We start from the raw sequence: 60948 nt of genomic DNA, 5'->3' as shown, positions 1-60948 counted from the left end.
TTTCTGAATGAAAATGTATTCTGAATCAAAATGAAGAAGTGTAATTTTTGAGAAAATCTAATCAATATGAGTGATATTTAAAGAACAAAGTGAAATTTAAAGAACAAAAATGGTTAGCAAAACTGAGATTGCATGAGTCAACATAGTGTGATTAGATGTGAATATTTTAGTCTGATCAGAGTATTTGCAATAGCTGAAACAAGTTTGAGGGAAAATTTGAAATTCCCTAAGGAAGTAAAGTAAATGTGTATTTTACTGAGTATTATCTATAAAAATGTCAGAAATTTGATTTTCAGTCCTAGGATGAACTTACCTGCAAGTACAATACTTATCTGCATGTACAAGGACAAATATTCAGGCTATATTTATGGATTATGTTTAGTTAATGTAGTGGTGGTTGTAGATTTCTCTCCAAGATCCTGACTACACTAAAATCAAGTAATTGGCTAAGTTTTCAACATAAGTCTTGGTTTCCCTCTTGTTGAGTAGTTCTTAAGTCCAATCAAATATTGATTGGTTACTGCTAAGGTATGCATGCCACTAATGCACCCTTAGGGTTGTAATGGCATGCTTGCCACTGGTGTGATTCATAGACATCATCACTAGGTAGGATTGGTGGTTGCTTCACCTTCTTTGGAAGCATGCATGGTTCCTGTTGTGCCATGAAAGCTAGTCCTCAGAAGGAGGTATTTATGTCACATCCTAGCTCAGGGTCTTCTGGCTCTGTATCTGAAGCAATAAGGACTTAGCTTCCACCTCTGGTGGGCAACCAAGGAAAATAACAATGGCCTCGTGCTTTTGGATATCTCTTGAAGAACCCTGACCAACAACTCAAAACAGGGTCTGGTATTGGGTATTCTATTAGGTGGTCTTTAATGCTTGGAGAGGGCACCATTAGGCCAAATGAGAAAATTTTATTTAAACTATATGTATATTTATACATAAAAGTACATGTAGTATAGAATTTTTATTTAGGTAGTGAATAGTATGATTACTTACAACTTTTCAGGCATAATTAATCTAATTTTACTTTTCTTCTTCCTTTGTATAGATGTATCTCAATCCCATCCCTCTTCCTTAGAAGCTCCACTTTTCCAATTTTTCTGAATGGATATTTTATATGCTGTTATTCTGCTCTCTATTGCAACTCATACCATGACAGTGGCCTCTTTTATATTTCATGGTTTCTGAAGTTAGTCCAGAATCTATAGCTGTACTCACAACTGAAGATTTGTTTCTAGGAGCTTCCATTAAGAGATAAACATGTGATATGTGTCTTTTCGGATCTGGCTCAATATGGTATTTCCTTGCTCATTCATATTACATATAAATTTCATGATTTCATTATTAACAGCTGAATAGTTTTCCAAAGTGTATATGTACCACAATTTTATTGTCCATTGATCAGTCACAGTATATTTAGCTTATTTCTACATTCTACTATTGTGAAGAATGCATCAATGAGCATGGCTGAGGAAATGTCTGTGATGTCAGATTGTGAATCAAATGGGTATAATTCAAGGAGTAGTACAACTGGGTCATATGGTAGATTTAATTTTAACTTTTTGTGAGTTCTCTACAATGATTTTCATAGTGGTTTCACCAGTTTGCACTTCCAACAAAGAAATTTTGTAGCACAAAAAAAAAACATGAGCAGAAAGAATTCGAGATATGTGTGGCCTTCGTATCACTGTTTCCTTTCATTCAGGATATCTATCCTTGAAGCCATAGACAGATGAAGGCATAAAGATGAAAAGAATAAGACTAGAGGATAGTCTCTACCCACTCTCCTTGTTTTATAACCTAGTTTAGCAACATGTATTCTTATCCATTCTGGTTTTGATCAGGACACAGGTTTTAAAAGCTATGGGAATTATATATAAAGCTCAGTAAAATATGAATATTTTATTGTTTGAAATATAAAAACTCTTTGTACATTTTAACTAATTTATTTTGTTTCTAGCTTCATTTGTCTAATTTGGATTTCTCCAGGGGGAATATATGTTATTTCATGCTAGGTTGAATTTCAATATATCACAGAAAATTTCCTGTCATTTTTGTTGAGGAAACATTCCACTTTCCTTGACCAACCACACTGGGAACAGCCTCCCTTTCTTTGTAAATGAAGGGTTGTTTTCCTTATTGTGTAAAAATCAAAATTTCTGAAGAAAAAGTCCATGGTGAAAAGCGTATTGACATCTAAAATAAGAACACAGATGGGACCTAACATTTGCCTTTACTTATTCTGTCTCCTTCACTTTGCCTGAATCCTGCCTAGGCCACCTGCAGACATGTAAAACCACTCCCTGTTGCCCCTTCAGTGTGGATACCAGAGGAAACAACACTCTCTTCTTGTAGTTGCTATCACAATTTCTCTGGGGGGAATTAGTCTTGCCTTTGTGTCTGCAGAGCTCAGTGCTTGAACAGTGTCTCTCAGATTTTCAACATAAGACAAAAGGCACATCTTCAAACAGGTCCACTCCAGTTCCTTTGCCAATTCCTTCAATAGCAGTGCTGCCACGACATTTTTTCACTGCTTCTTCTGCAAACATGCAGGGCAGGACACCTATGGTTATTCTACAGTAGGTTGATGATATCAAACTGATTTCCCAGCTTGATCATAAGTAGTAGCTCTGAGGGACTTGACCAAGAATCAGAAGGAGCAGAGGCCATCTGAACAATGCAGTTCATTTTCATTTATTTATTTACTTATGATTAACTTCTTTATAAAAATTATTTTTAAAACAATTTCATATTTATTCTTTGGGAATTTCCCATCATGTATCCCAATCCTGCTCACCAACCAGTCTGTCCATGTCTTCCACTTACCCTTGAAGTATCCCCTCAAATTCCTCAAAAAAAATCAGTTAAATACATAGGAGCTCTGAGCCACAGAGTCAGGGAATATAGAATTGTAATTTGGTTATAATTCTCTAATTGCCATTTTAATTCTCATTTTAATTTATTTTTGTTAATTAGGATAGAAAACAATCTTTTTCATTATACATACCAACCCAAGTTCCCAAAGCCTCCCCTCCTCCCATTCCTTCTAATTAGCCTTTCACAACACCCCCATACACTCCACAGAGAGGGTAAAGTACATGGCTTTGGGGAACATAAAAGGACCTCCCTACTATATCTAGACTGAGCAAGGTATCCATCCAAAGAGAATAGGTTCCCAAAAAGCCAGTATAAGCAGTAGAGATAAAACCTGGTGCCGACTTCCTTAACGATCAGGGAAATGCAAATCAAGACAACTTTAAGATACCACCTTACACCTGTCAGAATGGCTAAAATAAAAAACACCAATGATAGCCTTTGCTGGAGAGGTTGTGGAGAAAGGGGTACACTCACCCATTGCTGGTAGGAATGCAAACTTGTGCAACCACTCTGGAAAGCAGTGTTTCGGTTTCTCAGGAAATTCGGGATCAACCTACCCCTGGATCCAGCAATACCACTCTTGGGAATATACCCAAGAGAGGCCCTATCATACAACAAAAGTATATGCTCAACTATGTTCATGGCAGCATTGTTTGTAATAGCCAGAACCTGGAAACAACCTAGATGCCCTTCAACGGAAGAATGCATGAAGAAAGTATGGAATATATACATATTAGAGTATTACTCAGCAGTAAAAAACAAGGACTTCTTGAATTTTGCATACAAATGGATGGAAATAGAAAACACTATCTTGAGTGAGGTAAGCCAGACCCAAAAAGAGGAACATGGGATGTACTCACTCATATTTGGTTTCTAGCCATAAATAAAGGACATTGAGCCTATAATTCATGTTCCTAGAGAAGCTAAATAAGGTGAATCCAAAGACAAACACATAGGCATCCTCAGGAATATTAACCTTCATCAGGCGATGAAAGGAGACAGAGGCAGAGACCCACACGGGAGCACCGGACAGAAATCTCAAGGTCCAAATCAGGAGCAGAAGGAGACGGAGCATGAGCAAGGAACTCAGGACCACGAGGGGTGCACCCACACACTAAGACAATGGGGATGTTCTATTGGGATCTCACCAAGGCCAGCTGGCCTAGGTCTGAAAAAGCATGGGATAAATCCGGACTAGCTGAACATAGCGGACAATGAGGAATACTGAGAATTCAAGAACAATTGCAGTGGGTTTTTGATCCTACTGCACGTACTGGCTTTGTGGGAGCCTAGGCAGTTTGAATGCTCACCTTACGAGACCTGGATAGAGGTGGGCAGTCCTTGGGCTTCCCACAGGTCAGGGAACTCTGATTGCTCTTCGAGCAGATGAGGGAGGGGGACTTGATCGGGGGAGGGGGAGGGAAATGGGAAGCGGTTGTGGGGACGAGGCAGAAATCCTTAATAAATAAATAAATTTAAAAAAAAAACCTGGTGCCACTGCCAGTGGCCCCTCATTCTGCCCCAGCCATATAACTATCATCAACATTCAGAGGAATTAATTTGGACCTATGCTTGTTTCTTCCTTGTCAGGTTGGAATTGTTGAGTTCTGATTAGCTCAGGTAGACTGTTAGAGTGGGTGTACCCTCATGGTCTTGACCTCTTTGCTCATATTCTCACTCCTCTTCTCTTCAACTGAATTTTGGGAGCTCATCCCAGTGCTCTGATGTGAGTTTTTGCCTCTGTTTACCTAAGTTGCTGGATGAGGGTTTTATGGAGATATTTAAGATGTTCCTCAGTCGGACTACAACACAAGGCCAGGTTGGGCACCCTCTCCTCTATTACTTATGGTCTTAGCTGGGATCATCCTTGTATATTCCTGGGAATTCTCTAGTTTCAGGTTTCTTGATAACCCCATAATGACTCCCTTAATCAAGATATCCTTCTCTTGCTCTCATCTCTTTCCTTCCTCCATCTCAACTACCTTATTCCTTCAAGTTTTCCTGCCCTTTCCCTTTCACTTATCCTCTTCCCCTTTAATCCCCCATTCTACCCCACCCCCAGGCCCAAATTTTGCCGAGATCTCTTGTCTATTTCAATTTTCAGGTGGATCTATACATGTTTTTCTTAGGGTTCAATTTGTTACTTAGCTTCTCTAGGATCATGAACTATACATTTGTTTATAGCTAGTATTTACTTATGAGTGAGCACATACCATATTCATCTTTTGGGGTCTGGATTACCTTATACAGGATGATTTATTTCTATTTCCATCTATTTGTATGCAAACTTCAAGATCTCATTGTTTTATACCACTGAGTAGTACTCTACTTGTTCAAATGTGCCATATATTTTTTATCCATTCTTTGGTTGAGGGGCATCTAGGTTGTTTCCAGGTTCTAGCTATTACAAATAACACTGCTATGAACATAGTTGAACAAATGTCCTTGTAGTATGGTTGAGAATCTTTTGGACATATGGCCAAGAGTGGTATTGCTGGGTCCTGAGGTAGGTGGATTTCCAATTCTCTGAGAAACCACCATTCTGATTTCCAAAGTGGTTGTACTAGTTTTGCATTCCCCCAGCAATGCAGAAGTGTTCCCCTTACTCCATATTCTCTACAGCATAAGCTAGCATTGGTGTTTTTGATCATAGACATTCAGACTGGTGTAAAATGGTATCTCAAAGTTGCTTTGATTTGCATTTCGCTGATGACTAAGGATGTTGAACATTTCCTTAAGAGTCTTTTGGTCATTTGAGATTCTTCTGCTGAGAATTTTTTGTTTAGTTCTGTACTCCATTTTTAATTGGATTATTTGGAACTTTGATGAGTAATTTCTTGAGTTCTTTATATATTTTGGATGTCAGTTCTCTGTCTGAGGTGGGGTTGGTGAAAAACTTTTCCCATTCAGTAGACTGCCTCTTTGTCTTATTGACTGTGTCCTTTGCTTTACCAAAGCTTCTCAGCTTGTTTATTGTTGTTTCTTTTTTTTAATTTATTTATTTATTAAAGATTTCTGTCTCTTTCCTGCCACTGCCTCCCATTTCCCTCCCCCTCCCCCAATCAAGTCCTCCTCCCTCCTCAGCCCAAAGAGCAATCAGCGTTGCCTGCCCTGTGGGAAGTCCAAGGAATCCCCATCTCCATCCAGGTCTAGTAAATTGAGCATCCAAACTGCCTAGGCTCCTACAAAGCCAGTACATGCAGTAGGATCAGAAACCCATTGCCGTTGTTCTTGAGTTCTCAATAGTCCTCATTATCCGCTATGTTAAATGAGTAAATAGCATAAAATATCTTGGGGTAACTTTGACCAAGGATGTGAAAGATCTATTTATTGTTGTTTCTAGTGTCTCTGCCACTGAGGTTATATTTAGAAAGTAGACTCCCATGGCCATGCACGATTCAGTGTGGTCAGTTTTATATTGATGTCTTAATCCATTTGGAGTTGAGTTTTGTGCTTGGGGATAGATATGGATTTTCATTCTTCTACATGTTGACATTTACTTATGCCAGCACCTTTTGTTGAAGATGCTTTTTTTTCCATTATATAATTTTAGCTTGTTTTGTTTCTTTGGGTTTTGCTTTTGGGAGGTTATCTGTTGCTTGTGTTTTTGTGGATGTAGTTAACTTCCTTGGATTGGAGTTTTCTTCTAGTACTTTCTGTAGGGGCTGGGTTTGTGGGTTGGTATTGTTTAAATCTGGTTTTGTCATGGAATCTCTTGGTTTTTTTTTCCTTTGATGGTGAGTGAAAGCTTTGCTTGGTATAGCAGTCTGGGCATGCATTCGTGGTCTCTTGGTATCTGCAGCTCATCTGCCTAGGACCTTCTGACTTTCATAGTTTCTACTGAGAAGTTTGGTGTAATTCTGATAAGTCTGCTTTTATATGTTACTTGAATATTTTCCTTAGCAGCTCTTTTCTTTCTTTATTCTGTATGTTTTGCATTTTGACTATTATATTGTGAGGGCACTTTTTTTTAACCAGTCTATTTGGTGTTCTATAAGCTTCTTGTACCTTCATAGGGATGTCCTTCATAGGGATGTCCTTCTTAGGGATGGCCTTCTTGCAACTAAAAGTTTTCTTCTACTATTTTGTTAAATATATTTTCTGTGCTTCTGAGTTGGAGTACTTCTTCTTCTATCCCTACCATTCTTCAGTTTGGGATGTTGGAGCAGCCTTCCTGTAGGAAAGTCTCCTGCTGGTTGGCTAGAGAAGCTGAGGCAGGTGGGTGAGGCCCCAGGTTTTGCCCCCATAAGTAGGTCCTAGAGAGTGGGGTATCCAGCTGGGTGTCTGGTCACTCACCTTTGGGTCCTCTCTGTGCAGTAGCAGGTTGTGTTTCAGAGGTCCACTGAGGCTTAAGTTTCCACAGAGTTTGGGGGTGAGATGGGGCTTGTAGCTTGCAGGGTCCATTAGATGGAGTGCATTGGGGCAGCCTAACTGCAGGAAACTCTCCTGTTGGCTGGCTAGAGAAGCTTAGGCAGTTGGGGGAGGGGTCTGGAGTTATGCTCCACTATGGAGGGCCTAGAGAGTGATGATTGGTTACTCACCTCTTGGACTATTTTAATTCTTACAAAGACAATCACAATTTCTCAATTTCATTTAAACATGTTTTTTTTTTGTTTTGTATGTAATCAAGTCTTGATTCTATATCTGGAGGCACTATATTTTTTTCTCTTAATTTCAGCTCAGTGTTAACTGAATAATTGCTATCAAGAAAAATAATTGTTATTCAACAGATGAATAGTGCCTAAACACTTCAGTACTTCTCTCTTGCCTAAGTCTACCATGTTAATCTTGAGTACAAGACCAAGGCACCTGATACTACTCATGTTTATAGTGAAATACAATATTATACATGTTATCTAAAAAATATGGGCTGACAATGCAGAGATAGTAACCCAAAGGGAGCAATCTTCAGATGAATAATACATTTCTGGAAATTAAAAAAGTAACAAAAGCATTTGTTTTTAAATTACTCTTTTTAAAATTTGTATTGAATTTTGAAAAAGGCATACATGGACACTGTATCTTCTCATTCCAACTTCTCCCTCCTTCCTCAAACTCCTTCCATGCCTTATCCCAAATTCATTGCTTCTATTTATTTTAGTGATATATATGCATATTTCAAAGGCTGAACACTTTAATTTAGACATTCCTTCTAGAACCCAAACATGTTTGATCTCTTCTAAAATTACTCTCTTTAAATTTACTTTAAAATAGCTTTTTCATTCTATGTTTTGATTCTATTCTTTTTCTCTCCTCCAAAGTCTTCTACTTCCTACCCATTTAGGACATTTAATGTGAATTTTAATAAATTGATTTCCTATTAAAATTAATGATATTGGTTATTTCTTTTTATGTATTTTTAAATTATGTTTTGTTTTTATTTTCGAGATTGTAATTTTATCTCTTTCCTTGTCTTCCTCTAAACTCTACCATATACTCCTCATCTCATTAATTCAAGGAAGGCCTCTTTTTCTCATTAATTGTCATCCTGTTAATATATGTGCATTCCTAAGTGGAAACTGCTCATTCTGTATAGTGTTATTTGTGTACATATTTTCAAGGCTATCCATTTGGTCCTGGACAAGCAATTGAGGTGATGCTTCTGTGAGGAGCATCAGCTCTCCAGTGTTTAGCTTTACTCAGTTGCCTGGAGTTTTTTGTAGAGTTGAGGCCTCATGGGATATTCCACATTCAGTTTGTCATGTTTTTCAAGTAGAAAGCTCATTTTTTGAGTTAAATTTTGATATAAATTTAATACCACTAAAATATTTTCAAGAACAGCATTGTTTTATATATTTACTTATGTAAGTACAACTTTTTATAATCATCCATGATTTTCTGTAATATTCATAATAAAATGAAATAATATTTCATTTTTTAAAGTGCTAGCCAAAAGTATAGTTATTGACCAAGTAGGGAATAAGTGAACAATAGAATAATTTGTTAAAGTCTACGGCCTGTTTATTACTTAAGAATAGTAACAGAAGTACTCAGTGTGGGGAATGCACATTTAACCTGCCTGTACTTTACATTCTACACCAGAGTTTTTGCATAGCATTTTTAATCTCTGAATTTCTCATGGTGTATATTAAAGGATTCAGCATGGGAGTAAAAGCTGTAAATACCACACTTATTGATTTATCAATAGGAAAGTTAGACACCGGTCTAACATAAATGAAAATGCAGGGAACAAAAAAAAGAACAACAACGGTGATGTGAGAACAACAGGTGGACAAGGCTTTTCTTCTCCCTTCCTGACTGTAGCTTTTAAGAGTGTTTAGAATGAATGCATAGGAGATTAGGAGAAGGATAAAAATGATCATACAGATTGCTCCACCGTTGGCAACCACAGTAAGACCAATGAAGTAAGTGTCACTACACGCTAGTGTCAATAGTGGATACATGTCACAGATAAAGTGGTCAATGACATTGGGTCCACAAAAAGGGAGATTAGACACAAAAATAAGTTGAACCAAGGAGTGGACAAAGCCACCAACCCAGGCTATCACCAACAGAAGGATACAAATCTTTCTATTCATGATGGTCAAATAATGAAGGGGCTTACAGATGGCCACATAGCGATCAAAGGCCATCACCACCAGGAGGAAGACCTCAGCACCACCAGATAAGTGTGCAGTAAATAGTTGAGCCATGCAAGCAGTGAATGAGATAGTCTTTTTGTCAGCGAGTAAGTCCATAATCAACTTGGGTGATGTGGAAGTGGCATAGACAGCATCCATGATTGACAGATAAGCGAGGAAGACATACATTGGGGAGTCCAAGGAGGGGCTGGCAAACACTGTCCCCACAATGAGCAGGTTACCCACCATTGTCACAAGATAGATGAGCAAAAACATGGCAAACAATACTTTTTGTCCAGTTGGATCCTGAATGAGACCCAGAAGGATAAATTCTGTGACATTGTTTCTCTGTCCCATTTAAATATATTTCAATTGTGTCTCAATAGGAAGCTCAGGTGAACAGGGTCTGCAATGGTATTACAAAAACGACAGGAGTTTATGCAGTTATTGAGCACATCTTCAGTAAAACTGAAACCGAAAAAATATTTTCCATGTAAGATTTCCTTATATATAACATTTACATATAGGAGAATATAGAAAATAGAACTTATCTGCGTAGATTGTGAAAACCAGAACAGGCAAGGAAAAATTTTAAGATCAGTGTGAGAAGTCATGGATTGAGTCATTATCAAGGTGTAAATATAAATATGTTTCTATTGCACAGTTAAAAATAAAAAGATTAAACTAAACAACATCAGAATCCTGTCTTTCCAAGCAGTCTACATTGCTGAGAGTGTGGTCCTAAGTTTTCTTTTCAATGATTCTGTTTTCTTTCTTATCTATTATCACCAAATAAAAATTCACAAATCAGTTAATATTATTTGAAAGACGCTATCTAGTAGTCACGAGCATGTGATGACTGTGGTGACAAAGTAGCAACTTTGAGATTCCCAGTCTTTGAGTACAATGTCGGTACCATGTAAGTCATTGTGTGCAATGTAAATACAATGTGAGCTGCCCAGGTAAAAACAGTACAGCAAGGGATAACATGGACGGTTGATTTACAGTGTGCCTGCAATACTTCCAGATTCACTCACTACCTGTGTGAACATTAGTAAATATGTTAACTTCTCTGTGCATCAATTTCATGATTTTCCCAGGGGAAATATGACACCACCAACTTATGTTGAAATAAACGTAATATATCCTGAGCAATGATGAAATCTAGCAAAATTTAAATTAATAAAATGCATCCCTGGTGTTCCTGATATTTTTACTATGAAACTGAGTCAGTATAAATAATAAAATCTCTATTAATTTAATAATTATAAATATAAATCAGGTTGCAAAAATATATCTATTACCCTTGAATCAATTTTAGATTAATTTTAGAATTTTATCTGTTAGATATATTTAGTTTGGAATAAATACATTTGTAACAAAGTGCAATATTTATCTATTTTAAATAGAAGCAAATAAGTGGACTTCACACATACTAGGAGAAGGATGAAAGAGAGACATGTGCATACTATGCAAATATGTAGTCACACACACACATACAAACACACACACACACACAAACACACACACACACACACACACACACACACACACACACACACATTGTAGCCTCAAGTTATAAGCCCAATCCAAGAAATACTGCAAATAAAATAAGAAAAGCAATTCCTAGGGTAAGATAAACATAACATAGGGGCCAGAAAGAATCTGACATTTCACTAGATGGTAGCTGTGATGTACCTTTTACAAGTCTCATTCATATTATTGCTTCGTCTCATTCTGCAGATCCATCCTTGAAGAACCAGACTGAGAAGCATACACCCATTGCAGGACATAAAGCTGTAAAGTGATGATTTCCAGTCCCCCTGTGTTATAATCTATTTTATGTATGTTTATTTCTTCTCAAATTTTAGTTCTGGTATGGGTAAGATGGAGATTCGTGATTACTATTTAATTGTATAGTTATTTACACAGTTCAGTAAATATTAGTATTTGAGCTATAGTTTATTATGTCTTTTTTTTCCATAAGAAATGAAGAATAGACTCAACATGATTCCAAATGAAAGCCACAATGTCTTTTAAAAAATTAACACAGGCTATTAAGAGTATGTTTTTCTCAAAGAGCAAGGAGGTGTACTGGGAAGTTTTAGGGAGAGAAAGGGAAGACAGAAATATTACAAAATTATAATATCAAATATAAAAGGAAATATATATTTTTCTAAGAATAAAATATATACTGACAAAAATATCACACTAATGTTTTATGATAATAATTTTGAACACCAATCTAGTTAACAGCAGATAGGTACTGTTTTGAGCGTGAGTTTGTTTCTGAGTATATACTAAGTTGCTTGCTCAGTTCCTTTATGAAACCTTATATAACATTCAAGGTCATTGGTAGTCTTTTATACTATAGCATGATTGTTAAGGAGTATAAGAGTGGCTCCCAGATGCCCAAGCCGAGGTCCCCAGTTGGTTCCTTGAGCAGCTGAGGATGGGGAACCTGAAATGACCCTATCCTATAGCAATACTGACGAATATCTTGCATATCATCATAGAACCTTCATCTGGTGATGGATGGAGACAGAGACCCACACTGGAGCACTGGACTGAGCTCCCAAGGTCCCGATGAGGAGCAGAAGGAGGGAGAACATGAGCAAAGAAGTCGGGACCACGAGGGAAGCACCCACCCACTGAGACAGTGGAGCTGATCTATTGGGAGCTCACCAAGGCCAGCTGAACTGTGACTGAAAAAGCATGGGATAAAACTGGACTCTCTGAGCATGGCGAACAATGAGGGTTGATGAGAACCCAAGGACAATGGCACGGGGTTTTGAACCTACGTAATGTGCTGGCTTTGTGGGAGCCTAGGCAGTTTGGATGTTCACCTTCCTAGAAATGGACGGAGGGGGGAGTACCTAGGACTTACCACAGGGCAGGGAAATCTGACTGCTCTTTGGGCTGGAGAGGGAGGGGGAGAGGACTGGGGGGAGGGGGAGAAGGGTGGGAGGAGGGGGAGAAGGGTGGAAGGAGGGGGAGGGAAATGGGAGGCTGGGAGGAGGAGGAAATTTGTTTTTTTTTCTTTTCTCAATAAAAAAATGGAAAAAAAACAAATTACATGTAAATATATTGTGCAAAATATAGCATCCCATAAAGAAAATAATAAGGTACAAAATTGGTTTGTTTGCTGTATGTTTGATATATATATATAGATATATATATATATATATTTAAATGTTGTCAATACAGAAAATAAATATCTATCAAATATAATACTAAAACAGACTCTGATATTTTCTAATTATTATCTGTATTTTGGTAGATTTGTTATTCAATTAGGTTGCCACTGGGAGAATATATGATCTTTTTGCTATTAGTTGTATTTCAGGATATCACAGAGATTTTCACCTAGCATTCATTTTCAGTTGTTTTGTAACTGTGTATTTTGGGTCTTGTCCTGGTTCAATAAAATTAATACTTCTTTCATTCAGGTAATTAGATCTTTCCTGTAATTATGGTCTTATAATAAAATACATGAAAAAATTAGGTGTAGTTCTAGAAATAATCACAATTGATGACTTTTTCTACACATGCTTCTCATTAAGTCATTCTTCCACAGAGGTATAAAAGTGCAAAGGAATGCCTATAATGTAAAATCATATATTATACAAAAATAATACAAATAAAAATCTTACCTGATAGGAAACATGACTTCATGGAGAAAAAAGGATATATATTTTATTCCCATGTAAAACTTGGTTTGTTAGTGGAAATCAACATGACATAGATTTGGTGGCTGAAATATGTAAACATAAAATTTAGCAACATTAAAAATCACACAGTTTTTCCCTTAATCATTTCTTGTGATACAACAAAAAATGACTCTGCTATGAGGACTCACAATTGGTGTGTTTATATTTAACTGCCTAAATTTTAGGGCTTTGTTTACCAATCCAAACTTCAATTTAATTTCTTAGATAAGAAGATGATGGAAATCTTTCCACAAGTATAAGCAGATTTTTAATTTCTTCTCAAATATCATCTTCCTAGGAAATACTTCTTCTTCCTTCCGAATTAAAAAAAAAAAAAGTTTACTTGTACATCTTCACATTTCCAGCAGGAAATTTAAATCTTACACAACTTTCTGGTAGCATTCATTGATATAACAAGAGAGCATGCTAGTTCAAGGACTGGAGTCCTCAAGAGCATCATCTAGCTTATATGGAATGGGGTTCTCACAATGCCCTTGGGCCATTCTACCTGAAGAAAAATCCCTCCATTTATATGAGCAGATACAGCCTACGGCTTTTACATCATTCACTAATTTAAAGTTAAGAGACTATCTGGTCATAATAGAGCTATTTGTTAGAATATTTGGAACAAGTTCAAATTCAGCAATCTCTTCCAAAGAGGTTTCTTCCCTAGTCAAGTCTCTTGAGGAAAGAGACTCTGCCAAGAGATAGGGTCTGATTTGTCGGTAATCTATACTATGAAAAGAAAAATTTGATCTTCAATGACTGATGAAACATGAATTGTAAAGTATCAAATATTTAGTAAGGCCAATAATATTTAGAGCATTTTGAAGGAGAGAGCATACCCATTCCCCTTTCCAACACCCAAGTACAGCATGGCATTTCTCTGTAAGACTCATTACAACCAAGGAGCTCTGTGTACAAAACCAGAGAACACAGAACTTCAGACTTCTGCAGCTGGTACTGTGGCTCTTCAGAAGATAAGCAGGCTAAGTTCTGCACTGTTTGAGTTATGGTGGTTTAGACAGGCACTGGATTTTTCACGTCATAAATACCCATATAAACAAGCTCTATTATAAGTTGTCATTTTCAATTTACCAAACAAATGAAATAAAACCAGGAATCTCAAAGATTATTTGTATTCTTTCTAAGTTAAACACTTAGCAATATTGCCAGTCAATTGAATAAATGGTGAAATATGCATGAATCATATTCAATTCTGTAAAAATTATCAAGGTATAAAGTCATCATTACTTCATTGCAGAATAATGAGCTAATACATAGACTAGAAGAAATGTATTTAGAAAAAAATAACATTTGGAAATGCTGAATTTACCTCATTTTTCAGAAAAATTGAAAACTGACAATTTTTGAAAGAACTGATCACTTGAAGTTGTTTAATGGATGCAATTGCCTAAGTTTCTCCAAACTGAATTTAAGGAACTACTAATGCTCTTTTAATCTTAGTAAAGTAAGAGTGTTTATAGAACATATGATACCTAGAACAAGTCAATCTTGGACTATGCTTGCTTCAGTAAGAAAAATATATGGAGAATATTAGCATAATATATTGCCTCCAAATATTCAAGATTCATGGTAATTTTCCATAACCTAGATCTGGCAACATTCTAGAATAAAAGAAAGAGATTATGTGTTTGACACTTATGAAACAATAAGAAACAATTCTCAGTACCTAATATCAAAAGAACAACAAGGAGGGCTAGTGAAATTGAGAGTCAAAAAGCTGTGGGGCTGTTGTTGTCCAAAAAAAAACCCAAAAAATTAAATTTATTTTCTGCAAAGAAGTAGACTCTGTAAACTAGTGCCACTTTCCTAAGCTACTATTGTCTCTTACTGCATTCTGGATGTTAAGGTATCACAATGATGCTAAAAGGAAACTAGTGCCTTAAGGGTTGGTTCAGGTAAAACACTAGAAGGTCTAATTAATAGTTCCTTTTTCTTTCCCCTTCTCTCTCACTATGTTATTGTCCATAATCTTAACACTAACCAATAAAATTCTGATAAGCTATTCCAACACTATACTATCATGGATATCATGAACTTTAAATGTGTCTAAAATTTATCTCTTTTATAAATTTAAACATTCCAGAGAGTCAAATTGGACCCACCTGAATAGACCAGACTCGCCTAGGATAAGCATCACTTAATTCTTCCCTGGTCTTGGGACATCTAGGCAAGTCCCTCTTCCACTTCAGGAACCCTAGAGAGCTCTTCTCCATTTTTCATCTTGGGACAGTCCTTACTCATTCACCAGGATAAGAATTTTTCTAAACAAAATCTTCTACCTTGCCAGCATCTTGTCAGGTCCAACTGCCAGCTGGAAATTTCCACAAAGTTCAGAAAACACTAAAGCATCCAGCTACCTCAGGAAGTGGCCAAGCACCCCGACTCTCCAGTGCCCACAAGCCACCCACTGGCTACCCTTAACCCCCCATTAATTTTTGTAATAAATGAAATGGTAAAATGTTATCATTTCTATCACTTTGGCAAAACGTATAGCCACCTCAAGGGCATGGCACTTCCGGGTTCCAGGGCCACTCATGTGCCATCAAGTATCCAGACAACTTACATAGCCATCCAGGAATGCTAGGTCCTACATGATCTATGTTTAGCATGGTTGTGCAATCTATACATGACGCAGATATATAAGCCCCTGTGTACATGCACTAGGTAGCTTTTAAAAGCTGGACACACCTACTCCATACTCTCCTTCTGCACCAGTTTCCTCATGAATGCACGCCTCTCTCTCTCTCTCTCTCTCTCTCTCTCTCTCTCTCTCTCTAAATAAACTCTTTAAGTGGGTTCCATTGTGTGTCTTGTATCTGTTCTAGTTCTTGGTAATTTCACTAGGGTCTTCAGCAATGTGTACTTAGTTTCCACCTCTGGTGGACAACTAAGGAAAATAGCAATAGCCTTCATGTTCTGGGAAGTCTCTTACAGAACCCTGACCAACAACTCAAAACAAGGGTTGATTTAGTAGGGGAGTCTTTGATACTTGGAGAGGGTACCATTCGATCAAATGAGAAAATCTCATTTAAACTATATATGTGCGGCAGGGCAATAGCACAAGCATAAGCAAGTACGTGTAAACTCACAATGAGTAAACAAAATTGGCCAAGAAAACCTGTCAGTGGATCAAAAGCTCAGTAACAAATGGCCCATACTCCTAGTCAACCACAGCATGCTGTCAGTGACTGCCAGTTTCAAAAGAACCAACCAGACACGTTCCTGTGGCAGCTTAATTTCCCTAACCCCCAACCTGTTTGCAATAAAGAGCTTCTGTATTGAAATCTCAAGGAGTCTATGCCATTACCTATGTGTCTTCTCATCCTGTGCCTCCTGGGAAATAGGGACTGAACATCAGGCAGCAGCAACAAGCACACAAAACTACACATATGTATATTTATACATAGAAGTACATGCAATATAGGATTTATCATTGGGTAAATAGTTAATAGTATGCCTCCTTACAACTTTTTCAGACATAATTACTGTAATTTCACTTTTCTTCTTCCTTTGTATATATGTATCTCCTTTCACTCCCTCTCCCCTAGAAGCTTCACTTTTCCAATTTTTCTGAATGAATATTTTATATTTTGCTATTCTGTTCTCTATTGCAATTCCCATCATGACAGTGGCCTCTTTTATATTCATGGTTTCTGAAGTTATTCCAGGATCTGTAGTACTTGCAAATGAAGATTTATTTCTAAGAGCTTCAGTTAAAAGATAGCATTGACATTTGTCTTTCTGGATCTGGGTCATCCCACCAAGTATGATATTTTCTTGTTCAATTATATTATTTATAAAGATCATGAATTCATTATTTACAACAGTAGTATTCCAAAGTGTATATGTACCACAAATTTCTTCTTTACTAATCAGTTGCAAGACATTTTTTATTTCTATATTCTATTATTGTAAAGAAAGCAACAATGACCATGACTGAGGAAGTGTCTATGGATTTTATTCAGGATATCTGCCCTTGAAGCCAATGAAGGCATAAAATTGAAAAGCATAAAGCTATAAAATAGCCTCTGCCAGATCTCCCTGTTTCATAACTGAGTTCAGCAACATGTATTCTTATCCATTCTGGTTTTGATCAGGACCCAGGTTATAAGGGTTATGAGAATTATGTATCTAGCTCAGTAAAATTTGAGTATTCAACTTGCATTTTATTACTTAAAATATGAAAACTCTTTGTATAATCTGTAACTTTTTCATTTCGTTTATAGCTTCATTTGTACATTTACTTTGTCTCCCTTACTTTCCCTGAACTCTGCCAAGGTCACCTGTTGATATGTAATATGTGGTGCCTCTTCAGAGTGGACACCAAAGGGAGCAGCGCCCTCTTCTGGCATGTGTGAGCACAGTTCCTCTGCTAAGGAATTAGTCTCGCCTTTGTGTCTGAGGAACTCAGTGCTAGAACAAGGTCCCTCAGATTTCCATAAGACAAAAAGTGCAGTGTGTCAAACAGTTCCATTGCAGCCCCTTCACCAATTCTTCCATTGCCTTTTTCTCACTGCTTTCTGTGCAAACATGCAGGACAGGACCTCTATGGCTATTCTAAACAGCTTGTTGGTATCAAGCTGACCTTTTCAGCCTGACCATAAAAAGTCAGTGTGAGGGACTTCACCAAAAATCATGAGGAGCAGAGACCATCTGACTATGCAGTTCATTGTTTTAAGGGCTTGTCATTTCTTGATTTTATTTATTTACTTACAATTAACTTTTTAAAAAACTCTTTTGAAAACATAATTCTATATTGATTCTTTGGGTATTTCACATCATACACCCTAATCCTACTCACCTCCCAGTCCCTTCATATCCTATCCTTGCCCTTGAAGCATTTCCCCAGACCAGAAATCAATTATAATCAAAGGAACTCTGAGCCACAGAGACAGAGAACTTAGAATTGTAAGTCGGTTTTATTTTTTTAATATGAACTTGAGTTTTATTTATTTATTTATTTTTTATTGAGAAAAGGAAAAAAAAAGTTTCAGTCTCCTCCCAGCCTCCCATTTCCCTGCCCCTCCTCCCACCCTTCTTTTCCTCCCCCCACTCCTCTCCCCCTCCCTCTCCAGTCCAAAAAGCAGTCAGGGTTCCCTGCCCTGTGGAAAGTCCAAGGTCCTCCCCCCTCCGTCCATGTCTAGGAAGGTGAGCATCCAAACTGGCTAGGCTCCCACAAAGCCAGAACATGAAGTAGGTTCAAAACCCTGTGCCATTGTCCTTGGCTTCTCATCAGCCCTCCTTGCTCGCCATGTTCAGAGTCGGGTTTTATCCCATGCTTTTTCAGCCATAGTCCAGCTGGCCTTGGTGAGCTCCCAATAGATCAGCTCCACTGTCTCAGTGGGTGGGTGCACCCCTCGTGGTCCATGTAAGTAGGTTTTATTTCCCTAATTGCCATTTTAATTCTTATAGACAAGGAATCATATAGTTCTTCAATTTTATTTGAAGATAATTTTTTGTTGTTGTTTTGTGTGTGAACAAGTCTTAATTCTATGTCTGGATGAATTATAACTGTTTCTCTTAATTTCAGCCCCATTGTTAACTGACTAATTGTTATCGAGAGAAAGCAATTATTTTAACATATGACTAGTGTCTAAAGTTTCCAGAACTCTCTTGCCTAAGCCTCACACATGTTAGCTTTGAGTCCAAGACCAAGACCTTAAACCACTCATGTTTATTGTAAGATACAATGCTATGTGTGTTATCTAAAAGTTATCATCTGAAAATGCAGAGATAGTGACCAAAATGGAGAAATCTTAAGATAAACAATGCATTTCTGGAATTTAATCATGTAGCATAAGCATTTGTTTTTAAATTACTTGTTTGAAAAACTGTATTGTATTTGAAAAATTCATATGTGGACACTATCTTCTCATTCCAACTACTCCCTCAAACATTTCCTTGCCTCATCCCAGTCTACAGTATCTATTTATACATATATATCACTAAATATTATATATATATATACATACACACACACCTACTGAGTACAATTACTGTTCTTCATAGGTATGTGTCCAAGGCTGAACACTTTAATTTAGAAATTCTTTCTAGCACCATAAACATGCCTGACCTCTTCTAAACTCACTATCTTTAAATTTATTTTTAATTTTTTCTAATGTATGTTTTGATCATATTTGTTTCTCTTCTCTTCTCTCTTATTCCACTTTCCACGCACTTAGGAAATTTAATGTGAATTTTAGGTGCATTTTCCTTTTAAAATGAATGATACTGGTTTCTCATTTTTAGAATTATTTTTGCTTTTATTTTGAGATTGTAATTTCATTTCATTATTCTCTTTCATTTCCTCCTTCCACACTCACCCATATATTCCTCCCTCCTTCAAGGATGGCTTCTTTTTTCATTAATTCTCAACATGTTTATATGTATATTTATATATACATCTACATTCCTAAATATAACCTTCTCAGTCCCCATGATGTTTCTTGACTGTATGTTCCAGGGCTGTCCATTTGGCCATGGACAACCAATTGAGGTGTGCTTTCCTGTGAGCACCACTTTTCCGATTTTCAGCTTTACTCAGCTGCCTGTAGGTCTTTGAATAGGATTGAGGCCTCATGGGCTTTTCCACATCCAATTTGTCATTTGTTGGTATTCCTGTTGATACTTGTTTTTTAGACTTAAAGTAGAAAAAAAACACTTTCTTGTGAGTTTAATTTTGATATATATGGAATAAAATTAAAATATTTTCAAGGACAGCAACCTTTTATATTTTTACTTATATAAGTACAACTATTTTCATAATCTTCCAAGATTCTCTGTAAGAGTCATTCTAAAATAAAAAAAAATAGTTTGCTATTTTTTTAAAGTGCTGTGCAAAAATACTGTTCTAAACCAAGTAGAGAGTACTTAGACAACAAAAGCATTTGTTAAAGTCTACTGCCTGTTTATTACTTAATAGGAACAGAAGAGCTCATTGTGGGGAATGCACTCTTATTCTACCTATAGTTAATTTTTTATACCAGAGTTTTTGCATAGCATTTTTAATCTCTGAATTTCTCATGGTGTATATTAAAGGATTCAGCATGGGAGTAATAATTGTAAAAACCACACTTATTGATTTATCAATAGGAAAGTTAGACACTGGTCTAACATAAATGAAAATGCAGGGAACAAAAAAAAGAACAACAACGGTGATGTGAGAACCACAGGTGGACAAGGCTTTTCTTCTCCCTTCCTGACTGTAGCTTTTAAGAGTGTTTAGAATGAATGCATAGGAGATTAGGAGAAGGATAAAAATGATCATACAGATTGCTCCACCGTTGGCAACCACAGTAAGACCAATGAAATAAGTGTCACTACACGCTAGTGTCAATAGTGGATACATGTCACAGATAAAGTGGTCAATGACATTGGATCCACAAAAAGGGAGATTAGACACAAAAATAAGTTGAACCAAGGAGTGGACAAAGCCACCAACCCAGGCTATCACCAACAGAAGGATGCAAATCTTTCTATTCATGATGGTCAAATAATGAAGGGGCTTACAGATGGCCACATAGCGATCAAAGGCCATCACCACCAAGAGGAAGACCTCAGCACCACCAGATAAGTGCTCAATAAAGAGTTGGCCCATGCAAGCTGTGAATGAGATAGTCTTTTTGTCAGCGAGTAAGTCCATAATCAACTTGGGTGATGTGGAAGTGGCATAGACAGCATCCATGATTGACAGATAAGCGAGGAAGACATACATTGGGGAGTCCAAGGAGGGGCTGGCAAACACTGTCCCCACAATGAGCAGGTTACCCACCATTGTCACAAGATAGATGAGCAAAAACATGGCAAACAATACTTTTTGTCCAGTTGGATCCTGAATGAGACCCAGAAGGATAAATTCTGTGACATTGTTTCTCTGTCCCATTTAAATGTATTTCAATTGTGTCTCAATAGGAAGCTCAGGTGAACAGGGTCTGCAATGGTATTACAAAAATGACAGGAGTTTATGCAGTTATTAAGCACATCTTCAGTAAAACTGAAACTAATCAAAATAGAAAGAAAAGATAAGTAGTAAAATGAGGAGTGTGGTTTCAACATGTAAAAAATATTTTCCATGTAAAATTTCCTTATATGTAACATTTACATATAGGAGAAAATACTGAAAATACAACTCATGTGTGTAAATTAAAAAAAAAAAAACAAGCACAAGCAAGGGAATAGTTTAAGCTCAGTGTGAAAAGTCTTGGGCTTGAGTCATATAATCAAAATGTAAATAGAAATATGTTCGTATTAACACAATTAGAAATGAAAAGATTGAATTATATGACATCAGAATCCTGTCTTTTCAAGCAGTCTACACTGCGGAGAGTGTGGCCCTGAATTTTCCTTTCATTGACTTTGTCTTCTTTCTTATATCTTATCATCAAATAAAAATTCCCAAATCAGTTGATAATACTTAAAAATGCTGTCTGGTAGTCACAGAGATATGATGACTGCAGTGAGAAAAATCACAACTCTAAGTTTCCCACTCATTGCGTACAAAGCCCAGGTAAAAAAGTTACACCAATGGACAACATAGACTCTGGAATACACTGCATGCTATAGCTCCTGGTTCACTCACTACCTGTGTGGACATGAGCAAATATATTAACTTCTCTGTGCATTGATTTCATGATTTTCCCAGGGGAAATATGACAACACTAACTTCTGTTTAAATAAACGTAAAATATCCTAAGCACTGCCCTAGCAAAATCTAAATGAATAAAATGTGCCCCTGGTGTTCCTCACAGTTTAACTGTGAAACTAAATTAGAATAAATAATAAAAGTCTCTATTGATTTAATAATTATAAACATGAATCAAGATATAAAAATATTATGCTTATTACCCATGATTTATTTTTTAGATTAAAGTTAGAATTATATCTTTTAAATATATTTGCATTGGTATAAATGTTTGTAATAATATATAATATTTATATACTTTGATTTACATATTTTAAATAGCAGCAAATATGTAGACTTCCCACATAGATACTAGGAGAGGGATATGAAGAGATATGTACACTATGCTGTGACACAGTTACACAGACAGACACACACACACACACACACACACACACGAATTATAGCCTAGAGTTATAAGCTCAGTCCAAGAAAGACTGCAAATAAAATAAGAAAAGCAATTCCTAGGGTAAGATAAACATAACATAGGGGCCAGAAAGAATCTGACATTTCACTAGATGGTAGCTGTGATGTACCTTTTACAAGTCTCATTCATATTATTGCTTCATCTCATTCTGCAGATCCATCCTTGAAGAACCAGACTGAGAAGCATACACCCATTGCAGGACATAAAGCTGTAAAGTGATGATTTCCAGTCTCCCTTGTGTTATAATCCATTTTATGTATGTTTATTTCTTCTCAAACATTAGTTCTGGTATGGGTAAGATGGAGATTCATGATTACTATTTAATTGTATAGTTATTTACACAGTTCAGTAAATATTAGTATTTGAACTACAATTTATTGTGTCAATTGTCAAAATTTTTGCCACAAATAATGAATAATAGTATCAATGTGATTCCAAAATAAAGCTTTAATAAGTTTTTTGAAAAATTAACACAGGCTATTAAGAATATGTTTTTCTCAAAGAACAAGGAGGGGTATTGGGAAGGTTTAGGGAGAGAAAAGAAAAGGCAGAAATGTTGTAATTAAATTATAATATCAAATATAAAAGAAAAATGTTTTTCTCAAAATGAAATATATAATCACAAAAATGCCACACTATTATTTTATGATAATAATTTTAAGTATCTGTCTAGTTAATAGCAGTTAGGTAATATTTTAGCATGAGTTTGGTTCTAAGTACATACTAACTTGCTTACTCAGGTCATTTATGAAACCTCACAAAACCTTTAAGTTCATGGTAAACAATGAATCTTTTACATTGTAGCATGGTTGTTAAGATAAAACTTTTTCTAATTCACATATTTAAATCAAATTCCATGTAAATGTAAATATCTTTGCAAAATACAATATCTCATAAAGAAGAATGTAAGATACTAAATTTATAGTTACATTTTTTATATTTTGACATATATCCATTGTTGTTGGCAATGCAGAAAATAAGTACATGTCAACTATAATATAATTCTAATTAATTTCTGTGTTTTGATAGAATGGTTATTTAGTTCAGTTGCCCCCTGGGAGGATATATGGTCTTTTAGCTATTAGTTGTATATTAAGATATCACAGGGATTTGCATCTAGCAACCATTCCTAGTTGTTTTGTAAATGTTTATTTGGGGTCTTATCCTGGGTCAATAAAATTAATGCTTCTTTCACTTAGGTCATTAGATCTCTCTTGTAGCTATGATGTGATAATAAAATAATTGAATAATTTATTTTTATTTCTAGAAATAATTACAATTGGTAACTACTTCAATATTTTTATATCCACTTCTCATAAAGTCATTCTTCTAGAGAGGTATAAAAGTACAAAGTTAATACCTATAATATAAATCATTTAAAATCAATAAGTACTATAGATCCTCCCCCCTCCGTCCATCCACGGGGCAGAAAACCCTGACTGCTCTTTGGACTGGAGAGGGAGGGGGAAAGGAGTCGGGGGAGGGGGAGAAGGGTGGGAGGAGGGGGAGGGAAATGGGAGGCTGGGAGGAGGAGGAAATTTGTTTTTTTTTCTTTTCTCAATAAAATAAATAAATAAATAAATAAATAAATAAATAAATAAAATAAGTACTATAGAGCTGTAGATAAAATTTCTTACCAGATTGGAAACATAATTTCATGGAGAAATAAAGATATAAATTTTATTGCTGTGTAAAACTCAGTCTGTTAATCAAAATCAACCTTACATATACAATTATTTGGTAGTTCAAATGAATAAACAAAAAATTATCAATATCAAAAAACCACAATTTTCCCTTAATTATTTCTTGAGAAACAACAAAAAAAGACTCTGCTGTGAAGACTTACCATTGATGTGTTTACATTTAACTGCCAAAATTTTAGGTTCTCTGTTTACCAAGCCAAGTTTCAATTTAACTTCTTAGCTAAGAATATGTTGGAAATTTTTCCACAAGTATAATCAGAATTCTAATTTCTTCTCAAGTGTTGTCTTCCTGGAAATACTTCTTACTTCCAAATTAAAAGACCTACTTGTACATCTCCACAGTTTCACCATGAAATTCGAATCTTTCACAAACTTCTGGCAGCAGTCAATGATATAACTAGAGGGCATGCTAGTCCAAGGACTGTAGTCCAACTATAGCATTCTCTAGCTTAGATGGAATGGGGTTCTCACAATGCCCTTGGGCCATTCTACCTGAAGAAAAATCCCTCCATTTATATGAGCAGATACAGCCTACGGCTTTTACATCATTCACTAATTTAAAGTTAAGAGACTATCTGGTCATAATAGAGCTATTTGTTGGAATATTTGGAACAAGTTCAAATTCAGCAATCACTTCCAAAGAGGTTTCTTCCCTAGTCAAGTCCCTAGAGGAAAGAGACTCTGCCAAGAGATAGGGTCTGATTTATTAGGAACCTATAATTTGAAAAGAAATATTCTGTTCTGCAATGATTTATAAAACATGAGTTGTAAATTATCAAATATTTATTATTGCCAATAATATTTAGATCATTCTGAAGGAGAGAGAATGCCCATCCTTCCCTCTAAAATCCAAGCACAGTGTGGCATTCCTTTGCAAAACTCATTCCAACCAAGGAGCTCTGTGTACAAAGCTAGAAAACAAAGAACTTCAGACTTCTGCAGCTGGTACCATAGCTCTTCAGAAGACAGGCAGTCTAAGTTCTGCACTGTTAGACTGTAGGCTGTAGTTAAGATCTGAATCAGTGTCAGAGGAACTTGTAAGAATATTCATGGTTTCAATTACTTCATTTCATCTCAATAAACTATGAATTGATTTATGAACAGCAAAGTGAATATAGGGAAAACACAATTATTTTTTAGTACATGAACAGTGCCTAAAAGGCTTCCACTGCTGTTGTTTTGCCTTGGCTCTCTATCAGCACTAGTGAAAAGTTACATGGTGCTTAGACACTGGATTTTTGATGTCATAAGTACCCATAAAAGTAAGCTTCATTACAAGTTGTGTTTTCAATTTACCAAATGAGATAATACCACCTATCCAAAATATTATATGTATTTTTTCTAAAATAACTACTCAACAATGTCATCTGTCAATTGAGTAAATGGTAAAATATATATAACACATAATTGATTTTGTAAAAATTACCAAGGTATAAAGTCATCATGAGCACTTAGTGCTATGAACATTCCTCTTAGCACTGCTTTCATAGTGTCCCATGATTTGGGTATGTTGTGTCTTTATTTTCATTGAATTCAAGGGAGACTTTAATTTTTTTCTTTATTTCTTCCTTGACCCAGGGGTGGTTCAGTAGTTGACTGTTCAGTTTCCATGAGTTTGTAGGCTTTCTGGGGGTAGAATTGTTGTTGAATTCTAATCTTATTCCATGGTGATCTGATAGTACACAGGTGGTTACGACAATTTTTTTGTATCTATGGATGTTTGCTTTGTTACCAATTATGTGATCAAGTTTTGAGAAGGTTCCATGAGATGGTGAAAAGAAGGTATATTCTTTTCTGTTTGGATGGAATGTTCTACAGATGTCTGTTAAGTCCATTTGGTTCATTACATCTGTTACTTCTCTTATTTCTCTGTTAAGTTTCTGTCTGGTTGACCTGTCCATTGATGAAAGAGGAGTTTGAAATCTCCTACTATTAGAGTGTAGCATTTGATGTATGCTTTGAGTTCTAGTAATATTTCTTTTACATATGTGGGTACTTTTATATTAGGTGTGTAGATATTCGGGATTGAGACTTCCTCCTGAATTGTTCCTGTTATGAATATAAAGTGTGCTTCTCCATCTCTTCTGATTTATTTTAGTTTGAAATCAATTTTGTTAGGTATTAGTGTAGCCACACCCACTTGTTTCTTTGGTCCATTTGATTGGAAAACCTTTTCCCAACCCTTTACTCCAAGTAAATGTCTGTCTTTGTGGTTGAGGTGTGTTTCTTGTAAACAGCAGAATGTTGGATCCTGTTTTTGTATCCATTCTCTTAACCTGTGCCTTTTTATAGGTGAATTGAGTCCATTGATATTAAGTGATATTAATGACCAGTGGTTGTTATCTCCGGATATTTTTTCTAGTGATAGTGTTTACGTGTTTCCCTTCTTTAAGTTGTGCTGGTGGAGGCTTGTTAGATGTTTGTGTTATTATGGGTGTTGTTGACTTCCCAGCTTACTCCTATTCAGTCCTCAGAGAGGGTAAGGCACATTGCTGTGGAAGAAGGCCCAAGGCCCTCCCTACTATATCTAGGCTGAGCAAGGTATCCATCCAAAGAGAATGGGTTCCCAAAAAGGCAGTACATGCAGTAGAGATAAATCCTGGTGCCACTACCAGTGGCCCCTCAGTCTTCTCCAGTCATTCAAGTGTAAACCACATTCAGAAGGACTAGTTTAGTCCTATGATTGTTCCTTCCAAGTCTGGCTAGAGTTGGTGAGCTCCCATTAGCTCAGTTAGACTGGTTCAGAGGAGGGTAGAAGGGGAGGGGTAAGGAGAACTTGAGGGAATGGGATAGTCAAGAAGGAGGAAGGACAGAGATGAGAGCAAAGACAGAGATATCTGAATTGAGGGAGCCATTATAGGGTTAGCAAGAAACCTGGCCCTAGAGAAATTCCCAGGACTGGAATGTTTTAGGGGAAATAGCTTACATAAGCACAAGATGGAGGCATGAACAAAATGGAGGAATTTTGGTTCCTCAGGTAACTAGTTGCAAAACAAAAATGCATTCATAAGTTGGCATAACATGGTTTTCAATTAAGAGCTATTCTGTCAACAAGTTCTGTAATCTAGTACTAGCTTCAACTGAATCTCATGTACTGAATCTATTCATATTTTTAGCTAACTTTAATATTATCCAGTATTAGAGTACATAAAATGGAAAATGTTTTAACGTTGACCCACAAAAAAAGGAATCCTTAAACAGTGTGCAGGTATTAAAATCTGCCATGCAGATTATATTACATTAGAAATGTATGGTATGTATTTACCTTAGAAAACTTCCTTTTTTTCTAGATATTTACCTAGGAATTGTTCTCATTGATTTCTCATGAATATAGATTCTAAATCAGCATATTACAAGATACTTGCACACCACTGTACTGGCTGATTTGTGTATGAACTTGACACAAGCTAGAATCTTTAGAGAAGAAGCCACATTTGAGGAAATGCCTCCATGATATCCAACTCTAAGTAATCAATCTAGTAATCAAGGAAGGAGTGCCTAGCCCATGGTGGGTAGTGCCATCCCTGGAGAGGTGGTCCTGGGTTCTGTAATAAGGTGGGATGAACAAGCCATGGGAGGTAACCCAGTAAGCAGCACCCCTGCATGGCCTCTGCAATAGCTCCTTCCTCTGGGATCCTGCCCTGTTTGAGTTCCTGTCCTGACTTCCTTCAGTGATGAACAGCAATGTTGAAGTGTAAACCAAATAAACCCTTTCTTCCCCAACTTGCTTTTTGTCATGGTGTTTCATCATAGCAACAGAAACCCTAAAACACCCATGTTTATTACTAGTCTATTATAATAATCAGAATATTAAAAATGTAAGATGCCACTATACAGTAGTTAGAATGACATTTTTTTCAGATGATTTAATTATAAGGAAATGAATGGAACTGAAGATCATCAGTTTATGCAAAGTAGGCCAGACTTTAAAACAAATGGGTAAGCCGGGCGGTGGTGGCACAGGTCTTTAATCCCAGCACTCGGGAGGCAGAGGCAGGCGGATCTCTGTGAATTCAAGGCCAACCTGGTCTACAAGAGCTAGTTCCAGAACAGGAACCAAAAGCTACGGAGAATCCCTGTCTAAAAATTAAATAAATAAATAAATAAATAACAAATGGGTTTCTCAGATTCACAAAATTCTGACTCAAGCAATCATCAATTTCAGGGAGGAAGGACTCTAAATGACTTCAAAAGAAAAAAAAGATAGGTTCATTTTATAAATTAATATAAAATGTAGCATGAATTTTCTAATATGTATTTTCTAAATTTAACATATATATTTGAAGTGGGACACAGATGGGAAGGAAGTGTACAAGCACAAGGAAGGATGACATGAGAAGGGTTTTATTGTGGAGAAACATAAACAAAATTCAATAACACATGTGTCTGAAAATATGATAGTGAACACTTTCATTTGTACACAATAAAAAGCAATAACCAAAAATTCTTCAGCAACATCAAGTTGTTACGAACATTAAAAACATGTAAAACTGAGTGGGGAGGTGGTGGTGCATGCCTTTAATCCCAGCAATCAAGAGGCAGAGGCAGGCAGATATCTGTGAGTTTGAGGCCAGCCTGGTCTACAAGAGCTAGCTCCCAGACAAGCTCTAAAACTACAGAGAAACCCAGTCTCGAAAACCAAAAACCAAACCAAACAAACAAACAAATAAACGTGTGAAACTATAAATTCGTGCCAGCTCAAATATGGAAGAATCTTTCAGTTTCTTATGAAGTCAAAGGTACGTTGACCACTAAAACTAGTTCTGCTACTCAGTATTTATCTAAGTTTAAAGAAAACTTAGCTATGAATACACAGGTACATTTTATGCTTTATTCATAATGTTAGGTATCTGGAAACAACACAGTAATTCCAGTTTGGAAAGAGATGAATAAAGTATTAAATACACATAAAATGTAACATTGCAGTGCAAAAAATGATATTCCATATAAGCATATAATTCTAGCATAAGCACATGAAATTAAATTCATTATGTCACAGAAAGTAAAGCAGATTTAAAGGCTATATACTATGTCTATATACCATAATCCTTTCTTTTTTTTCTTTTTTTTTTTTTTTTTGGTTTTTCGAGACAGGGTTTTTCTGTGGCTTTGGAGCCTGTCCTGGAACTAGCTCTTGTAGACCAGGCTGGTCTCGAACTCACAGAGATCCGCCTGTCTCTGCCTCCCGAGTGCTAGGATTAAAGGCGTGCGCCACCATCGCCCGGCCCATAATCCTTTCTTATGAATGTGAATAGTCATACATTCTCGAAATTATTTTATTTTTCAACTAAAATTAATGAACAATTTCTGCTAATCCTTTTTAAATATTAACTGAGATAAATTATGTTCAAGTAAGCTATTTTTCTGCATTATGGGAGAAAAACACATGCAATTTGTACATTTCCTGAAATTCCCTTTTAATTGATTATAGTATGAAAGGTTACTTTACTATTTTTAAAGAATTTACATTTATAGGGTATCTCAGAGAAATATATTGAGTAAAATATTGTTTTTATTTATGCTTTAAGTATGCTGAAAAGTAATTATATCACTTTACCTCTCCCTATTCTTACCTCCAGTGCCTCCCAGCTGCCTTCCTTTGAATATATCCTATTACCTCCACTCTCAAGTTAACAGTCTCCTAGAGGCTTTAGTTATCATAATATACATATATATATATGAATATGCATACATGAAATATATAAATATAATTAGATTAATCCATTTTTCTGTTCATGTGTGTATAGTTTCAGGGCTGACCACTCAGCACTGTACAACCAGTAAAGGAACTAATCCCTGGGAGAGGAAAATTTTCATTGTCTTGGGGTAATTAATTGTTTGTAATTTTTTGATACATTCTTTTGCTAGGATTTTTTTCACTGGATCTTCTTGTCTACTTAGTTCAGTGACAAGACATTCCTATTCTATCTGTAGCTAACTTTTTACATCGGAATTTTTCCATATAATTTTTCATCTCTGAATTTCTCAAAGTGTATATTAAAGGATTTAGCATAGGAGTGAAAATTGTATAAAATACAGCAATGAATTTATCAATAGAAAAGTTATAAATAGGTCTGGCATACATGAAAATGCAAGGAACAAAAAGAGGACAACCACCATGATGTGGGAACTGCAGGTGGATAGAGCTTTACACCTTCCTTCCTGACTGTGATCATAGATTGTATCTTAATTAATCTGTAAAAACATTTTCAAAAGAATTATTTCAAACTAAAGTTTAATCAAATTAGAATATTTTGTTAATCAAAATAAACGAAAGTTGTATAGATAAAACTATAAATAAAAATTAATACATATGACATTTACAGTTAGTTGAAAGAAAACCCTAAAGAATTCCACTGAACTGAATATATCAAGAAATCCGTTTAGGTTTTCTAAGCACATCATATTTGTCTTAAATGGAATATTTCCATCTAATACTTCAATGCTCAGGGACCTAAGCAGAAGAAAAGGAGCAAAGATTGTAAAAGTCAGAGGCCATGGATGAATTCAAAGAATATTGTTTTTTATACACTGTTGCAGGTATGGATTCACAGAGATTGACAGCATACACATTACCTGTACATATTCAAGTCACATAATATCCCAGTATTGAAAAGAGAAGTGGACACAAATTCCCATACCTAACCAACAAGCAATCTATAATTGATACCTGCTAGGACAAAAAAAAAGGAAAATATTTTTTGAATGGACAGTTATTAGGAGATGTAACCACACTCCAGGACAGAACTCATGTCCAAGAAGAGTTGGTTGACCAACAGAAAATGAACTCCATGGATTTGGTTTTATTGGGTTTGGTGGGGGGGGTTCATTTGGTTTGGTTTGGCCTTTTACCTTGTTGGGTTTTCGGTTGTTTATTTTGAAGGTTCTTTGAAGTTTGGTTTTGGGAAAGTTGAGAGAGGGAATTCAAAAAGAGAGAGTGGGGAATATATATATATATATATAGAGAGAGAGAGAGAGAGAGAGAGACAGAGACAGAGAGAGACAGAGAGAGAGACAGAGAGAGACAGAGAGAGACAGAGAGAGAAAGAGAGAGAGGGAGAGAGAGAGAGAGAGAGAGACAGAGAGCATGAATTGGATGAGAAGAGAAGGGGGAAAGATCTGGGAAGAGATGGAAGAGAAGAAAAACCATGATGAAAATACAATGTATAAGACCCTTCACCAACACAAAACAAAGAAGGGAAACACACAAACTCTACGACTAAAAAAAAATGACCGGAGTTAACAACCACTGGTCATTAATATCACTTAATGTCAATGGACTCAACTCACCTATAAAAAGACACAGGCTAAGAGATTGGATAAGAAAACAGGATCCAACATTCTGCTGTTTACAAGAAACACACCTCAACCACAAAGACAGGCACCTACTCAGAGTAAAGGGCTGGGAAAAGGCCTATCAAGCAAATGGACCTAAGAAACAGGCAGGTGTGGCCATACTAATCTCTAACAAAGTTGACTTTAAACTTAAATCAATCAGAAGAGATGGAGAGGGGCATTTTATACTCATAACAGGAACAGTTCATCAGGATGAAGTCTCAATCCTGAACATCTATGCCCCTAATATAAAAGCACCCAAGTACATAAAAGAAACATTGCTAAAATTCAAGGCAGCCATCAAACCGCACACACTAATAGTAGGAGACTTCAACACTCCTCTCTCACCAATGGACAGGTCAATAAGACAGGAACCTAACAGAGAAATAAGAGAATTAATGGAGGTAATGAATCAAATGGACTTAACAGACATCTATAGAACATTCCATCCAAATAGGAAAGAATATACCTTCTTCTCTGCAGCTCATGGAACCTTCTCGAAAATCGACCACATAGTCGGTAACAAAGCAAACATCCACAGTTACAAAAAAATATTAGTAACCACCTGTGTCTTATCAGATCACCATGGATTAAAGTTAGAATTCAACAATAATGCTACCCCCAGAAAGCATACAAAGTCATGGAAACTGAACAGTCAACTATTGAACCATACCTGGATTAAGGAAGAAATATAGAAAGAAATTAAAGTCTTCCTGGAATTCAATGAAAATAAAGAAACAACATACTCGAACTTATGGGACACTATGAAAGCAGTCCTAAGAGGAAATTTCATAGCACTAAGTGCCCACTTAAAGAAAACAGAGAAAGCTCACATTGGAGACTTAACAGCCCACCTGAAAGCTCTAGAAAAAAAAGAAGCAGACTCACCTAGGAGGAGTAGAAGACTGGAAATAATCAAAATGAGGGCTGAAATCAACAAAATAGAAACACAGAAAACAATACAAAAAATCAATGAAACAAAAAGCTGGTTCCTGGAGAAAATCAACAAGATTGACAAACCACTATCCAAGCTAATCAAACGGCAGAGAGAGAATTTGCAAATTAATAAGATCAGAAATGAAAAGGGGGACATAACCACAGACACAGAGGAAATTCAGAGAATCATTAGATCTTACTACAAAAGCCTATATGCCACAAAATTGGAAAATGTAAAGGAAATGGATACTTTTTTAGATAAATATTATATACCAAAGTTAAATCAGGACCTGGTGAACAATCTAAATAGACCTGTTAGTCGCGAAGAATTAGAAGAGGTTATCAAAAACCTCCCTACCAAAAAAAGCCCAGGACCAGATGGTTTCAATGCGGAATTCTACCAGATCTTCCAAGAAGATCTAATACCTATACTCCTTAATGTATTCCACAAGATAGAAACAGAAGGGTCATTACCAAACTCCTTTTATGAAGCCACAATTACTCTGATACCAAAACCACTCAAAGACTCAACCAGGAAAGAGAACTACAGGCCAATCTCACTCATGAATATCGACGCAAAAATCCTCAACAAAATACTGGCAAATCGAATCCAAGAACACATCCGAAAAATTATCCATTATGATCAAGTAGGCTTCATTCCTGAGATGCAGGGCTGGTTCAACATACGAAAATCTATCAATGTAATCCAGCATATAAATAAACTGAAAGAAAAAAACCATATGATCATTTCATTAGATGCTGAAAAAGCATTTGACAAAATTCAACATCCATTTATGTTAAAAGTCTTGGAGAGATTAGGGATACAAGGGTCATACCTAAATATAATAAAAGCTATATACAGCAAGCCGACAGCTAACATCATATTAAACGGAGAGAAACTCAAAGCCATCCCACTTAACTCAGGAACACGACAAGGCTGTCCACTCTCCCCATACCTCTTCAATATAGTGCTTGAAGTTCTAGCAATAGCAATAAGACAACATAATGGAATCAAGGGGATTCGAATTGGAAAGGAAGAAGTTAAACTTTCGTTATTTGCAGATGATATGATAGTGTACATAAGCGACCCCAAAAACTCCACCAAAGAACTCCTACAGCTGATAAACAGCTTTAGTAATGTGGCAGGATACAAGATCAACTCCAAAAAATCAGTCGCCCTCTTATACACAAAGGATATGGAAGCAGAGAGGGAAATCAGAGAAGCTTCACCATTCACAATAGCCAAAAACAGCATAAAATATCTTGGGGTACATCTAACCAAGGAAGTGAAAGATCTATTTGACAAGAACTTTAAGGCATTGAAGAAAGAAATTGAAGAGGATACCAAAAAAATGGATGGACCTCCCTTGCTCTTGGATTGGGAGGATCAACATAGTAAAAATGGCAATTCTACCAAAGGCTATTTATAGATTCAATGCAATCCCCATCAAGATCCCATCAAAATTCTTCACAGATCTGGAGAGGACAATAATCAACTTTATATGGAAAAACAAAAAACCCAGGATAGCCAAAACAATCCTATACAATAAAGGATCTTCTGGAGGCATTACCATCCCTGACTTCAAACTCTATTACAGAGCTACAGTAATGAAAACAGTGTGGTACTGGCATAAAAACAGAGAAGTCGACCAATGGAATCGTATAGCAGACCCGGATTTTATCCCACAAACCTATGAACACCTGATTTTCGATAAAGGAGCTAAAAGTATACAATGGAAGAAAGAAAGCATCTTCAACAAATGGTGCTGGCACAACTGGATGTCATCTTGTAGAAGAATGAAAATAGACCCTTATCTATCACCGTTCACAAAACTCAAGTCCAAATGGATTAAAGACCTCAATATCAGCCCGAACACACTGAACCTGATAGAAGAGAAATTGGGAAGTACCCTACAGGAGCTGGGCACAGGAGATCGCTTCCTATGTATAACCCCAGAAGCACAGACATTAAGGGCAACATTGAATAAATGGGACCTACTGAAACTGAGAAGCTGCTGTAAAGCAAAGGACATAGTCAATAAGACACAAAGGCAACCTACTGATTGGGAGAAGATCTTCACCAACCCCACAACAGACAAAGGTCTGATCTCCAAAATATATAAAGAACTCAAGAAACTAGACTTTAAAATGCTAATTAACCCAATTAAAAAATGGGGCACTGAACTGTACAGAGAATTCTCAGCAGAGGAAGTTCAAATGGCCAAAAGACACTTAAAGTCGTGCTCAACTTCCTTAGCAATCAGGGAAATGCAAATCAAAACAACTTTGAGATATCATCTTACACCTGTCAGAATGGCTAAAGTCAAAAACACCAAGGATAACCTTTGCTGGAGAGGCTGTGGAGGAACGGGTACCCTCATCCATTGCTGGTGGGAATGCAATCTTGTGCAACCACTGTGGAAGTCAGTGTTTCGGTTTCTCAGGAAATTCGGGATCAACTTACCCCTGGACCCATCAATACCACTCCTGGGAATATACCCAAGAGATGCTCTATCATATGACAAAAGCATTTGTTCAACTATGTTCATAGCAGTATTATTTGTAATAGCCAGAACCTGGAAACAACCTAGATGCCCTTCAATGGAAGAATGGATGAAGAAAGTATGGAATATATACACGCTAGAGTACTACGCTGCGGTAAAAAACAATGACTTCTCGAATTTTGCATGCAAATGGATGGAAATAGAAAACACTATCCTGAGTGAGGTGTCCCAGACCCAAAAAGATGAACATGGGATGTACTCACTCATAATTGGTTTCTAGCCATAAATAAGGGTCACGGAGTCTACAATAGGTGAATCTAAAGAAGCTAAGTAAGAAGGTGAACCCAAGGAAAAACATATAGTTATCCTCTTGGCTAAGGGAAGTAGACCAAATTGCCGGTGAGAAAATTAGGATCTTGGGGGTGGGGTGGGATGGGGGTAAGGGGAGATGGGGAGAGAAAAGGTAGAAGGGAAGGAGGGGGGACTTGGGGAATCAGGAGAATTGGGATAAAGGAAAGGTGGATAGGGGAGCACGAACCACAATTCTTAGTTAAGGGAACCACTTTAGGGTGAGCAAGAGACTTGACCCTAGAGGGGCTCCCAAGTGCCCAAGATGAGGTTCCCAGTTAGTTCCTTGGGCAGCTGAGGATTGGGAACCTGAAATGACCCTATCCTAGAGCAATACTGACGAATATCTAGCATATCATCATAGAACCTTCATCTGGTGATGGATGGAGACAGAGACAGAGACCCACACTGGAGCACTGGACTGAGCTCCCAAGGTCCCAATGAGGAGCAGAAGGAGGGAGAACATGAGCAAAGAAGTCGGGACCACGAGGCGTGCACCCACCCACTGAGACAGTGGAGCTGATCTACTGGGAGCTCACCAAGGCCAGCTGGACTGTGACTGAAAAAGCATGGGATAAAACCGGACTCTCTGAACATGGCGAACAATGAGGGCTGATGAGACGCCAAGGACAATGGCACGGGGTTTTGATCCTACTTAATGTGCTGGCTTTGTGGAAGCCTAGCCAGTTTGGATGTTCACCTTCCTAGATATGGACGGAGGGGGGAGGACCTAGGACTTACCACAGGGCAGGGAACCCGGACTGCTCTGTGGACTGGAGAGGGAGGGGGAGAGGAGTGGGGGGAGGGGTAGAAGGGTGGGAGGAGGGGGAGAAGGGTGGGAGGAGGGGGAGGGAAATGGGAGGCTGGGAGGAGGTGGAAACTTGTTTTTTGTTTATGTTTTTTTTCTTCTTTTCTTAATAAAAAAAATTTTAAAAAAAAGAAAATACAATGTATAAAAAAATTTAAAGAAATTATAGAAAATTTTACATAAACTGAAATAGGCAATTCATGAGAAATGGTTAAAAAGTACAACAAAATTATGATACTATAAGAAACTACACTAATTATTAAAAATCACAAGAAAAACCAAATATTTACAAATTGCATTCACAATGCAAGTAGTTATTTTATTATATTGGGACTTAATAGTTTTTGGAAAAGTTTTTCCATAGAATTTTTTTATCTCTGAGTTTCTCAAAGTATATATTAATGGATTCAACATGGGAGTCACAATTTTATAAAATACAGTAATGGATTTATCAACAGGGAAACTACAAACTGGTCTAACATACATGAAAATACAGGGAACAAAAAAGAGGAAAACCACAGTGACATGGGAACTACAGGTGAACAGGGCTTTATGCCTCCCTTCCTGACTGTGAATCTTTAGAGATTTTAAAATGATTCCATAGGAAAGAAGGAGGAGGATGAAGATCACTAAACACATAGCCCCATTATTGACAATGGCAGAGAGGCCAATGAAGTAGGTATCAGTGCGTGCAAGTAGCAATAGTGGGTATATGTCACAGCCAAAGTGGTCAGTGATATTGTCACCACAGAAAGGAAGTTTATACACAGGAAGAACTTGAATCAGAGCATGTACAAACCCTCCTACCCAGGCCTTCACTAAGAAAAGGATACATACCCGTCGATTCATAATAATTATATAATGCAGGAGCTTACAGATAGCCACATAATGATCATAGGCCATTGCGACCAGAATGACAATATCAACACCACCAAATAAATCCTCTATAAAGATCTGGTGTATGCATGCTGTGAAGGAGATGGTCTTCTTATCACGGAGCAAATCTACAATCAACTTGGGTGAGATGGCAGTGGAATAAACAGTATCCATGACTGACAAAGAGGCAAGGAAGAAGTACATTGGGGAGCCCAAGGAGGGACTGATGATCACTGTCATCACAATGTCGTCACATTGAAGGCGTAAGTCACAAACAATGCCACACCAATTCGGGGTTATGATTATTAGGGTGGTATTTATTTAAAGGGGAAAAAACTTACAGATCACTGTCCCAGGCAACAGCCCTCTACGCAACCAGGAAAGGAGTCTAGTCGCAGGCGGAGCAGGAAGTGAAGAGAGAGAGGAGAGAGAAGTGGCCGCTTTTTTAAAGGGAGAGAAACCACGCCCCAATGGGCTGGTACTTCAGCGGTGATAGGCTGGAGGAGTGGGAGGACCTCCCGCAACACCTCCCCCTTTTGTTTAAATAAGAGAGTTCTAAACCTACTATGAAATTATATACAATAAGTACAAATATCCTATTCTAACTAGCTTAGGTCTTGTATAATAAATAACTTGGCCAAGTCATGAGAGAAAGTAACTACATTTATATAGTCTTCAACACCATCAAAGATCTGAGAAGGGAAATAATGTTACCTGGGTAATTAGGAAGTTCAGTAAAACAACTTCCAAAACATGCAACAAATCACAGAGACAACTGGCTACCTGGGCAATCACCCAAAATCACGTTAGCAGCGTTGAAGCAACCAACTTTGGCTAAGGCCTAACATAACTGACATACCATTTTAAAAGGCAAGCAACATTTCAAAACTATCTTACCCTATCTTGGCAGGATATGACAGCCCTGTTTTATCCATTGATGCATGCTCTGTATCTTTGTCAGTCGTTGAGGTATGGGCATTTCTTTGTCCAAAGGCCAGTTCTGCCAAAAAGAAGGCTCCAGGTGGAGTGTCTTTGGTGCTCAACATTCTCTCGGGAATAGAGTGGTGTTGCCAGGAGCAATTGTGTCTCACTACCACAAAACTCTGAGTTAGATTAAAGGCCATTTTCTACAGCTCTTTGAAGAAGTTGAAGATTATCTATCTATACTGAGTATAATCTCTAAATATCTAAAGAACCTGATTAGTCTATTATAAATGACAAACTTAGATGACTATTAGTCTATATAATTCTCAATATCTATCTAACTTAAAGACTAAGACAAAAAACGACTGTGAAACAAATGAGGACAATGACCTCCAAATATAAACAATGTACAAATATACATTGCAGTAAGTAAATATATATCAATACACAAACATTATATAAGTATCTTAATCAGAGGTAGAAATGTACACTGCAATATGGTAAATATATACAATATACAATATATATATATATATATATATCAATACAATATATATCAATACATAAAAAATGTTTTAAACAGAGGTAGAAACATGCATGCGTACAATAGTCAATATAATTTAACTTTGTATCAATATACAAGAATCTATACCAATGTATTTGTCTAAAAACAGTAACTCACAATTACAAATCTATTATCCCATCATCCCTCTTTTTTTTTTTTCAAAATGATCCCTGAGCGTATAAAATTCCTCCCCCAACCCTCAATCGTATACTAATTATAATCAACCCCTAAATGATGTCCCTAAACCCAAGGGCAAGTTTTTCTGGGAAAGGGGACGTCATCCTCTAGAATTACTTCCAGCTGTCATGGGGGCGACATTCTTTCTGGGGGATCCTGTGAAAGTGAAATGATGGTTAAATTTCAAGATCAATGTCTTTTAAAATTGCCAATAGTCTCTGAGTATTTTGTGCAGGTCTGGCCAAAATGTTGTATAAGATGTGCACCATTTCAGCTAACCAAGTTGGAACTGTCTTGTGCAGCTGGTACCAAAAGCAGGTCTTGTAGTAGCGCTATCAGTATCATGACGTCATATCAACCAGGTGGAGTTGTTGTTATGGGGCCCCATCTTCTTCCTGGAAACTTCAAATGTCAGTTCAGGAAAAACTCATTGTTCATTATGAAAAACTTAAACATTAATCATATAGACATATATATATATATATATATATATATATATATATATATATATTCAATGAAAGACATGATAGATATATTCAATGAAAAGTATGATAGATATGAAGAAAAGCAAAGATGTTTTCTAAACTCATATTTCTTTCTGTCCCATATCATGGCTCTTGACATGAGACAGAAACTCCAGAAACTCTGGGTTTTTCTCTTACTAACAGGCTTGGAATTGGAGAGGGACTGAGCCAGAGTCCAACTTCAAAACCAGCTTTATGAATTTAGAAATATGGTTTAATATTACTTACACAACCCTTTCAGTTTTCTTGATATTTCCTATTGGGCAGGTATTTTTCCATCTGTCAGTATCCAAACATCCAGGGTCCCTTGAATTTCTCAAAGATGAGTGTTTTCCTGTGGAGATAAGAACAGAACCCTGCCCCCATTCTATATGTTTTTCTTACCACCTGTATGAATATCATCGTTGTGGATGAGTTGTCATTTCTCCTTTCCAAGAGGTTTCTCCTCTTCAAATCTAAACTTTATTAATTTTGATGGTATCCACAATTTTTCTTCTCCTGTGGAAACAAGAGCAAAACCCCTTCCCCAACGTAGCACATCTCCTGGCTTCCATTGAGAGGTCAGCACATCTTTGAAATAAATCGGTTGATTTAGTTCAGCAGACTTTTCCATTATCCAATGTCTTTCTGCTGCTGTCGTTCCTTTCTCATTAGCGTTAAGAAAATTCAAGGTTAATAAAGCATTATGTAATCTATTCGTAGATGTATTTTCGGTCCCTTTCTGTTTGTTCAGCATATCCTTTATAGTACAATTTGATCTTTCTATAACTGCCTGACCTGTAGGATTATTTGGTATACCTGTAATGTGTTTTATATTATAATAATCAAAAAAGCGTTTCATTTTCTTAGATACATATGCTGGACCATTATCTGTCTTTATTTGCGCAGGTATACCCATGATGGTCATAACTTCCAATAAATGTGTGATTACTGAATCAGCCTTTTCTGAGCTCAGGGCAGTAGCCCATTGAAAACCTGAATACGTGTCTATGGTGTGGTGTACATATTTTAATTTACCAAATTCCATAAAGTGGAACACATCCATCTGCCAGATTTCATTTCTCTTAGTACCCTTTGGGTTACTACCTGCAGGCAACGGTGTTTGATTATAGAAAAACAAGTAGGACATCTCTTTATAATGTCCTTAGCTTGTTGCCAAGTAATGGAAAATTCTTTCTTTAGGCCTTTACTATTGACATGACGCTTCTTATGAAATTCTGAGGCCTGCAACACACTTCCAATCAATAATTGATCAATCTCAGCATTGCCTTGGGCTAGAGGACCAGGCAGACCTGTATGGGACCGGATGTGTGTTATGTATATCGGACAAAGCCTGTTCCTGATTATGTCTTGTACCTGGATAAACAATGAAGTCAACTCTGTGTCATCTGGTATAAATTCAGCGGTTTCAATATGCAAGATAACTCTTTCTGCATATTGTGAATCTGTAACTATATTAAGAGGTTCTTTAAAATCCCTTAGCACCATAAGAATGGCATATAATTCTGCCTTCTGGACAGAATTATAAGGGCTTCGTTCCACCTTACTCAATTCATCTGACTTGTAACCTGCTTTCCCTGATTTATTTGCATCAGTATAGAACGTACGGGCTCCAGTTATTTGAGCATCACATACAATTCTAGGAAGAATCCAAGAAGTTCTTTTTATGAGGTTAAGTCTACCACTTTTGGGAAAGTTTCTATTAATTTCTCCCAAAAAATTAGCACAAGCTCTTTGCCACGGTTCATTGTCTTCCCATAACTTTTTTATTTCTTCAGTAGTAAAAGGCACTATAATTTCTGCTGGGTCTATACCTGCTAGTTGACGAAGTCTCAGCTTACCTTTTATAATTAATTCAGAGACTTTTTCCACATAAGTTTTTAATTTTTTACTTGGTTTATTAGGTATAAATATCCACTCTAAAATAATATCTTCCCTCTGCATTAGAATCCCTGTAGGAGAAATTCTGGAAGGCAATATGACTAGGATGCAGCTAAGATTTGTGTTCACCCTATCCACATGTGCCTCCTGTAATTTTTCCTCAATCATTGTCAGTTCCTTTTCTGCTTCAGCTGTCAGTTCTCTTGGACTATTCAAATCTTTATCACCATCTAAGGTTTTGTTTAAATGAACTATTAGATCAGGTGTTATCCCAACAGCTGGTCGGAGACTGGAAATGTCTCCTAACAATCTTTGGAAGTCATTAAGAGTCTTTAACCGGTCTCTCCTAATTTGTGCCTTTTGCGTTTTAATTTACTCTAACCCTATTCTGTAACCTAGGTAATTAATAGAATTTCCTCTTTGAATCTTTTCAGGGGCAATTTGTAATCCCCACCTAGGCTAGACTTTCTTTACTTCTTCAAACATCCTTTCTAAAGTATCTTTATTTGAATCAGATAATAAGATGTCATCCATGTAATGATAAATGATGGACTTGGGGAATTGTTTACGAATTATTTCCAATGGCTTACTTACAAAATATTGGCACAGTGTAGGACTATTGAGCATACCCTGTGGGAGGACAGTCCATTGATATCTCCTATTAGGCTGAGAATTATTATAAGTAGGCACTGTGAAGGCAAATTTTTCTCTATCCTTTTCTTGTAACGGTATAGTGAAAAAACAATCTTTCAAATCAATAACTATAAGAGGCCATCCTTTTGGTAAAAGAGAAGGCAAAGGAATTCCAGATTGTAGTGGGCCCATAGGTTGAATTACTTTGTTGACAGCTCTTAGATCTGTCACCATTCTCCATTTACCAGATTTCTTTTTTACAACAAACACAGGAGAATTCCAAGGGCTGGTTGATTCTTCAATATGGTGAGCATCTAGTTGCTCTTGCACCAGCTGTTCCAATGCCTGTAGTTTATCTTCAGCTAGAGGCCATTGTTTGGTCCATATTGGATTCTCAGTTAGCCATTTTAAAGGTAGGGCCATTGGTACCTCTAAAGGTTTGGTATTTGCTGTATGTTCTTGTACAGCCTGAATGGCTGGTGACCTTATCCATAATGCCTCATCATGTCCTTCCCAGAATTATGAGTTCCTGGAAATACAGGAATGTTAATCTGGGTATCCCATTGCTGTAGCAGGTCACAGCCCCATAAATTTATGGCAATATTGGCTATATATGGCCTTAGTCTTCCTATTTGCCCTTCGGGCCCTATGCATTCAACCCATCTTGTGCTTTGTTTTACACGAGATAGGGTTCCAATTCCCAGGAACTGAACATCTACCTCTTGAAGAGGCCAATTCGGATGCCAAGATTCTGGGGTAATGATACTTACATCCGCACCTGTGTCTAATAAGCCTTCAATAAAAGTGCCATTTATACAGACTCTTAGCTTTGGTCTTTGATCATTAATAGAAGTCTGCCAAAATATATGTTTACTGTGTCCTATTGGGTTTTTTGACTCATCCTCCCCACGTAATTCTTCATTTAGACCAGTATTACTTTTTACAGCAGAAATTGGAGCTTTTAATTTTCTTGGTGAGGCACGTTCTCCACTGTGACTGGGAATGACTGGGCCACTGTTGGCTTGGGGGACTGCGAGAGGCCCCCCAAGGAGTTTCCCGATGATATCGGATTGCCCCGTCTGTCTGTTGTTGACCTACATTCGTTGGACCAATGCCTGCCTTTACCGCATCTCCTACATATACCTGAAGGCCGATGTCTCCTATTTTTGTCATTCCCAGAAGAGATATTATTCCTAGAAATTCTTTGCCTGCAATTCCTTTGCAAATGTCCTAATTTACCACAATTAAAACACCTGGCAGTTTGATGTCTCCTCATTGCTTTGGAAATCACTTCTCCTACCCAAGATTCATCATTATAGCTAAACGTCTCAACATTCATCGTATGCTGAATCCATTCATCCATAGGTGCTGATCTAGACTTTAAAGGCCCAATTATCTTTTTGCATTCTATGTTTGCATTCTCAAAAGCTAGAGATTCAAGAAGTATTCGTCTAGCTTCTGGGTCTGTTACCCCTATGTCCAGAGCCTTAATTAATCTTTGCAAAAAGTCAATAAAGGGTTCTCTCTGTCCCTGCCTAATTCTGGTATATGATTCACCCTTTTTGCTGGATCTTTTATCCTATTCCAAGCATTTAAAGCTGCTTGGTGACATAGACACAGTACTTCATCGTCATAAAGAGCTTGGACCTGTGGATCAGCATATTCTCCTGCACCAAGAATTTGATCTTGGGAAACCTCAATACCTTTTGCTCTTCCTTGCTGTTCCATATGTTTGGATTCTTCTCTGAAATAAATTCCAAACATCAAGGAAGGTCCATTATCTAAAACTGCAGACACTAACTGATGGAAATCATGGGGAGTAGCTCTAGCATTAGAAGCCCAAGTCCTTATCATTTCCTTTACATATGCATTGTGCAAGCCAAAATTAACAACAGCTTGCTTAATTTCTTTCAGATCATTCATTGCTATTGGCGTCCATCTAGCTTCTCTGACTCCCTTTGAGCCTTTAGAAGTTGATGCTTTTTCAGAATTAAGTATAGGGTATGTCGCTAGAACCCTGGGTAAGCCAGTTCTAATAGCTGGTGGAGGCCTTGTATCCTGTCCTTGTGCCTCCTTACTCTGTTCACCAGCTGCAATAATTTCCCCAATCTTTTCAAATCTTTTTATCATTGTCTCTCTTAAATCCTGAATCTCCTGACCTGTATATATTTCCAGTGATTTCACTGAGGTATCAATTTTTCGGTCCCCATTCTGCACCTGTGATTCCAAAGCTTTAATTTTTACCTTCAAAGATAACATGTCCTCCTTAAACTTTTCTTGTATATCATGTAGATTCCCATCTTGGAGGTACATTCTGTCTGTTACCTTATCAAAACTTTGTGATAAAGTCTGAACGTCAAATTCAACAGCCTGAACCCTTTCAGGTAACTTTCTAATACCCTTGGATATGGAATCAATTTTGTCTGTCATAGTATCCACTTGTTCAGATAACCTCTGATTTTCAATAATTTTAATCCTGCCAATTAGTTGTTCATTATTAGTTCGTAAAGATTCTATCATTCTTAGGAGTGCCATACTCTTCTGTTCATTATTAGTTTGTAAAGATTCTATCGTTTTTATGAGTGCCATATTCTTCTGTTCATTATTAGTTTGTAAAGATTCTATCGTTTTTAGGAGTGCCATATTTTTCTGTTCATTATTAGTACGTAAAGATTCAATCGTTCTGAGGAGTGCCATATTCTTCCTTAATGTTAGAATATGGAAAAGAAAACTGAAGGCTAGTAACAAGCAAATTAAGGTATCCCCATAATCATATAAACCTTGTATGATGTAATTCATTGTATTAGTAAATATAAATTTACTAATCCATTGTATTAGTGAAAACAAAGCAGTAAAATTTGCGTTAGAAACAAAAACTGCAATATTACCTATTATCCAGCAGGTGGCGCTGTTGCAGAGTCGAGGTGAAAACATGGTCCTGTTTCAGTGCCTTAGTAGATATTAAAAACTGGAAAATGCAAGTTTCTCAACAAAGTAAATGTAATTAAATCAATTCCTGAGACAGAACCAGAAACCCAGAATCCAGGGGTAGAGAATAGCAATCTGGAAGCCGCTCTTCCAGGACATGGTACCAGAGGACATGTGCAGAGTCAGGATGGCTGTAAAAGCAGTTGTGATGCACCTTATACATGTCTCCTTCACATTTATGCTGCCATCCGAGCCAAAACATCAGTCCTTGTCATTCTTGAAGTTCCCAACTGCCATAGGCATGCCTGTCACGGAACACAGGGTTATCACATAACTTATGTTTAATTCTCTCTTCTACATTGTACACATTCAGTTGCTTCAGTATTGATTAGCATTGGTTTTCACCAAATCAAACCTTCTAGCCATATATGATTATTATGTAGTAGTATAATAGAGAAAAAACTGGGTTAATAGGCCACATAATGCTGGACTTATGCATAATGTACATTATCAAAGGGTTGATTCTATAAAAACTGGAGAATAGTATGACTGCTATCATTTTGTTTTTCTTTTTTTTTTTTGTAGGTTTTTTTTTTGTTTTCATGTCTGGGTTTCTCTACAGCTTTGGAGCCTGCCCTGGAACTAGCTCTTGTAGACCAGGCTAACTTCAAACTCACAGAGATCTGCCTTCCTCTGCCTCCTGAGTCCTGATATTAAAGGTGTGCTCCACCACAGCAGGCTGTTTACACACTTCATGAAAAATAATAGTATTATCCATTATTAAGAATATGCCTTTTTTGAAATATAGTTTTATATTTTAAAAATATTTTGCATATCACTTAAATTTTATCACCAATAAAGAAAAGTGAAATATATCACTTGACAAAAAACAAATACAAGTGAAAAATATTGGTCTGTTTAAATCAGAATCAGAAGGAACTGTATTATATTTTCTCTCATTTGTCAGTTTTAGACATTTAGGAGATATATAAATTCATTTACTCACAGAAAACATAAGAGTGGAAGGGAAAATATCCAGGGAAACTATTCAGTTTTTCAATGCCATGTACAGTAGTACACAATATCAAACTAGCAAAAGTCTGTGTTAAAAGGTGAGGCATTCCTATGTGTTTTTCTCTATATACAAATTCATTGGAAATTTTAAGATGCACACATGAAATACAGCATCATGAAACTGAAATAGAATAGATTTGATCTCGTAGAGCTTAAGCACGTGTGAGGTTACAGAACTTTTAATTTTTCTGTTTAAAATATCTTAACTGATTATGCATTCTTTTAAAAACAGCACACAAAACACAGCATCCATAAATAAAAATAAGAAAGTACTGTCATTTGTAATATGTACATATTTCACTTGCTATTTGGCCAAATGAAGTAGAGTGGTGCAACCTCTCTACAAAAAAACCAAGTAGTCTGTGACACTGACAGCAAATATGCTTGTATTTTACGATTAATGTCGGCTTAGCTTTTAATTTTCCAATTTAGATCCTTTCTGTGCGATCATAGGACTTAAAATATCAGCTGCATTTCAGTGTATCACAGGAATCTTTTGCTTGCATTCCTTCTTGTGATCTTATATACTCACAGTATGGTTTATGCTGATGCTATCAAAGTTTTCTTACATAATCAATCTTTAAGATTATATCTACTTCTTTAGTAATGATAATCAGGAATAAATAGGATGTGAGCATGACACTAAATAAGGATTCTGGATTTTATCAATACCGTATAATCAAATAATCTCAAACACACTTTAAAAGAGAGTAACACATTGGAAAAGTCTATGGACTCTGGGTCATGTGCTTATGTTACAGTGTCCGGATCATCTACTTACTAACTATGTTATCTTACAGGGATCTTCAATATCTGCATCCTAGAGTGCTTTGTTTACTTTTGAGTTTTCATCAAGATCTTCTCACTACTTGTGACCTCTAAATGAATTATAGTTGTTAGTAATGCTGTCATTTGCCTCACTTTTAGGACATAGGTATAAAGGTATTTTAGGAATTATTTATTCTACTCCATTTAAGTGCTCATAACCATTGCCTGTAAAGGATTATGTTTCAATTGGAAATGAGCAAAGGTAAACACATCTACATGGTATGATAGCGGTTAAGGATACATGCAATATCTTCACTTGCTTCAGATGTCAGCTGTGATAAAACTTCTATGTAATTCAAGCACATTTCTGCTGTTACCTGATATAGAAAATCTGCAGTTGCCAGTCTTGAAGCTTCAGACTGATGAAAACACACATATAGTTGAGCATAAGTGTAGGAAAACATACAGTTCTGCTACTTCCACACCTTAATTTAATGTGTTTTTGCGCCTTTAAAACTTTAATCAGAATTGGGTTCCACCAGAACAAATTTTCAAGAAACCAAAATAGTTATTACAAAACAAAGTGAGAACAGAGTCCTTCAGCCATATCATACTTAAACCATGTAAACTAGACTACAGATTAATACATATTTGATTCCATAAAAAATGGAGAATATGAATGCTTTAAATTCAAATTTACATAATTACTTCCAGAAAAAAACAATAATTAAGCCAGGCATTAATTGCTTTTATAAAAGATAGTTTTATTGTTCTAGAACTCTTTTCAACAATAAAGAAGAACGATTCTATGTCACTTAAAGGAATACAAATGCAACTAGATATGATTACATTAAGAAAATTAAATCCATCTTTGAAACACTAATATTGCATGGTCTTTTATTTGTTGATCCCAAATTTTCAAAGAAGTGTCAAATTGTATGTGTATAGAATAAAGGGTATAAGTGAGATGTATCTGAATAAACAATATAAGTGATAGGTGGTGGGGTGAAATCAACACAAGTAGATGTTTATGGAGGAAACAGGCTCAAAGTGAATTATACACTTATGCGAAAATGATCTTATGAAAGTCAGTACAATAAAGTTAACATTGTTAAGTTTTAAGTAAAATACTTTACAACACCAACATAATAAATCTAAGTGAATGAGGTTTGCCCTATGGATCCTTCTTTACATATATGCTACCATACTGAATAATTTTAGCTACATACAGAAGCATACATCCAAATGACAGATGGATTGTGCTGCTGTTTAGCTAAAAGAGAAAGATTATAGAGTAGCTACTGGATAGACATTTGTTTCCCCACATACTGACCACTTGGAATAATATGCTATCCTAAATATCTTAATTTAAATGTATCTAACAACAGTTACACACTTTTATTAATACATTCCACATAAGAGATAGAATAAAATAAAAGAATAAATCCACTTCTGTTTTTGAAAACATAAAATGTATTTCACTAGTTATTTTGTAAAACAGAAAATATATCAAATCAGCTTAGAAAAAAATACTTTGTATATCCTGTTTTTGTTCATGTGGTTTTGTGTAATTTTGTTTAATATTCCAAATTTATGCATTTCTTATGGGAATGCATGACCTTTAAGACATTAGCAAAGCAATATTTAATTTATGTGGTTTTCTTTTCTGGCATCATAAATTTACATCTTAGGTCTAATTTTTGTTCAGGAAAATAAAGGGTTTTTTAATATATTGATTACAAATTCTTTATGTGCTTGTGTGCTTTTGACAACACATGGTAACTTAGAGGGGTGCAGTAAACACAGAAAGATTATCAAGTGACAGTACCCAGCACATTTCATTAATACTTCCCCTTTTCTCCATCTTTTTGAGAGGTGTAAGTATATCCCAGTGAATAACTAAAATAAAAAATCTTTAAATATAAAATCAACACTTATTGTAAAAGACAGTTGGATAATCTCATCTTCTGAGAAATTATCTACAGAAAAAAATCTACATTTACTCAAGTATGCAAAGGTTAATAGAATAAATGAAAATTAATTTGTCCAATTTCATTATTTACTAACACACAAAAAATTAATCTTTAAATGAACTACGTGAATTTTTCTATTTTCAGTCCACTGAAGTGAAGCACTCAAGCAAGTTCTTGCTCTAAGGAGATATGATAGGATTGACATACCTCATAAGTATATTAGTACCTAACAATGCAAAGGTAGTGATTTAAATTTTGAAACACTGAAGATGAAGAATTTCAATGAGCAAAAGAAATCTTCTCTCTTTAAAGAACTTGAAGTAGAATCTCACCAAGGCTCCTTTTTTCCTGTTTAGAAACAGGTCCTTTTATATCAAAGGTACAGGAAAATCAAAGCTTTCCACAAATTTTCATAATCAAAGATAATCACTACAAGAAAAAAACACAACATCTCAAGGACTAAATACCAAATGACAGCATGATCCAGCTTGGCAGTCTTTGAGTTTTCAAAGGCTGCTAGATCATTTAATTAGAAAATAGTTTTTTAAATTTATATTAGCTGTGTGGGCATCTCTATTTTAGTAGATTAGCTAATTAAAATATTTGGAACAAATTCAAAAGAAGTAATGTCTCTTGGACAGGCTTATTCACTTCCATAGTCTCCAGAGATAAGAGCTTCAGATGTTGCCAAAAATGAGTAGCTGATTTTCAAAATGCTTTGGAAAACCTATGATGTGAAAAAAAAATTTCCAGAGTGTAAGTATAAGAACTATAAGTTACACATTATGATGCATATACATAATTCAAGCAATGGTTAAACCAGCATGAAATGTAAGCAGCCTTGATCCCTATTGATAAGGGCACTACAACAAAGCATGGTCTCAATAAGTTCAGAAAGCCTTGAGTTGCCAAGTCTGATAACTGAGCCTTTTGCATCTGTGAGGGCTGAAAATTGGTGTTTTAACTTTTGGAGAAACAAATTTGTTAATCATTGGATCTGTATGATTATTTCCATAATGATCTTTATTCTTTTCATCTTATCCCTTAATTTCTATCCAAGTTTAAGCTATCTTTACTATTAGAAAAAAATTGATTCTTTGGTTGAGGGGCACCTGGGTTGTTTCCAGATTCTGGCTACTACAAATAATACTGCTATAAACACAGTTGAGCAAAAGTCCTTGTGGTGTGAGTGTGCATCCTTTGGGTATACGACCAAAAGTAGTATTGTTGGGTCTTGAGGTAGAATGATTCCCAATATTCTGAGAAACAGTCAGTGATTTCCAAAGTGGCTGTACAAGTTTGCACTCCCACTAGCAATGGAGGAATGTTCCCCTTACTCCTCACCTTCTCCAGCTTAAGCTATCATTGGTGTTTTTGATCTTAGCCATTCTGACTGACTTAAGATAGAAACTCAGAGTTGTTTTCATTGCACTTCCCTGATGGCCTAGGATGTTGAGCATTTCCTTAAACGTCTGTTGGTCATTTACAATTCTTCAGTTGAGAATTCTGTTTAGATCTGTGCACCATTTTTTGATTAGAATATTTGGTAATTAGTTGTTTAGTCTCTTGAGTATTTTATGTATTTTGAAGACCAGTCCTCTGTCCAATGTGGGGTTAGTGAAGACCTTTTCGAATCTGTAGGCCGACATTTTGTCTTAGTGACTGTGTTGTTTGCCTTACAGGAGCTGCTCAGCTTCAGGAGGTGCCATTAATTAATTGTTGCTCTCAGTGTCTGTGCTACTGGTGTTATATTTAGGAGGTGATCTCCTGTGCCCGTGCATTCAATGCTACTTCCCACTTTCTCTTCAATGAAGTTCAGTGTGGCTAGATTTATGTTGAGGTCTTTGATCAATTTGGAGTTGAGTTCCATGCATGGGGATAGATATGTGTTGAAATACGGAGCGGCGGTCTGTGTCCCGCCACCCGGCTAGCTTTACCCGAAATAATTACATGGAAACTGTATTCTTTTAAACACTGCCTGACCCATTAGTTTCAGTTTCTTATTGGCTAGCTTTTACATGTTGATCTAACCCATTTCTATTAATCTCTGTAGCCCACGAGCTGGCTTACCAGGAATGATCTTAACCTGCGTCTGTCTGGAGTGGGAGAATCATGGCGATTCCCTGACTCAGCTTCTTTCTCCCAGCATTCCGTTCTGTTTACTCCGCCTACCTAAGGGTTGGCCTATCAAATGGGTCTAGGCAGTTTCTTTATTAATAAGAAATTACTCCCACATCATTTCCCCTTTTTCTGTTTAAACAAAAAAGAAAGGCTTTAACTTTAACATAATAAAATTACATATAGCAAAACAGTTATCAAGCAAGAATTACAGTTACAATATTTATATCTATTTTATCTTTTATCATAACTAAGGAAAACTATAACTATCTATTCATTCTTCAACTCCATCAAAGACTCCAGAAGGATATAATACTACCTAAGTAAACAAGAAATAAGAAAACTCTAGAAATGACAGAGACATCTTGCTGCCTGGACAGTCACCCAAAGTTCTTTTGTATGGTTGGGGCATCCATCTTCAGCCTTCAGGCCCATAGTATCCAGCAGACATTTCCAAGAAGCAGGAAATTTCAAAGACAGTTCAGTAACTATCTGCTGTGTCCTGCAGAATGTCTCGCAGACTCTTTCATGAGTCATGAACCCCAAAAGACCATCTCAACTTTAGGCAAGTTCAGCAGTCCTCTCTCTGCGGGTTCTCTGTGTCCATTTTATGCAACAGTCCAGGCAAGAGCAGTTTCTTGCCCAAATGGCTATCCAACTCCATAAGGATCCTCTTCGATGCACATCTTCCTCTCGAAGTAGATTGGTGCCACCAGGAGCAGATATGTCTCATTGTCATGAAAAGTCCTAAGTTATTAAAACATTAAATGCCATATTCTGCAGTCTTTGAAAGATATGAAGAATGTCTATCTAACTGAAATGTATCTCTATATATCTAGAAAATCTAACATGACTACAAGATTGACAATTATTGATGATTAACCATTAACCTATATTTCTTAATTATACATTACATTTTTAAATGAACTACACAATCACAATACCTTAATCAAGATCAGAAATACATATACATATAACAAAATTGACTGTAAAATCCACACCAATGCAAATTACTCATACCTATATCATTTCCCCCTTTAAATGTAAAAGAACATTTACAAACAATATTTTGGGAACATGGGCGCAGTTTTTTCTCTCCAAACTGCTTCCTGCTGAATGGGGGTGCTGTTAATCAGATCATTTAGGGTGTAACCTGTGTGCCAGGTTTATCTCAGTTGCCAGTTGAGTGAAGTAATTTTTTGAGGGTGTTCACAGGAACTTTTCGGGAGGTCGTGGTCTATCATACCATATCGGGATAGATGCAATCCACAGGGTCTGGTCCTCTGTGAAAACAAAAGAAGACCCTTTCCAAAGCATCATATCCTTAGACCCAAATTCTGAAGTCATACCCTCATGATATCCGTTTTGGTTCCACTTGGCAGCCCATAGAATGAAATGTCTCTCTGTACTTAGCTCCTTTACAGTCAAAAATTTTAAAGAAAACACAATGTACATAATCCAGACTCTCTGTGAATTTTCCATTTTTACGTGGCTTATTTTTCTTTATTTCTTTTAATCTCTTAACTATCTGTACTCTGTCTCTTTAAAGACTTTACCATTTTTTTAAACCATTAACTTTATTTTCTATATTCTTTTTCTTCTCTCTCTCAAGTCTATGTGCATTCATCCAACAGTGTGGTCTTTTATGTCTGAATCTATTTTATTGTGAATCTATAACATTTTTTTGCTATCCAGGAACATTTCTTAAAATGTTAAGCAGTTCTTAAAAACTTAAGTTGCGCCATGTACAGGTAATACGGTACTGCCTGTGTCCTGCCCAGTTGAAACCTTAAATGCGCTGTTTTTATGGTAATTACAGTAGTTCCTGCCTGAGACCAGCACAGTTCAGCATGGCAGAGCTGAGCCAAGCCACTCCTGCCTCAGAGCCATTTGGTGCCCCTGAGCCACACACAGTTCCAGGCACAGAGCAGTCCACATTGCCATCAAGCAAGCCATAGAGCTTTACTGCAAATGCTCCATTCAAAAGCTCTCTCTCCCACAGGAGCCAGACAGAGATCGCAATGGTGGCACAGCCCAGAAAGCCGGCATTTTAAAACAGCCAGTTTTTTCCTGCTGCTGAGTCAGGACAATTTCTTTGCGGCACACAACCCACAAACAGCAAAAAGCTGTCTTAAATTCTCTCTCTCTCCTTTTTAAGAACTCTCAGGTTTTACGTGGAGTTCATTAGCACATTGGGTGCCACTCTGTTGAAATATGGAGCAGCCGGCTGTGTCCCGCCACCCGGCTAGCTTTACCCGAAATAATTACACGGAAACTGTATTCTTTTAAACACTGCCTGACCCATTAGTTTCAGTTTCTTATTGGCTAGATTTTACATATTGATCTAACCCATTTCCATTAATCTGTGTAGCCCACGAGCTGGCTTACCAGGAATGATCTTAACCTGCTTCTGTCTGGAGTGGGAGAATCATGGCAACTCCCTGACTCAGCTTCTTTCTCCCAGCATTCCGTTCTGTTTACTCTGCCTACCTAAGGGTTGGCCTATCAAATGGGTCTAGGCAGTTTCTTTATTAATAAGAAATTACTCCCACATCAGATATGAATCTATTTGCATTCTTCTACATATTGACATCCAGTTATGCCAGCACCATTTGCTGAAGGTGCCTTTTTCTCCCCACTGTATCATTTCAGCCTCTTTGTCAGATATCAGGTGTTCATAAATGTGTGGCTTAATATCAGCTTTGATTCAATAACATTGGATCAAATCTATCTGCTTTTGTAAAAAGCATCCATAAAGGCCAGGCTGTGGTGGCGCACGCCTTTAATCCCAGCACTCGGGAGGCAGAGGCAGGTGGATCTCTGTGAGTTTGAGGCCAGCCTGGTCTACAAGAGCTAGTTCCAGGACAGGAACCAAAAAGCTACGGAGAAACTCTGACTCGAAAATCAAAAAAAAAAAAAAAGCATCTGTAAAAATTGCCATTTTTACTGTGTTGATCTTACCTATCTAAGAGCATAGACGATCACTCTGTTTCTTGATGTCTTCTCAACTTCTTTCTTTAAAGACTTAAAGTTCATGGCATATAAGTCTTTAGGTTCTTTGGTTAGTGTTATCCCAGGATATTTTGTGTTATGTGTGGCTGTTATAAATGGTGATGTTCCTGATTTCTTTCTCAGCCCCTTTAATGTTTGTATAAAGGAGGGCTATTATTTTTTTGAGTCGATCTTATATCCTGCCACCTTGCTGAAGGTGTTTAACAGCTGTAGGAGTTCCCTTGTAGAATTTCTGGAGTTACTTATGCATACTATCATACCCTTGCAAATAGTAAAGGTTTGATTTATTCCTTTCCAATTTGTATGCTTTTGATCTTTTGTTGTCTCATTGCTCTAGCTAGTACTTCAAGTACTATGTTAAATAGATAAGGAGAGAGTGGACAGCCTTCTCTTGTTCCCAATTTTAGTGGATCACTTTATGTTTCTCTCCATTTAATTTAATGTAAATGTAGTACATTTACAAAATGGAATACTACTTAGTGGTAAGAAAACAATGGTATCTTAAAATTTGCATGAGAATGGATGGAACTAGAAAAAAAACTGTCCTAGGTGAGGTAACCTAGACCCAGATACACAAACATGGTAGGTACTCATTAGTGAATACTAGATGTAAAGCCAAGGAAAAATAGCCTAAAGTACATAATCCCAGAGAAACTGGGTAAAAAAGAGAAGCTTAAGAGAGATATACATGGATCACCCTGGGAAGAGGAATCAGACAAGATTTTCTGAGAAACTTGGAGTCAGGGGTGGGGGAAGAAGGGAAGGGAAAAGGGAAAAAGTAGGGAGAAAAGAAGGAGAAGGAGATGAGGGAAGAGTATTCTCAAGAAGGGGGAAGAAGAAAAAGAGAGAGAAACCAAAGAGCTATCTTGATTGAGGAAGCCATTAAAGGGCTAGCAAGAAGCATGGCACTAGGGAAATTCCCAGGAATCCACAAGGATGACCCCAGCTAAGACTCTAAGCAACAGTAGAGAGGATGCCTAAACTGGACATCCCTTGTAATAAGATTGATGACTACTTAATTGTCATCATAGAGCCTTGATCCAAGCAACTGAAGGAAGAAGATACAGAGATCAACAGATAAACACTGGGCAAAACTTCTGGAGACCAGTCAAAGAGAGGGAGGAGGGGTAATACAAGCAGAAGGGTCAAGACCATGGTGGTGATACCCACATAAACAGCTGCCTTGAGCTAGTGAGAACTCACTGACTCTAGACCAATAGCAAGGGAACCTGCTTTGGACCAAACTAGGCCCACTGAATGTGGGAAACAGTTGTGAGGCGTGGGCAGTCTATGGGACCACTGGCAGTAGGACCAGAATTTATTCCTGTTGCTTAAATTGGCATCTTAGAACACATTCTTTTTGGAAGGATACCTTGCTCAACCTAGATATAATGGGGAGGACCTTGTTCTTGCCTCAAGGTGATCTGTCAGACTTTGTTGACTCCCCTTGGGATGTCTAACCATTTCTGAGGAGTGGATGGGGTAAGTGGTGTGGGGGAAGTGTGGGTCAGGAGGAGGGGAGGAAGTATGAACAGGAATAGCTATATAAAGAAAAGATTGTATTTTAAAAATACTTATATACTATGAAATTGATATAGATATGAATAATTTGCATTGGTATGGATTTTAAGGTCAATTTTGTTATATGTATATGTATTTCTGTTCTTGACTAATGTATTGTGATTATGTAGTTTATTTTTAAAATGTAATGTATAATTAGGAAATATAGGTTGCAAATGGATAATCATCTATAATAGTCAAATTTGTAGTCATGTTAGTTAGATTTTCTAGATATATAGAGATATATTTCAGTAAGATAGGCATTCTTCATGTCTTTCAAAGACTACAGAATATGGCATTTAATATTTTAATAACTTAAAGTTTTTCATAACAATGAGACATGTCTGTTCCTGGCAGCACCAATCTACTTCAAAAGGACGATGGGCATTGATGAGGATCCATATGGAGTTTGATAGCCATTTGGGCAAGAAACTGCTCTTCCCTGGACTGATGCATAAACTGGACACAAAGAACCCACAGAAAGAGTACTGCTGAACTTGCCTATAGAGATGGTATTTCAGGGTTCCTGATTCATGAAAGAGTTTGTGAGCATTCTGCAGGACAAAGCAGATAGTGACAAAACTGCCTTTAAAATTTCCTGCTTCATGAAAATGTCTGCTGGATACTATGGGCCTATTGGCCAAAGATGGATGCCCCAATGGTACAGAGGAACTTTGGGTGACTGTCCAGACAGCGAGATGTCTCTGTCATTTCTAGAGTCTTATTTGCTTAGGTAATATTATATCCTTCTGGAGTCTTTGATGGATTTAAAGAATGGATAGTTATAGTTTTCCTTAGTTATAATAAAAGAAAAAGTAGATATAAGTATTGTAACTGTAATTCTTGCTTGGTAACTGTTTTGTTATATGTAATCTTACTATGTTAAAATGAAAGCCTTTCTTTTTTGTTTAAACAGAAAAAGGGAAAATGATGGAGGTGGGTGTTGTATCTTATCTGTTGCTTTCATTGGTTAAGTAATAAAGAACCCTGCTTGGCCCTCTGATAGGGTAGAATTTAGATAGGCAGAGTAAACAGAACAGAATGCTAAGAGAAAGAAGCTAAGTCAGGGTGTCAGGGAGTCGCCCTGATTCTCCCTCTGAGATAGCCGCAGGTTGATAGCCGCAGGTTAAGATCTTCCCTGGTCGTGGGCTACACAGATTATTAGAAATGGGTTAGATCAATATGTAAGAGTTAGCCAATAAAAGGCTGGACTAATGGGCCAAGCAGTGTTTAAAAGAATACAGTTTCTGTGTAATTATTTCAGGGCATAAGCTAGCCATGCAGGTGGCTGGGTGGTGGGGACGTAGCCCCTCCGCTCATAACACAACAGGAAATTTTAGAAAAAGATAAAAAAACTGATGTTTTCCTAAAATTGACAGAGCCAAAGGGCTTCTGATATAATCTTTTATTTTGCCTGGCATCGATAGAGATAGTGTATACTCCAGATATTTGGATACATATTGGATAGAGAAGCAGAGAGGGAATTAAGAGAAATTTAATCTTTTACAATAGCCACAAATAGCATAAAATATCTTCGGATAAATCTAACCAAGGAAGTGAAAGATCTATTTGACAAGAACTTTAAGGCACTGAAGAAAGAAATTGAAGAGGACACCAAAAATTGGAAGGATCTCCCTTGCTCTTGGATTGGGAGGATCAACATAGTAAAAATGGCAGTTCTACCAAAGGCAATCTATAGATTCAATGCAATCCCCATCAAGGTCCCATCAAAATTCTTCACAGATCTTGAGAGGACAATAATCAACTTTATATGGAAAAACAAAAAACTCAGGATAGCCAAAATAATCTTATACAATAAAGGAACTTCTAGAGACATTGCCATCCCTGACTTCAAACTCTATTACAGAGCTACAGTATTGAAAACAGCTTGGTATTGGCATGACAACAGAGAAGTGGAATCGAATAGAAGACCCGGATTTTAACCCACAAAACCTATGAACACCTGATTTTCAATAAAGGAGCTGAACGTATACAATGGAAGAAAGAAAGCATCTTCAAGAAATGGTGCTGGCATAACTGGATGTCAACCTGTAGAAGAATAAAAATAGATCCGTATCTATCACCATGCACAAAACTCAAGTCCAAATGGATTAAAGACCTCAATATCAATCTTAACACACTGAACCTGGCAGAAGAGAAAGTGGGAAGTACACAAAAACATATGGGCACAGGAGACCACTTCCTACGTATAACCCCAGCAGCACAGACATTAAGGGCAATATTGAAAAAAAGTGGGACCTCCTGAAAATGAGAAGCTTCTGTAAAGCAAAGGACACTGTCATTAAGACAAAAAGGCAACCTACTGACTGGGAGAAGATCTTCACCAACCCTGCAACAGACAAAAGTCTGATCTCCAAAATATATAAATAACTCAAGAAACTAGACTTTAAAATGCTAATTAACCCAATTTAAAAATGGGTCACTGAACTGTACAGAGAATTCTCAACAGAAGAATTTCAAATGGCCAAAAGACACTTAAGGTCATTCTCAACCTCCTTAGCGAACAGGGAAATGCAAATTAAAACAACTCTGAGAAAACATCTTACACCTGTCAGAATGGCTAAAATCAAAAACACATCAATAATAGCCTTTGCTGGAGAGGTTGTGGAGTAAGGGGTACACTCATCCATTGCTGGTGAGAATGCAAACTTGTGCAACCACTTTGGAAAGCAGTGTGGGAGTTTCTCAGGAAATTCGGGATCAACCTACCCCTAGACCCAGCAATATCACTCTTGGGAATATACCCAAGAGATGCCCTATCATATTACAAAAGCATTTGTTCAATTAAGTTCATAGCAGCATTATTTGTAATAGCCAGAACCTGGAAAAACCTAGATACCCTTCAATGGAAGAATGGATGAAGAAAGTGTGGAATATATACATATTAGAGTACTACTCGGCGGTAAAATACAATGACATCTTGAATTTTGCATGCAAATGGATTGAAATAGAAAACACTATCCTAAGTGAGGTAACCTAGACCCAAAACAATGAACATGGGATGTACTCACTCATCATTGGTTTCTAGCCATAAATAAAGAATATTGAGCCTATAATTTGTCATCTTAGAGAAGCTAAATAAGAAGGTGAACCCAAAGAAAAAAATATTGTTGTTATCCTGGGTATGGGAAGTAGACAAGATTGCCGGGAAAAAAATTGGGAACTTGGGGGTGGGTTGGGACAGGGGTGAGGGGAGATGGGGAGAGAAAAGTAAGAAGGGGAGAATGGGGGGAACTTGGGGAAACGGGATGATTGGGAGAAAGGAAGGTTGGATAGAGGAGCAGGGAATCACATAACTTAATTAAGGGAACCATCTTTGGGTTGGCAAGAGACTTGAACCTAGAGGGGCTCTCAGGTGCCCAGGGCAATGTCCCCAGTTAGCTCCTTGGGCAGCTGAGGATAGGGAACCAGAAATGACTGTATCCTATAGCCATACTGATGAATATCTTGCATATTACCATAGAACCTTCATCTGGCGATGGATGGAGACAGAGACAGAGACCCACACTAGAGCATCGGACTGAGCTCCCAAGGTCCCAATGAAGAGCAGAAGGAGGGAGAAGATGAGCAAGGAAGACAGGACCACGAGGGGTGCACCCACCCACTGAGACAGTGCGGCTGATCTATTGGGAGCTCACCAAGGCCAGCTGGACTGTGACTGAAAAAGCAAGGGATAAAACCGGACTCTTTGAACATGGTGGACAATGAGGGCTGATCAGAATCCAAAGACAATGGCACTGGGTTTTGATCTTACTTCATGTTCTCGCTTTGTGGGAGCCTAGCCAGTATGGATGTTCACCTTCCTAGTCCTGGATGGAGGGGAGAGGACCTTGGACTTTCCACAGGGCAGGGAACCCTGACTGCTCTTTGGACTGGAGAGGGAGGGGGAGAGGAGTGGGGGGAGGAGGAGAAGAGGGGGAGGAGGGGGAGGGAAATGGGAGGATGGGAGGAGGCGGGAATTTCTTTTTTTTTCTTTCAATAAAACAAAAAAAGAATATAAAATCCTAAAAAAAAAGAAAGAAAGGAAATATTTCAAATTATACCGATGGAACAAAAGGCAAAGAGATTCAGGGTTAAAACTTCAGAAAATTTCAAGTATAAGGAAATATATCTAATGAAGTTAGCAATGTATCTTCCCAGTAAATTAACAATTTGTGTACTCTGAGACACACTTCTTTTATGCTTTTTATTTTAAAAAAACCTCTTTAATAGGGTCATAAAATGAAAATATAAGCATAAGATCTGGTAAAGAGTATTTTCTTATCTATAAAATATTCAAACTGAAAAATTTGTCATTAAACAGAAGAAAATTGTAAAAGAGCATTTTCCTTGAGTCAATGTGCATGTAAGAATCAGTGAGAAAGCTGTGTCATGTGTTGTAAATGAATTACATATGACAATGCATAATTGGAAATTATAGGATGTTATTTTCAAAAGTGTGTGCCTAGGAGTGGCATATGACCTGAAGAAGGATAACATTATGGTATCTGTTATTATAATAACAGAATTATAACAAATCTTACCTGTATGTGCTTATACCTAAGCTCATACAAAGCTGAAGCCCTTTCCAACTTATAGGTATAGTTTAGAATAATTAAAATGCCTGTTGAATCTCTGAAGTATTATTTTGCCTAAAGTAGCATATTTTGTTGTCTTCTTTGGAGCTTCCCTTTCAAGATAATATCATGACCTTATCTCATATGTATTCTAAAAGTGTCCTAAGCCATTCATGTAATTCTAGTGGATTCTACATTGAAGTTATAACAGCTCTGAATTACAAATGAATAAGTGTAAGTTATGATTAATAGTTAATACAATTTTTATTTTTTCATAGTTGATTATCATCATTTTGTAAAAGTAATTTCCAAAAATGTATTGTTTGCATTGGGAAATGACACCACAGCTCCTGTATATTTGAATACTATGTACAGTTCTTTAAAATAATGTATAAATGCCTTTCACAGAAATGTATATATGTAGAAAACAATGTCTTTAAAATAAAAAAGTTTAGAAAACCAATAACATTTTGAAACATAGTAGAATTTAGGATCTTTGTGAATTTAATATAATGTCAAGAGACTGGCTGACTTTTAGCATGGATTGAAGAGTAGTGAAAATGATGATCTGGCTATATTTCACAAGTTCCAGCTTAAAGCTAAGTTTTTACTGATGGGTAGGCATAAAAGCTCTTTTCTGATTAGGAGCTGCTTCATGGGCTATAACCAAGCAAAGTTCAATGTTTCTGAAACACAGACAACTACCTTACAAACACACAAACCACACACACAGACACACACACACAACATACATATACAGTCATGGAACCAGAGTCAGAGAAACACAAACAGCACATATACAGACAAAGAGACACAGACACACCCATACACACACAATATACTGAAATAATTTAAACATTTTTACATTTTTAAAACATAAAGTCTTATACTTAGTAATACTGAAGTATTGTAGTTATTATCTTTCACTCAGACAACACAGCATCAGTCTTTAGAAAAATCATGTTTTCATGTTTTCTAGATGGTTTTTATTTGTTGTTTCTAATCATTTATCATAGATACATTAGTATTTACTCACTATGACCCAGAGAGTAAATTTAGTTTAGCAGTAACACTAATTTTGTTTACTAATTTTTGAACTTATATGGACTCCTCAGCTTTTTAATTATTCATTCAAAATATCACTTTTTGGTTTATTATTATACTGTTTATTCTCTACTTATTTTTTTGAGACAAGGGTTTCTAGTTGTCCTGGAACTAACCCTGTCCTAGAAGAACCAGGCTGGCCTAGAACTCATAAAGATCAGTCTGCCTTGGCCCCCTAGCCCTGGGATTAAACACATATGGTACCACACCCAGCACTGTTTACTATCTTATGAGAAATAGACAGGTGGTGGTGGTGCAGGCCTTTAATCCCAGAACTTGGGAGGTAGAGGCAGGTGGATCTCTTTAAGTTTAAGG

The 60948-nt window shown here is 36.8% G+C and overlaps 3 protein-coding genes across 3 annotated transcripts; all 3 read right to left on the bottom strand.

Moving 5' to 3' along the window:
* Positions 1 to 8906: 8906 nt before the first annotated feature.
* LOC121441992 (olfactory receptor 4A16-like) lies at positions 8907 to 9818 on the bottom strand. Its single transcript, XM_041643435.1, has one exon. The coding sequence runs from the start codon at positions 9816 to 9818 to the stop codon at positions 8907 to 8909; it is 912 nt and encodes a 303-aa protein (XP_041499369.1).
* Positions 9819 to 20132: 10314 nt separating this feature from the next.
* Positions 20133 to 21080, bottom strand: LOC121436965 (olfactory receptor 4A5-like). The gene has a single exon (XM_041636876.1). The coding sequence runs from the start codon at positions 21078 to 21080 to the stop codon at positions 20133 to 20135; it is 948 nt and encodes a 315-aa protein (XP_041492810.1).
* An 8830-nt stretch (positions 21081 to 29910) lies between these two features.
* Positions 29911 to 41566, bottom strand: LOC121442053 (olfactory receptor 4A8-like; the record flags this gene model as incomplete). The annotated part of the gene is made up of 3 exons (XM_041643514.1): positions 29911 to 30113; positions 36446 to 37063; positions 41536 to 41566. Coding segments are annotated over 3 exons (852 nt in total), but the record flags the coding sequence as incomplete, so codon positions are not given.
* Positions 41567 to 60948: the final 19382 nt, after the last annotated feature.

The sequence above is a fragment of the Microtus oregoni genome, unplaced genomic scaffold, assembly GCF_018167655.1.
Source record: "Microtus oregoni isolate MIOR12 unplaced genomic scaffold, Mior012 000002F_ref0000024, whole genome shotgun sequence".
NCBI lineage: Eukaryota > Metazoa > Chordata > Mammalia > Rodentia > Cricetidae > Microtus > Microtus oregoni.
Note: the sequence above shows the minus strand (reverse complement) of the source record. Positions and strands in the feature narration are given on the sequence as shown.

Coding starts and splice junctions, on each gene's coding strand:
- LOC121441992 (XM_041643435.1), bottom strand. CDS start 9,818: ATGGGACAGAGAAACAATGTCACAGAATTTATCCTTCTGGGTCTCATT.
- LOC121436965 (XM_041636876.1), bottom strand. CDS start 21,080: ATGGGACAGAGAAACAATGTCACAGAATTTATCCTTCTGGGTCTCATT.